Source organism: Catharus ustulatus, chromosome 14, assembly GCF_009819885.2.
Source record: "Catharus ustulatus isolate bCatUst1 chromosome 14, bCatUst1.pri.v2, whole genome shotgun sequence".
In the NCBI taxonomy this organism is placed as follows: Eukaryota; Metazoa; Chordata; class Aves; order Passeriformes; family Turdidae; genus Catharus; species Catharus ustulatus.
The window spans coordinates 15,939,173-16,003,763 of NC_046234.1; the positions used below are offsets into that span (position 1 = coordinate 15,939,173).

Consider the following 64,591-nt stretch of genomic DNA (forward strand, 5'->3'; position numbering starts at 1 on the left):
TTTATAGCCAAGATGGGCCAAAAAGGGGGTTGGAAACAATTCCCAAGCCCAAATGGAGCAGCACTGGGAACTGGGAGTCTGGACTCCTTCTCCAGCCCAGTGGTGGCCCTCACCTCACCTCCAGCACCAGCAGCACACAGCAAACCTGGGCCCCAGGGACATTTGGGGAGGGAGTTTTGCCAAGAGCACAAAGATTTGGTGCCCTTTTCCTCCAGGAAAAAATAATCTCCAATGGAGGATATTTCTGGGAACACACCTGCACGGGTGCACAGCCCAGGTCAGTGGCACAGGGCTTGGCAGGGACACAGGTGTGGTACACAGCTGTCCCTTGGCAGGGACACAGCATGTCCCTTGTGTCTGTCCCCACCCACAGCCACACACTGTGGCCAGCAGGGAAGTTTTCCTCCTTTCAAAGTGTCTGGAATGTGGCTGGAGGGGCTCAGACCAAAGGGGAGGTATAAACCTGTGTTCCCTCACCCCGCAGCTGCTTCCAGAGCTCCAGAGGCAGGGACAGCTCTAGGTCCTCTCCCAGCACCGTGGGTTGCTGGTGCTGCACTGGTGACGCGTCTTTGTGTCCCACAGCCCCGCCGGATCATCTTCCAAGAATTTGTGTAATCACTTCCTAAGCCATTACGATTGCTGGGCTCCATTTGGGCAATGAGTTACATGGTTTAATTACTCATTGTGTGAAATACGTTCGTTTTGCATCTGCCACTCTGTAATTTCATTTGGGGCCTCTTTGTTTGCTTTGTGTCCCCACACAAGAGCCACCGACCCCTATTCACCGTCCCTGTGCCGCTGCAGCAGGGAATACAAATCCCTCCTCCTTTTCCCCCCACGTCTGTCAATTCTTTGCAAGACAAAAAGGGTAATTTGTTTAATTGTTCCTGATATAATGTCCTAAAAGTCTCCTTTCCCCTCCAACAGTTAATTACACTTGTTAATTATTTTAATTATTCCCAGGGTAATACTGTAGGTATAGAGGAGCACAGGAATAAACACGGAGCAGGGAAGTTGGGGTTTGCTCCAAGATCTCTGTTGATAACCACATGGGTGGTGAAACCAGAGCAGGGAATGTTTGGCCTGGATTTGGAACTTTCTGTTGGCAGCATGGAAGGATTTGTAGGAAAAGAAGGCAGATCCTGCAGGATTGGCCTTGGGTGAGGCCCAGAGGGGCAACTCCGGCTTTCCTCTCCTGGCAGAGATGGAACCATGACTTGGGGAAGTACTTCTGGTCAGCACCTCCGTGATGCTGGGTTTATATGAAGGAAGAAACCAAACCCAGCAAACTTCCAGCCTGCTGGAAAGCTGAGGCTCATCCTGAGGCTTAGGGACAGCACACCTCCAACCGCAGCCGCGTTCCGAGGGGAGCGGTGGCCCCGGGTCCGGGACACAGCAGAGCAGAGCTCCTTTGTGGTCCCACAGAGCAGCCCTGGCAGCACCCCCAGAGCCAGGGTGAAACCCGAGAGCTGCCACAATCCAAACCTTCTCCACGGCTCCTTTCATCTTCCTGGGGGGAAAGCAAACAGCGCAGAAGCCGGAGCTTTGTGCCTGGGATGTCGCACATCTGGTTTGAGCTCCAAGAAATGCACTTCCACCCCCTCCCCGAACTGTTCATGTTAAACAAACAAAACCCTGGCGGTTTGGGGAGGTTTTGCCTAACTTTGGAGCAGCTTTGGCTGAGAATTGCAGGCTTGTGGAAGCAGCACACCTCGAGGGAGGCACTTCCAAAGGGGAGCAGCCGTGCCCTGGAACTCCCTTCCTGGGAATGCTGCCCAGAGTGGGAGGGGGGAGTGGGCTTGACCACTCTGTTTAGGTTTCAGTGCAGCATTTTTCCCTGTGTTATTTATGCTTCGTCCCTTCCCCCTCTTTTAAGAACGTCTGGAATTGTTTAAGATGTGTCCAATTGTATTAAGTTGCCTTTGAGAGCTTTATGGTGTCAGTTGGATTCCCACTCTTAGGAACAGGGATTTCCAATTTCCATTTTTCCCTGTCCTATCACATCTGCACCAACTTCCTTTCAGTGCTTTCAGGTGTTACCTCAGCCTGAAGTTCACGCTAATTCCTGGACATCACTTCCATTTGCCACAGTTGCAGTGATTCCCTGGTTGGTGCTGCAGGAGGAAAGGAGTTCCATTCCTCTGGGATCCTCTCCCACCATCCCCTCCCCGTCATCTTCCAGCAGAGGTGGATAAATCAGGGCAGATCATGGAATTGTGGAATCACAGAGTGGTTGGGGTTGGAAGGGACCTTAAAGCTCGTCCCATTTCACCTTCCCCTATCCCAGGTTGTTCCAAGCCTCATCCAACCTGGCCTTGGACACTTCCAGGGATCCAGGGGCAGCCACAGCTTCTCCAGGAACAGATGAAAGGTGTGGATGAAGGGGGTGGGAGCAGTTCTGATCCTCTCCCCATCCCCTCCTTGACTCAGCCCAGCCCAATCCCAATCACACCCCTTCCAAAGCAGGGGACAATGGTCACACGAGTCACCAATGACTTCTGTCCCTGGTCCATGCTCACTTGTGATCCCCTCCAGCTCCTGGGGGCCCTGGGGCAGTCTGGAAGCCACGCTGACACGGTTCTCTCCAAGGACAGAGGCTCCTCGAAAGCCGCCCAGCGCCGGGCTGGGGTGTTCCCGGCTCCTGGAGCCCATCCAGGGCATCGAGTTTCAGAGCAGGGGCTCCCAGCAGCTGCTGGGGAAAGGAGCAGCACCACTGTGACAGTCAGAGGGAGGAGCCATCCTTTCCAGGGCAGGGATTCAGTTTTCTTTCTCCTTCATCAGATTAACACCAGTGTTACTCCATTAGCTGCCAGGGAGCTGCTCTTGAGCTGAAAATCAGATCTGTCAGAGTGGCACAGAATCCCAGACTGGTTTGGGTTGGAAGAGACCTCAAATATCCTCTGGTTCTGCCCCCTGCCATGGGCAGGGACACCTTCCCCTATCCCAGGGTGCTCCAAGCCCTGTCCAGCCTGGCCTTGGACACTGCCAGGGATCCAGGGGCAGCCACAGCTGCTCCGGGCCCTTTCTTCCAGGGCCTCACCATCCTCACAGAGAAGAATTTCTTCCCAATATCCAATCTACATCTATTCTACTTCCTTTTAAAGCCATTCCCCCTTGTCCTGTCCATCCATCCCTTGTTCAAAGTCCAGCTCCAGCTCTCCTAGAGCCTCTTTAGGCAGTGGAAGGGGCTCTAAGCTCTCCCCAGAGCTTTTCTTCCCCAGCTGTTCTTTTTTTCACCTCCAATACTCCCAACCTGTCTCCAGAGCAGAAGGGTTTTCTTTCTTTTGTATACAGTCACTTCACTCAAAAGAGCGAAGTTAAATGCGGGATGAACCTGCAAAACTCTTCCTTTTACGTGCTTGGAGGGGTTATTTTATTTTATTTTCCCTCATTTCCCCTTTTCTTTACATCCCAGGGGCCTCACTGTGATTTCCCTTCTCTGCTTGCTGAGCCAGCTGTGCCTTTTCCCTCTTTTTCCTCCATCAGCACGTTGCTGATGGATGGTGGAGACCAGGATGGAGTCTGGAGGTGCCTCCTCTGATTTCCCCATCCCTCCCAGGACAGTGACCAGTGTTTTCACAGTGGTTTTCAGTGGGTTTATTGTTCTGAGCAAACAAAAGCAAATGCCTGCCCAGTTCTGTTGAAGATCCCGTGAGGACACTGTGAGGACACTGTGCTGCTCTGGGAGCCTGACCAAAAGCTGGATCATGGAATTACAGGAACATTTAGGTTGGAAAAGCCCTCCAAGTCCATTGAGTCCAACTGTTCCCCCAGCACTGGCAAGGCCACCACTGGCCACGTCCCAAAGTGCCACATCCACAGTGAAATCCCCCCAGGAGTGTGACTCCATCCTGCACCAGGGCTGGCCAACCTTTTTTTCCCTGATATCCAACCCAAATCTCCCCTGGTGCAGCCTGAGGCTCTCCTCTCATCCTGACAGGCTCCTCACCATGGCAGGGTGTTGCCAACATCCCTCAAATCTCTTCCCATGGCACCACCTCAGAACCATCACTGTCTTCACATCCTGAATCTTGTCACCTTTGCATCTTCAAGGTCCCCAGCTGTTATTATGAATAATGATAATCACATCCAGCAATCTGTGGATCTTTCCTAGCCAGCATCAGAGCTGGGAACACCCAGAACACAGGGAACAGCCAGCCAAGGACCCCAGGGAAGGCACTTTCTCCACAAATTCCAAATTAACCTGGAAATAGGTTGACCTAACAGTTTGAAACCTCTCTTTTTCAGACAAAATAAGCCAAGCTTGGGAGCTGCCATGGAGCTGGCCTTGGATTCAGTGTCCAGACACCAGGACAGCCGTGGAGGAGGGTTTGGCATAAACCAGACAATCCATTCAGTTGTGCAACTCTCAATACCCCATGGCTCCCAAAAGTTATGAATTTGAGCAAAATGTTCTTGGGCAATTTTCTGTACTTATTTGAAAGAGGAATTTGATTAGAACAATAGTTATAGAATTAAGAACAACTCCCACCCTGGCACTCAAAACAGAAATAACCAAAACCAAACACTCAGTTGTATGTTCTGTGTAACAACCTCTGCACTCAGATGGAGACACAACTTGGGATTACAGTGACCTCATTCCCAAGGCTGTTTGTACCTTGGCAGATGGATGGATCCTGTGCTAAGAAAATATCAACTCTATTCAGTGCCTGCTGCTTAAATCACAATGCTTGAGGCACTCAGTGACTGGAGGCTGGAGCCAAAGAGAGATGGTCCCATGGCACCAGGGCTGGGAGAAGGGGCTGCTCCTTCCTGCAGGACAGGATTCCTGTTCAAAGCCCTTCTAGAGAAACCACTGGGGTAGGAAATAACACAAATTGAAAATATTTCCAATATGCATGCTCTCCCTGGAGCAGTACAGGCCCATTGGGATTTCTCAGCAATGGCTAAACTCATGGAATCATGGAATGATTTGGGTGGGAAGGGAACTCGGAGATCATCTAGTCCACCCCTTCTATGGGCAGGGACAACTTCCACTGTCCCAGACTGCTCCAAGTCCTGTCCAGCCTGGCCTTAGACACTTCCAGAGATCCAGGGGAAGCCACAGCTGCTCTGGGCACCCTCAAAGCCAGGAATTCCTTCCCAATATCCCATCTAACCCCAATCTCTGTTTAAAACCATTTCCCCTTGTCCTGTCACTATGTGCCTGTGTAAAAGGTCCCTCTCTCTCCTTTTTATAGCCCCCCTTAGGCACTGGAAGGGGCTCCAAGGTCTCCCAGAGCCTTCTCTTTTCCAGCCCCAGCTCTCCCAGGCTGCCTCTGTAGAGTGGAAATTCAGTGAATCATTTTTAGATGTCAGCCAGGATGACATTTGAACTATTGCTGGGTCATGCTCCAAATGGGATGTTCAGTCTCCCTGGTTTTACCCACATCTCAGCACACTTCCACCAGGCTCAGGGAATCCAGGTACTGCTCCCTCAGTTTCCACTGGAGGAGAGACCAGAGCATGCCCCAGAATCTCTGCTGGACTAAGGGAATACTGCCAAGGAAACTCCCTCAGAACTCCCTCACCTTCACTGCTGAGGAAGCTGGAGCCCAGTTAACCCTGAGCATTTGTACAGAACAACAGGTGGAGCAGCAGGAAATAAAAATCCCCAGTGCCTCAGGCCTGGAAAATGAAATCCACATTTAAACATCCTCCAGTGGCCCTGGGGGACTGATCCTGAACCCCACTGAATCACTGAGATGCTGCTTGGGGACTGGACACAAAATATTGAAGCTCTTGGAATTTCTGAGGAACAGTTTAATGGGAGAGAAGTTTCTGCATTGCAGACATTTTTCTTCTTATTAAATATATCCTGTAGTTGGTCATGGATGTGAAGAGACTTTCTATAAAAGCAGGGTTAGCAGGAGTTGATAAAGTTGCACAAAGAAGCTGTAACAGAACTGGGACTTGACCCAGACTTGGTGTGCTCCAGTTTTTTCCCAGAATGAGGGGCCTGGATTTTGGGAAGTCACAACTGAGGCAAGAGGGGCTCGAGCCCCAGCCAAAGCCCAGAGCTCTCCAGCTCCATGGGCTCTTCCCTCTCCCACTGCAGCTCTCCTGGAATTTGGGAGCTTTCCAGCAGCACAAACAACAAACCACAATCAGCTTTTGAGGAGTCTTTTTTATTAAGATAAATCCAGCAAAATTCCTAACAGTGGGTACATACAACCAACCTGCCCTTTTTGAAAAGAAATGTTTGTATTTCATTTAAAAACAGGATTAAACTTTTATTTATTTATTTTTCTTTTTTTTTTCAAAACTGACAAAATAAAACTACATTTGGGAAACAACAGATTTCCAGCTCTTAGTTTTTTTTTTTCATGAAAATAGCTCACCTTCTTTATAAAAGCAACCCACAGAACCACTGGAATGTTTCACACGGTTATTTGTTTTGAGACCTCCCCACTTTAAGAAACCATACAACACATACAAGGGAAAAATTAAAATCTGAAGTCTGTAAGCATGACTTACACAAAAAGGGACACACTGACAGAAGTCAAAAGCTACCACCACTTATTCTTTCCATGTACCATACAAACTATTACAATCACAAAATTTAAAAACAATGACTTTTTTTTTTTGTTGTTTTGTTTGTTAGGGATTTAATTCCCAAGTAACCGAGATGAAGATGTTCCATAATTAAATTCATGCTAAAAAAACCTGCATTTATAAAATAGTTGATAAAAATATTCCTCTCTGTTAACAATACAGCATGGAGGTACGGATACCAAATGATGGAGATATAGGGCAGGGTTAACATTACTCGGACTTGGCTTCCTTATCATCAGATGCTTCAGCAGCTGGTGCCTAGAAAAGGGGTTGGGAAGAACAGAAATATTATTGGTAAGACCAGTTTGTTAACACAGCCATGGATGAAACTTTGTGTGGATAGACAGGAATGTACAGAAAATATCAACACAACAATAATGATAATTGTTAAAATAAAAACACAGGAGTATTAATTAGTGAGGTGATTTTGGAGTAAGTGCCTGCAGAGAGGCAGAGCTGGAATGTATTTTAATTAGTATCAATGATAAGTTAGGGGAAGTTCAAGCCCTCATCATGGGGCAGTGGAAGAATTACACATCAACCACAATCCCACTGTCTAAACTTGGGGGAATCACCTCTCACCTTTCTCTATAAAATGTGCTTTTACTTTTAGGTCAACACCTCAGACCTGCAAAGCTCCCTCAAAGCCCCTCTGAAGCACATTAGTGTTTTAACCAAGCAGCTCCTGATCTTGTTTTAGAAATTAAATCAAGGACCCTGGGCTGGATGATGAGGAGAAGCAGTGTCAGTGACAGAACACTGGGCTGGGCTGCCCTGGGCACACACTGCTTCAGCAGCAGCAAGGAATCTGCTGGGACATTCCTGCAGCTGCACCCAGCAAAAGGCACTGAGAGAGGAGCTGCCACAGCAAGGATCTGTGAGAAGCTGCAGGTAAGAGACAAGACTGAGTCTACTTTGCAAATCTCCTGTTGAATTGTTCTGGAGGCAAATAATTGTTTTAAAGATTTCTGGTCCAGCACCAAGCCGTGCTGAGCAGCAGAGGAACCCAGCAGGCCAGAGGGGATGTGCAAGGTCAGCTCAGGGCTGCAGGGTGATGATTTTGGGGCTCCACTGTTCCCCAGACCTTGGCCACTGCTGTGGGTTAGCCCTGAGAGGGACCAGGGCCAGCAGACAGCACCTGTGGAAGGGCTCCAGCACAGGGCAGCAAGGAGAAGGGAATTCCTGCAGGCTCTCCCTGGGCAGGGAGCACAGCTGCTCTGTCCTCAGTGTGGCAGTGACCCCCCCACCCTCTGGAGCCCAGCAGAGCTCCTGCAGCTGCACTGCCAGCACATCTGGCTCTGTTCCCAGCTTCAGTGCAGCCAAAGTACCTCATTAGTTTTGGTATCTCCATTTTCAGAGTGGTTTTCTTCTTTAGCATCCTCTTGTTTAGTTTCCTCTTTGCCTTTGGCTCCTTTCTTCCCTTTTGTTGCTGCCTTTTTGTCCTCCTTTTTATCATTTGCTGCTTTTTCCTTCTGTTAAGAAAAGACAGTGATGTATTAAATCCTAATTTCCACCTTGTACATCAGCATGTTCTCAACTCCAAAACACTCTGCACAACCTCCTTCCACCTCCAAACTTCCTATTGACAAAGATGAGATCAAAGTTTCACAGAAGTGTTTTCCTTCTGTCTGTCTGAATGTGCTACAGGGAAGTGCAGAATATAAAAGCAGCCATGGCTGGGGTTAAAAGAATTCTTATTTTAAATAGGCATTCAATTAAATTAGCTAAAAAATGTTGAACTGGCCTGTACTTCTGCCCTGCTGCTGAAAGGCAGCCACAGAATAAAACCAATATGTGCAAATACCAGAATACTTCAGATGTGCTGTTAATGCCTATTCAGAAAAGTGCAACAAAGCTGTAGGCAAAGGACTTTCCCCCTTCCCTGCCAGAAATATTCCTTGTGATAATAAACCACTTCCATGCCAGAAAAACTGGGGCCTCAACAGCATCACTTTGCTAACCACAAGAAAGTTGCATTTATTATTTAACTGCAGATTCCTGTGTGTGGATCAGGCTAAATCAAAACAAAACCCAAACCCCAATGCTTCTGTAGTAATAATTTTCCATAGGCAAGGTCAGATCCTGACCCAAATACCTGACCCTCATTAGTTTCCCTTCCAAGGATGTGCCTCTTGCTGCCAATAAGTAACAGCACTGGCTCAGCCCCTTGCTTGATTAACCTACTTCCCAGAGAGGAGCCAGAAACCCTGCAACATCTACTCACAGCTGAGTGGGGAGAAATGAAAATCACTGCATGTATATTTATCTGTTCAGGAGATCTGTCTCAGTGACTGAGTTACCAAAAGGTTACAAGAAAGTTTGCTTTCTTACTTCAATCCATCAGTTATTAATGCACAGTTAATTCCTAAGGGCAAACTCAGAGTGTTAAAGGGTAAAGTCACCTAATTCTTCAATTGTTAAAAATTCATCAAAATTAACAGCAAATCCTCCAATGATGCAGAAAATTTAAGGTGGGGTCAGTACATTCAGTGGGTGAGGGTCTCCTTCCTCTCTAACCTCTCACTCCTCAGTCTGAGGGATTTCATCCCACCTGGAAAACTCTCCTACAGTGAGAGTCAGGAGTTTTGGGGATACCCAGCATCCTGGTGCTGTCTGGCAGTGAGATTTAGAATTATAATTGTAATGGCACTGCTTATTTGTTCCCTTATCCCACAAGAAAACCCCACAATAAAATATTAACAGAGCTAAAACCAATTTTCTGTGCTGGAAAAGTCCCTCCTTGGAAAGCACTGGAGGAAAATCCAGGGAAACTGATTTCCACTGGACACAACAGTCATCAGCTACAGCACTGTGATCATTTTCCTCAATAATTTTGATTCAATAATCAGGTCCTGCATTTTAGAAGGGACAAAACTCCTTAACCAGCTCCGTGTTTTTCAATATGGCAAAGTTTAACAGGTGAAATCTATTCTGCCACACAGGAAACCATCCCAGGATCCTGAAGGCTGACAAGTACAGCACTTGGGGCAGACATTGATTAAAAATGCCTTCACAGTTCTTACTCCATCACCTTTGATGCAGTTTGAGGAGCTCTGGAGAGCCAAAAACACAGCTCAAGTGTCCTGGCTTCAAACAGCACCTCAGGAACAGGAGGAGCAACACTTCTCAAGTCCAGCTGGGGGCAATTCCTAAGGCACAGCTCCCAGGGGATCCCTGCACGATGCCAAAGGGAGACCACACCTCCCAGTTGTGCACTGGGGGCCCAAACAAAGCTTTGCCAGTCTCAACTCCTGCATCCCTGTTCCTACAACTTTGCACATTCAGTTAACGCAGCTTTAGTGTTTAAACCCTGCAATGTTGCCATGAAAATAAAAAAAGCAAACTTGGGAAAAAGCCCAAACCCAGCAGTGTGGATGATGCAGTGCTGCCCTGGCTCTGCTCTGCCTGGGGCACCAGCCACTAGAGGGAAGTGCAATGCAGAGTGCCCGGTGCTCCATCCAGCCAGGAGTGTGGTCTGCAATTCCAGCTGCGAGGGGAAACCTCGCTCTGCACAGCACTGGGATTACAGAGCTGAGCCCAAAATGACACATGAGGTGTTCTCTCCTTTCCACAGCATCTCTGCTGCTCCACACAGAGGATGTGGAAGGAAACAGTTCCCTCACCTGAAGTCTGCTGGGCCATAGGCAACCACAAATTCCTTTCCAAAGGAAAAGGGAAAAGCTCCTGGTTCCCAGCCCCTCATCCCCCTCTGCCACCAAACCCTCTCCCCGTGTGCTTCACCCACCTCATCATCCCAAACCAGAGGGAAAATGTGTGACAGAACAGCTTAAAAACAATCACTGAAGTTTTGCTGCTGGGATGTTTATTGGGTTTTTTTTTAAGCTGCAAAATCCTAAATGTTTACAGAAGAATCAAACAAAAAAAGCACTGCAAACTGATGGCTGGGAAGGCTGATAAGAAGGGGATGGAAAGAAATCCCCCATGGACTGCAGAACTGCCCCCTTTGAAATTTCAAACTGTTGCTCCAAACTAAAAAACAGCTTTAAATAGTTTATTTTTTAATTGTACTGTCAAGACATGCCAATGCTTTTGACATTTCCAAAAATATCCAGCTGGAGGGGTCTCTAGGACTCCGAGTGATTAAAATGTGATAAACTGATAACTGACTACAGAGAGGGCCTCAGAATGGAAATATAGCAAGAAACTGTAATTAAAAGCACAATTTTCAATGCCTCCTCTAATTGAGTCTCTGATCTCTATTCCAAGCATCATTTTCCCAACAATGCATTATATGAAACTTCAGAATGGCCTTGTAAAGCAGCAGCAAAGCCTCACCACAAGGGATTTCAAATCTGCTCAGTTTACCACATTCCTTCAGTAGAAATTGGATAAAATTATGTCATTCCCATTCTTTTAGCTCACATAATTCCATCTTAAAGCTTTCAGGATAATTGTGAATAAGCAAAGTGGTTGATTGTGGGGGGGTTTATCCCTGTAAATACCTTGAGGAGGAAAATGTACCTTCAGTTCAGGAGCCTTACCTTAGGTGCTGCCTTTTTGGGCTTTGGCTCCGGTTTGGGTGGAGCAGGTTTCTGCAAAAAACACAAGAAACAAGCCAGGTGAATACCAGAAATAAATATCTGTATTTTTATCAGTATCATGTTGGTAACTTTCAAGTATTATCTGTTGCAAAAAATCAATGGGCAAATTATGGGCTAAGGAGAGAGCAGGTGATTTACAGAGCCATGAGCAGTTGTATGGATAAGTCCTACAAGGACCAAATCCATCCTGACATCAATAGTCCTTAACTCTGGATACTTGTGCCCTGATGCACTGACACAGACATCTCATGTGAGAAGCCTGGCATGTGGGGATGTTCAGGGAATGGAAATTTTAAATATAGCAATACTCTGAGGGTGCCTTTCCCAGTTCTGGGAGAAAAACCCCAATAGTTTATTTTTAACTGTCCCCATCCCAAGTGATAAAATACTAAAGGACAAATATAGATACTCACAGCAGATAGTCTGGCTGACCTTCTCTTTGGCTGCATAAGGAAAGATAGAGCAGTAAAATTCAGAGAGCACATAAAGCACAGCTTTATCATAACTGCCACCCAAAACAACATGGCATCATGTAAATCCTAGGATTTATGAGATTATGGGCATTGTGGCATTATTATGGGCAAGGTGAGGGCCTTGATGATTCCCCTTCCCTGGAAGTGTCCAAGGCCAGGCTGGACAGGGCTTGGAGTAGCCTGGGACAGTGGAAGGTGTCCCTGGCCAGGCAGTGGGGGGCACTGCATGAGTTTAGGATCCTTCCCACCCAAAGCAAGCTGTGATTCCATGCTTCTTATAGGTCCAGCTCAGGGTATTCTATGATTTCCTAGAAGTCCACCTCTGCTCAGCAGTTCTCTGCTGCCACCACTTTACTCTGCTGACGTGGTAAGGGATGAAGTTTCTTTACTTGCAGGACTCGTGTAGCTCAAAGGGACGTGTTCCCACTGGAACCTGTCCCTGACCTCAGCCCAGGGAGCTGCTGGACCCCCAGCACCACCTCAGGGGGGCACTTGCCACCTCAGGGGATAGTGATGGCCTCGAGCACCCCAAAACCGGGCACAGGCCACCCGCAGGGGCTAAACAGCCCTTATGAGCTGAGTGGGCTTCCTAATGTCTGCAGAACCCCACAGGAATTCTTGGAGTGGGGGCCACACACAACTCCTACCTCCTCCTTTGCCTCGCCTTCAGCTGGAGCCTGCAGGGAAAGCGAGACACTGAGGTGAGAAGGCAGCACCATCCCCTTTGATGTCACCTGAACCCACAGCTGAGCCGGGGGGGCTCACAGGGCCCCCCAACACCACCCGCAGCAATGGCGGCCTCCCCCCATCCCCGCCGCCTCACGGACTACAACTCCCATCATGCCCCGCGGCCACCACCGCTACGTCATCACGTCGAGTTTGAAAATTTCCCGCCAATTTCCCCTCACACAACAAGGTCGCCGCGGGCCCCGCAAGGACAATGAGGGACAGCCGGGAACGCGGCGATCGCGCCCGCCCGAGGCGTTTCGACTCGCTCCAGGCCCCCGGCGGCTCCGTGCGGGGCCGTGAGGCGTCTCGAACGGGTCGAAACCCCTCGGGCGGGCGCCTCGGTGACTGAGGGGCAACCGCGTCCCCGCCCCGCCCCCCCAGCCCGCGCTGTGAGGGGAGGGGGGGGGCGCCCCATATTCCCGCTGCCCCAAAGTTCTTCACTACGGTGATAAATCCCTTTTCCCCGCTTTCCTTGAAGGCCAGTTTCAAATTCTGCGCCGCCTAATGGCCCCAAATTACCATTGCACAACCATCTGGTATGACAAGAAGTGGGAGGCAAAAAAAAAAAAAAAGGAGAACAAAGGCAAACGCAGGAGAAAGAGGCGACGTTTAAAGGCGAATCCAGCCGGGAATGGCGCGATGGGGATTAAAAGGCTGGCGGAGGTGGGTGGGGGGGTCTGGGGGGGTCGTGGCGCAGGTTTTGGGGGGGTTTTGCTGCCCCGCGTTCTCCACAGGGGCAGCACAGCACTATGGCTGTTTGTAATCCAGCATGGAGACACTGCTGCTCCAGCCTTCTCCTTCCCAAACAAAACAGCCCAAAAGTGAACTCGCCGCGCTGCCCTGCCCGCCCCGAGCCCTCTCCCTCCGCTCCCCGCTCCGCTCTAGGGCACACACCAAAAATTAAAAATGCAAAAAAAGAGAAACCAACCAAAAAACCCAAAAAACTCCACACACACGCGCGCGCGCGCTAAATTTTTTTTTTTTTACAGCTAAATTTCCGCGATTGCCGCTTTAATCTCTCCCCCTTCGCTCCCCATCTACCTTCCCTCGTTTTTTAATTAATTTTTTTTCGTACTTACCTTTCTTTTGGGCATAGTTGCACCTTAACAGTTGATTGCAAAACCTAATAGAGATAAGATATCGAAAAATAAATGGAAGCGGCGAAAAACTGTTCAGACCGTCCTGCAAAAAAAAAAAAAAAAAAAAAAATAGACAGGAAAAAAACCCCAAAAATAAAAAGGAAGATGTTTAAGGGACCAAGAGTTAATTGCGGCAGAAACTGAACAAAAAAAAAAAAATCCCCCCCTCTTTATTGCAAACAGTAAAATACACCAACACGCAACCAAACTGCATGAATGGAGAGCGCGAGATGGGCCCGGCCGCTGAGTGACGGCCGCACCGGCCAATGGGGGCGCGGGGAGCGGCGCGGGGGCGGGGCGTGGGCGGGGCCGCCGTAGCGCGAGCGCCGCGCGCTTTCCGCGTGTGCGCGGCCCGGAGCGCGCCCCCGGCGCCGCCGCCTCCGCCCGCCCGCCGCGGGGCCCCGCGCCGCCCGCCGCCCCCGGGCCCCTGCCCCCCGCCGGCCGCCCCGCAAACTTCCCCCAAAGTTCCCGCAGGCCGCAGGACCACAACATGGCCGCCTCGGCCCCGCGGCCTGCGGGAGCGCGGCCGCCGCCGCCGCCTCCCGGCCCTGCGGTACCTGTTGGAAAGGGCCGTGGCCCGCCCGTGGCCTGGGCCGGCGGAGGGAGGGGGCTGCGGCCTTTGTGCGGCCCGGCCCGCGCGGCCCGAGCGGTTTAACTCCCCGGGATTGTGGGAGCAGTTGGGGCTCGGACTGGCCTCTCGGGCTCTGGAACCTCGGCTGACGCCGTTGAGGTTGGCCCCGGAGCGGGGCCTGCGAGCCTGAGGTTGTTGGCAAGGTGAAGTCTCAGATTTCGGCGGGGATTAAGGAAAATCGGCTCTCGTTTCCATCATAGCTGCGATGTCTGGCAGTGCCTCCACCATCTATTTTGTGTATTTCCAAAGGGAAAGCACAAGGTCTATTTATGTGTATTAATACCACCTTCAGGACCAAAGCACTTTGCACTAAGATTTGAAGCAGAAGCTGCTCTGAGCTGTTACTGTTCCTGCCCAAAGCCAGGACAACCCTTCCTAAAACCTAAAGTAAAGTGAATTCTGCAATCTTCCTAGTAATCCAGTTCCAGCACTCAGCTGGCCTTAAACCCCAAAGCTTTCCCCAGCATCTAATCTGTACTTTGGTTGTGAATTTCAGCTTCTTTGTGCTGTGTCCAGCAGATCCAAGGAATGATTAACAAGCATCAAATCCCAGTAACATTTTACAGACATAATATTATCATTTTCTCCCTAAAACTTCATTTTTCTAAAACAAATTCTTGGAGGCCTCATGATCTCATAGGCCATATTTTCTAACCCTTTTGTCATTCTTAGGCTCTTCAGGACTCCACAGTCCTGCCCAGGTCTGTACCCAGTAATCAGGTTAATTAGGTAACAGATCTGAGCGTGGCATTTGCAGAGTCAGCACCAGCATCACCATGTTGGTTCAGACTCCTCCTGATCCCCTGTAATCCCCAGATCCCTTTCAGTGCTGCTCCCTGAACAGCTGTTCCCCCGTTCTTGACAAATTCGTGGTGACTTTTTGATTTGTCACTTTTTACGTCACCCCCTCTCCAAGGGCCGAGATGTCAATAGTTTATTATCTTCCTGCACTTTGCAGTTAAGCTGAGCAATTTTCCATCCACGGAGCCACCCTTCTCCCCCTTCCTGCAGTCAATGTTGATCCATCAATGCCATGATTATTTTGTTAAAACACACCAATTATTTAAGGATGGCTCTGACTGGCCTCCTGAATCATGGGGAAGGCGTTTTCCAGCCTCAGTGTGACCATGAAACCAAATACAATCACACCTCCTTCAAGTTCTGCGTTAATCAACATTTTAAATAGTGTTTCTAGTAGTTTTCTCCATCTTCTGAATTAAATGTGGCCTGAAACACATTTCAAGAGCTCTTGGTGTCCGAGTTCTCCATTACCATCAAGGTTTGTGCTTGACTTGCCTCAGGAGGTTTCTCCTGTCTCCCTGCAGTTACTCTCTCATCCTTTCTATATTCTGGGATAAGTCTTTGTGGAAGAGAAATGGGAATTTATTGAGAGATCTGCCAGCATCTTCTGAACAACTTGGATGACCAACAGTTTGGATCAAATTGTGCAAGTGAAGCACAGATTGAAAACTCACAACTGATTTTTGCATTGTATTTGCTCTGCCTTCTTTTTCACCTTTACATTTTCTCAAACACTTTTATTAAAAAATAAAAAATCATTAAACCATAAACTGACCTAAATAATGACTAGTGAGAAGATGATTTCCCTCTAAAGAGAAAGGATAAGCTGCTGTAAGGTGCTGTTGTGCTGAAAGCATAAATGGCTGTAATGCAGAAGATTACAGACCTGGTTGTAGCCAGGAGAATAAATTTATTCTGGAGCATTAGTTTTTGGATGTTTTTGCCCAAACTGGCATTTTTTATTCAGTACAAAATCACCTAAAACTGAATATATGCACCATCTCAAATCAAATCAAAGCAACAAATCAGAATTTAATCTTCTTTTTGTGTGCCACTGTTTCAATGAGAAAATTCCATGCTAAAATTTGAATTCTCTTTCTGTAAGGAGTCATTGACTCCAGAGAAAAATCCATCCAGTCTGCAAACAGAAACATCAAACCAAAAGTGACAGCACAGGATGCTCAGTCTCAACAGCCACACTGAACTTACAGTGATGCTCAAATGCTGAGGAATGGTTTGAAAATTGGGAATATCCTGCAGAGGAGGAGGGCCTGCTCCTGGTATCAGAGACCTGCAGTACTTCAGGAATGTTTTCCTGGGCCACCTTGAACTGAAGTAGATCAGGACACTCCTGAATAAAGGCAGAACAGATCTAAGTCACTCTTGGGTGATTGACTTCTCACCTTCCTGGAACAGGCAGGCAGATACCTGTTCCTTTCTCAGTCCTTTGTGCTAAAATTCGTGGGAGTTTGAACTTTGGGAGATTCCTTTCCACACATTTTGCTCCCAGCTTAACTGAGCAACAGCCCCACAGTCATGAGTTCAGAGGGAGGGAAATTAGGATTCTGTGTGTGTTGTAGTCATGGCACATATGACCAGTAATATTAATGCATATTTTTTTGGCAAAATACCACAAAATACATTTTTTGTGTTCTGTACCTGCTGTTTAAAGTGTCCTTCTGCCTTATTTTATATAACTTTTGGGATGAGTGGATTATTGATCTACAGAAGAGGTTTGTGCTTGGTTAATTTTATAGTTTGTCCTGGGCGATTCTGTGGTTTGTCCTGGGTAAAAATTGATTTACATGTCAAATTCAATATTGATTGCAATAAAACATTTAGAGCTTATTAATTTGGGAAGATGAGGATGAGGAATTTAAGATTCTCATTGAGTCTGTTTATCTGTGCTTCAGTAAAACCTTTGGCTTAGCTACAGCTTCTTACCTGGTCCCCATAGTGAAGGAGGTGACTACATGCTCCAGAATTGTATTAAACATAAAACACAGGTAAGAGGATACAAGAATGAGTTCCAGGGAGCTTCAGGCATTTATCCCAAAGCAGGAGCTCACACTGGAGTTGTCTGGACTCCCTTGATAGTCAACAGAAAAATGCTGGCACTTTTGGGAGCTGGTGCACACCATTCTAGGACAGATGTTCAGTCAGGCATTCTAAACCAGAAAATGGGTTTCCTCATCTAACACAAAGGAGATTATTCACATATTTGATGCATAAAAATACACCACACTGGCACAGGTTGTCCAGAGAAGCTATTGGTGCCCCTGGATCCCTGGAAGTGCCCAAGGCCATGTTGGACAGGGCTTGGAGCACCCTGGGGTAGTGGAAGGTGTCTCTGCCATGGCAGGGGTGGCACTGGATGAGCTTGAAGGTCTCTTCCAACCCAAACCATCCTGAGATTCTATGAGATACCAGGTTTTCAGCCCAAATAACAGGAATAGTAGTTCTGGTAATGCTATTTAAGGACATTTTGCTCAACTGGGCCTTCAAGGGTGGCTGCCCTGAAAGGCAGAAGACACAAATCTGAAATCTGCCAACAGCCTTGTCTGGCTCCCTCTGACCCAGGCCTGGGCTGGACAGAACACACTCTGTGCTCTGAACACTAAATCGTGCCTTTCTCAAGCCCATCCTGTGAGAAACCTGCAATTCCACTAGCTGTGAGCTCAGAGCCAGCTGGAAGGAAGGAAATGGGGCTGCAAATCAGCATCTGCTGCCTGCCATAAGGTGTTGGGGGTTTTTGCATACTTGGAGATGGCCCCTTGCATTCACAGTCTTGGACTTTGCAGAGGCCTCAGAGTCTCCTAGGACTGAGTTAGCTTTGGCCAAAGGGTCTACTCACAGACTTTCTCATCCCCAAATCCTCTGGGGATCTTCAAATGGCTTCTGGGGAGACTTCTAGTAAAACAAGTTCAAAATCAGTGCTAAAGGTGGGATGGTTTGTGAAACTTTGCTGAGCTCTCTGGGTCACAACCCTCTCAGTTGCTGAGTGTCCCTGGGAATGGATTGTAAAAGCTGGGAGCAGCAGCTGTGTCCTGAGGCCGTGTGTGGAAGCAGTTTTACCCTCTCCAGGGGTGCAGGGAGGGCCATCTGGCAATGGTTAGGTTGTTGTTATTTGCTGTGTCCATCGGTTCTACCCCAGCCCGGTGCTTCGGCGCGAGACAGATCCTGAGGCGAGCTCGTGAGTTCCTGTCTGGGAACTCCCCACCCTCCTCCTCCTCCACAAACACATGCAAAACACTCACTGGGGTTTTCTGCCCCAATTTTGTCTTTTCTGCATGTTCCTGTTAGCCCTCCATGGCAGACTAGAAATTATATTTCAGGCTTCCAGTTCCTGCCAAGAGTGAAAAATGACTTATTGTGGGTTTGAATTTTTTTTTTTAAGTTGTGTGTCAAACTCTGTATTTTACACAATTATCTTGATGTTTCACATCACAGAATCACAGAATCCCAGGAAGGGACTTTAAAGCTCATCTCATTGCACCCCCTGCCACACCAGCAACACCTTCCACCATCCCAGGTTGCTCCACATCTCATCCAGCCTGACCTTGGACACTCCCAGGGATGGGGCAGCCACAGCTTCTCTGGGAAGCTGTACCAGGGCCCCACAAGCCTTACAACTTCTTCCTAATACCTAATCTGGATCTACTATCTGTTCCTGTCAGTGGGAAGCTGTTACTCCTTGGATGTATCTGCACTCTAGCAGCTGCAGTATTCCCTTCCTTGGGTACTCCAGGGTAACTCAGTGCCCTTCAGGAGCAGGCACAGGACTTGCCAGAGCCCAGGCTGGCTGCTGTCTCAGGGCTGGGAGGATGGATGGCCAGTCTGGACCACACAGAAAAGCAGGGACTAAACGCTAAGTGAGGAGTTGTGTGTGGCTAGCCCCACTCTGGATGGGAGGTTGTCTTCAAAACAGGGAAGTGGTGGAGTCACCATCCTGAAAGGGTTGTGTAGATGTGACACTCGGGGAGATGGGTTTGTGGTGGCCATGGCAGTGCTGCGTGAACGCATCAATGGTCCTGGAGAGCTTTTCCGACCTAAATCATTCCAGGGTTCTTTGAAAGCACTGCCGACTCCCACTCTCCAAGGCACCAATGTGCACGGCCCCAGGCCTCCTGTGTGTCACAGAGCCACAGGGAACTCCCTCCTCCTCTTCTTCCTCCTCCTCCTCTCTTTCTTCCTCCACCTTCTCCTCCTCCTCCTCTCGGGCCGAGGGGAGCGGGCCGGGCCCTGCCCGCGGTTCCGCCGAGCGCCAGCAGGGGGCGCGCCCCGGCAGCCAGCGCTGAGCCGGGCCTGGGGGGGCTGAGCCGGGCTTGAGGAGCTGAGCTGAGTCTGGGGGGGCTGAGCCGGGCTTGAGGAGCTGAGCTGAGTCTGGGTGGGGCTGAGCCGGGCTTGAGGAGCTGAGCTGAGTCTGGGGGGGCTGAGCCGGGCTTGAGGAGCTGAGCTGAGTCTGGGTGGGGCTGAGCCGGGCTTGAGGAGCTGAGCCAGACCTGGGGGGGCTGAGCCGAGCCTGGGGAACTGAGCCGGACCTGGGAGTCTGAGCTGAGTCTGGGGGGGCTGATCCAACTCTAGAATTCTGAGCTGGGACTGGAGGGTCTTGGAGGGTCTGTGAGTGCTGAGCTGGGACGGGCGATTTTGCCACAGTTACATGTAAATCAAGGAAATCCGGCCTTGCTGAGTTTCCAGATGAGGAAGGTCTCTTGGACTTCCCCACCTGCTCCCACGAAGTCTTTGGAGCTGGAGACAATTCCCACCTCCATGGGATGCAGCAGGACGGGGCAAAGCCAGGAGACTTTGACGCTCTGAGCCACAGCTTCCCTTTGGCTCCAGTTGCTGCCAGGCTGGGACTGGGAATGAAGCCTGGATTTCTGATTTCCTGTTGAGAGCACTGAGCTGACATCCCTTGCCCATCACACCTTCTCCATTTCATACAGACCCAGATCATCTCCTCTGGCACAAGCACGATGTGAGAGCTGGACCCTGGCACAGCCTCATGTTACTCACAGGTGGATTCTGGATTAATTTCTCTCAGTGGTACAAAGCAGCTGTGGAGCATGTTCTTCCTGACCTTTTGGACAAGAGGGAATTTGCAGTTGATTACTGCAGTATCTTTCATTGTGAGATTCTCTTACAGTTCTATTTTAAAACAGCTTAATTTGCCAGCACTAGGAGGGCTCCATCCTTGCCTAAAGAATAAACGAGGTGATCTTTGCCATCACTGGCAGTGTTTTACTGTGAAATCCCAGGATGACTCTGGGATGGCCAATCCCTTGGGCTACCCTTTGGGGAGCACCCAAAATTTGGTAATTTTGCTTTAGGTTTTGGTCTGCTTTGAGAAAGATGTTTCACAGCTTCACAAATGTTTAACAGTGAAAACAAAAACAACACCATGAATTTTACAGGAGCAGCGTGGGAATAGAAAACATCACACTTTCCCACCAATAAAGTACAAAATTTACTTTTATGAGTCGAGAAAACCAAGTTGTGTCAACGCTACCTGATTCGTGTACTGCTCTTAACTTAATAAATCTCATTTCATGAAGATAAAATGCCTCCTAGAGTGCACTTTGGAGAGTAATGATGATAGCAGCGTTTTTAGGAGGCACGAGGATGAGGTGCAGCTCACTCCAGGTGAATCTCACCTCCAAGGAGCCAATTCCAAGTCTCCAAGGAGAGGAGAGCTGGCAGCCAGCCAGGAGCATGACAGAGGAGCCCAAAGTTCAAGTGACCCTCCCTTTCTCATTCTCCACCTGCATTTTTTCCTTCTTTCTGATAAGCTGTGGTTTCTCCCTCTGTGTTCCTTGCCATGAATCAGGTTACACACTGGAGCAAACAGGAATTCCAGGGGTGTTTCTCAAGCAGCTGGGAAGGGGCTGCACAAAAACAACTGAAGAAACATTCCTTGAAGAATTTTAATCTCCTGGGTTTAACTCGGTTTGTTTTAAACAGATTAGAAACTACACCATTTATTTTATTAAAATTTGAAATTCCTTGAACCAGGGAATTTTTATGGCCTCCCATCAACCTCAATAAATTTTGGTTTATTGCTTTTTCAAACATACTTAAAACTCATGACTATCTCAAAGATTCAGATAAGTATCATAAGTAATATCAAATTGAGGCATGTCCTCCTCAAAAGTTTTGCTTTCCTTATACTATTGGCAATTTAATAAAGCATGTATAGATTATTTAATTAAATTCTTTTTAATTCAATGAGTTTTAAAAAAGATAATATTTTTTTGTTAGAAAAACTAGTAATTTGAAACAGGAAGGCTTGTTTGGGAAACTAATTTCAGAAATGCCTCGTTTTTCGCCAAGAGCAGAACAAACACCTTGCTTTCATCTTAGCTAGTAGGTGTAAAATTGCAGCTTCCTGTGCTTATCACTGTACATATTTTCCATTTGTTGTGAACCTACTATCAGGATAGATAATAAAATATACATGAGGTAATAGTTGGAGTACCAGAGGCAAGTGGGAGACAGGTGCTGGATATAAATTTCCTTCAGTAGTGTGTCACCATGACTATAACAATTAAAAATGTGGGGGATTTGATGCCTTTTTTTGTATACAGAAGATACTTTCCAAGAACCACAGGAATGCAAAGAACTCCACTGGATGCCACCTGTCCTTTGGCACGGGCTGGCACATCACTCGGGCAGTACCTTCCACGCTGGAATAGATTTTAAAAGGGAATTCGTAATTCTAAACACAATTTCCCAAAAACAGCCACTCACCCCTGACTTCTGGTGCCCCAGATGGAGGGCAAGGCACGGGGCAGAGCCATGGCGGCTGGAGGGCAGCCGGGAACGGTCCCGGGGAATCGGCCATGAGGGGAGCCGGCCGTGAGGGGACCCAGCTGTGAGGGGGGCGGCCATGAGGGGACCCAGCCGTGAGGAGAGCGGTCATCAGGGGACCCAGCCGTGGGGGGAGCCAGCCGTGAGGGGAGCGGCCATGAAGGGACCCGACCGTGAGGGGACCCGGCCATGAGGGGAGCCGGTACTGAGGAGAACCAGCCGCTACCATGGCGACCCCCCACGCTTGGCTCCCTCCATCTCTCTATCTCCCGCCCCGGTTCCCCGGTTCCCCGGTTCCCCTCGCCGTTCTCACCCCCGCCCTGGAGCCGCCGCCCCGCCCGAGCCCCCGCGTCCCCTCGTCGCGGCCCCGCCGCCATGGCTCCCCCGCCCTCTCCCCCGCACGTCTCGCGCGGCTCGTCGAGAACGCTCCTCCTCTCCCCTTTCTTTCTTTTTCTTTTTTTTTTTTTTCCCCTCCCCTACATTCTTTTCCCTTTCCTTTCTCACCATTTATTTATTTAATTAATTTTTTAAAAACCATTTTCCGCCCTTCCGGGCTCGGGCGGTGGCAGCTGCGGAGCGAGGCGGAGCGAGCGCTCCCGCCGCCTCCCCGCGCCCGCCCTCCCGCCTCAGCCCCAGCCCGCGCCCGAGCCTCCCTCACACACCCACCGCCCGGCCGGCTCCGCATCCCGCCGCTCCCAGCATGGTCATCAAGGTCTACATCGCTTCTTCCTCCGGCTCCACGGCGGTAAGCGGCGCCCGGGGGAAACTTGTGCCGCGCAGGGGACGCGGCGGGCGGCCGGGCAGCGTGGGGAGAGGCCGGGGCAGCCGCGATCCCCTCAAGGCGCCCGGCGCTGTGCGGGCGGTGCTGCGGCTGCCGCTGACGGAAAGCGGCATTTCCTCGGTGATCCCGCACCCCTCGCCCTGTGCTGGGAAGGCAGAGCCACCACTATTTGTGGGTTTTTTTTGTTTTTGTTCTCGAAGTTCAGTTCTAAATGTGTCGTCTGACATTTGGTTTTGATGAGTTTATTCCTCGTTGAGTGTGGCAGGCGTGTGTGGCCGCTGTCCCAGTAGCCTCTGGATCTTGCCCTGTTGGGAATACTGGATTTCGCTTTTCCTGGCCTCAGTGTGTTGTAGGGAGAGCTTGGACTGTGTTTTTCAAAGGGAAAATGAACATATACACAGAAATAGCAGGATTTGTGCCTAGGTTCAGGTGTCGCTCTGTATCCTTAGGATCATCTGGTTTCTGTTTGATCCATGTGGGAGATGCTCCGAGACTGAAATCCGGGGGATTTGGTTGCACTTGGTATGGATGTGCTAGAACTACAAAATACCAGGGACTCAGAAAATGCCAACTACTGCAGTTAATGATCAGTGACTTTTACTGCGAGCAGACAGAGTCTGAGCTGTGGCTGTATGGTGACCTTTTCCTGACACTGTCGTGCTTCAGGTCCCCAAACTTTGGGAGGACAGTGATGTACAGAAGATAAAAACAAGCTCTCGCTGCATTCTCCTTCTTTGCTTGAGTGCAGTCGCTGGTCTGTGGGCTTCAGCAGATCAAATACCAGTTGGTAAGCTTGGGGTGACGGGTTGCAGATGGCACAGGAGCCTGTGCCTCAGGTGTCCCTGCTGTCCCTCCCTTCCTGGATCATTTTTGTTAAACTTGGTGCCAGCGCTGACAGTGCTGGTGCTGGTGGTGAAAAGCAGAGGATTGTTTCATTCTGATCTGGGGAGGGTCTTGAAATCCTGAATAGTTCATTCATAAAAGGGATCCGGAGGGATTTCTGCTGGGTTCGTACAGAATGATCATCTGGACGGAAAGCAGCAGATTGGCAGAGTAATCCTTTCTTTTTAATGCAGCTGTTAATAGGTTTCAAGTTGACTGCTTCACTTGCTATAGATTTTTATCAGCGCCCTCTTCATGGCACCTATTGATTTCTGTCTATCTGTGATACTGAGCTCCAGGGGTGCAAGCACATCTCTCAATCCCAACTGTGTTCTTCTGGTTTTAAATTAAGTTTCTAATTATTAGCTTAGTGTTTTCTCCAGTACTGCCTGGTCCTTGTGTGGGTTGTGCATGTTACAAAGCTCCAGTCTGACTAAGTGCTGCCTTTCAGGCTCCTTTGTGCATCCCTGCCTGTGGAATTTGAATGTAGCGTTGGTGTACTCTGTTTTTTGGGGAATTCGAGTGTAATGAGCACATAACTGCCAGTTTTATGACGTGTATATTTATATATATACACACACACACACATACACTCATGCCTGTGTCTAAAGCTGGAGCAGCTCAAGGGATCTTGTGGTAATGAGCAAGACTTGCACATTCTTAGATTCCTGCGTATACCAAGGGTGTTTCTGTTGGCAGGACCAGCCCAGCACCTCTCTGGGTGATGTTTTCTTTCCAGAATAAGAATTTTAATCGATGTTTCAACCTGAAGTAAGACAGAGAGGCACCTCTTTGGAGGGAATGGGAATGAGTTGTTTCTGTGGCTCTTAAAACCCTTGGTGAGACAGGCTTTGCTTGGAGGACCAGAGAAGCCTTTCTGGATGCTGAATTTGAAATAACTCACTCCAGGAATGGAAAATCCACATCAGAGAAGATTGCTACAGAGGGATGGAACAGAGACAAGGCTGTTTGCAGCAAAGGGACTGAACTGGGTAGCATCAGCCTGGGAAGGGCTCTCACTCCTGCTAAGTCATCTTTGTACTGTAGTGACACCCAGCACTGTGTTATTTTGGGTTCTAAAAGGCTAATTTGCCTGAGTAGAAGCAAACCAGAAATAAGTATCAAATCTCCTCCTTCCTGCCCCATTTCTGTAAGCTGAGGAAGCTTTTGTGAGACTGGAAAGTGTCTCCCACTGAAGGGAAAAGGGTTGAGGTTGCTTCACACCTCACACCCTGGGGCTGTGAGTCTTGGAGGGTGCCCAAATTTTGTGGTCTATTATTGGCAAAGTCCTGCTTTGTTATATGGTATAATTTGCCACATCACAGTGTATAAAATGTTTCCCCAAGGCACTTTTCTGTATAATGTTTATATTCAGTATGATGTATCTGTGAGGAAAAAAACACTGAGTGAAGCTTATGTCTAAGCAAAGAAATTTTATGAGTGTGTTTCAAGGGATTTCTGGAAAGTATGATGATTGACATCTTGTCTGGCCTCCTATTTGAATTTTACTCTATAATGTGATATTTCCAGCACCAGTTTCCTGCTGTGTTTGAAAGTCTTGCTCGGGAAGTGGCCCCTTGTCTTTAATCTTGCTCATTGTGGATGCTGTGCCGGCGAGTTGTGGGTTGGGCAGGGATGCAGGGGGGTTGTAATTACCAAGATGAGTTGAGGACATGGGAATGTGCACGTGGAGCTGCTGTCCAGGAGCTTTCCTGCATGGCAGACAGTCGAAGTGAGCAGTGTTCCTCAGCCTGGGACAGAAATGAGATATAAATGTGAATTCAGAAGTGTGGGAGTGTTACAGGAGCAGGGACTGTGCTGGCTTTGAGAGGGGTTTCACTGCACCCTCCCACTGAAATCCTTCAGGAGGTGAAAGGAAGAGAGGCCCAGGAGTCATGAGACTTTTGCTCCTGGTAGAAGAAGATACAAGGAAGGCAGAAGCTGAATGGCACAAATCCAGTGTGTGATTTTCTCCACAGGATTTTGGTATTCTGTTGAGTTTGGGACAAGAGGTTGCCCAGCACCAGAATCTCTTTCTTCCTGAAGGCAGCTGGATTGTCCATTTTATTGATCTCATGGGGAAGGGAACCAGCTGCTTAAGTTCTTCTTGGTCTTACAAGTGTGCATTTGTTGCCAGCAACTGCAGAGACTTTGAGAGAATTTGTTCCTCCAACACCCCCTGCAGTTCTGGGGCTATGGCTGAAACTAGAGGCTGTGGTTGTGGAACTGAAGTGCCAGCACTGGATGTGAGCTCTGCCCTGTGCCACTGCCAGTGCTGTGGGCTGTGGGAACTGCCACATCAAATGTCTGCTGTCCAGATGCTCGTTGGAGCCAAGTGCTCCATCTTTGTGATCCACATCCCACATTTCCATCTCTCCCAGCTCTGGCCTCCTCCCTTGTTTTGATGGCTGTGTGAGTGGTTTTCTTTCCTTGCCTCCTACTACGACTGCAAACACTGCAGAAAGAGGAGATGATCTCTCAGCATCCCATATTAAACAGACCTGCTGCTGTTTAGGGATGGTTTTAGAGAGGAAAGGGAATTTCAATTTATTTTTCATTCACAAAATTAAGGATGTAGGGGGGTTCATATTTTTCTTGTATTGTCTTCTTGCTTGGGAAAGGATCTAGGTCTGACCCTCCCAACCTCCCAGGAAATGAAGAGGAGAGGGGCCCATGGTCTGGAGAGTGAACATTTATTTGCAATTGCTCTTCTCTTTTCCCAGTAAGGCACCAGAGAACTTGCTGGTGCTATTGGGAGACATAGAACAGTGGCAAGTGCTTCCTGGAGCATTCCAGGGGAGGAGAGTTCTGCAGAAGAGCTGGAAGTGATAAGAGTATGTGTAACCACCAGTTCCTATCCCTGTTCAACAGCTCAGGGCTTTGGGAGGGCTGGTGAGGCTGCTTCATCCTTCTGAAGTTTGAATCCCAGGGAAGTAATACATGGAGAGATGGAGACTGGATAAAAAAATTATGTTTTGCATTTAAATCTCCCAAAGGCCTTTTTTTCTCAGATGATCACAATAAATACAAATAATGCCACCCTTACAGAGAATGAGCAGAGTCTGTGTGCTTTGTGTTGTGTTGTTTGGCTGCTGTGAGGTTTAATGGAATTGTTCAGGTTGGAAAAGGCCTCAAAGCTCACGAGTCCAACGGCTTTGCCATGGCAGGAGGTGGCTCTGGGGGGAAATGCAGCCCCAGCAGGGTGGCTCAGTGCATGCAGCCCTTATCAGTGTGCATCACAAGTGTCCCTTGTTCTGCTGCCACGTTCAGGGCTCCCAGCTGTCCCAGCCCGGATGTCTGTGGTCGTGTTTGTCACTGCGGAAACCCCGAGCAGCGGCAGCACAGGGGCAGGAGCTGCTCGTGAACTTCCTTGGGCTGCCTGGGAAGGACACACTGATACAAGTCTTTGGTAATAGCCTTGTACTGTGGTGCAAGTTTAGGTAAATGCACATATGAAGGGGAAATAAGCTGCATCTGTAGTTAAAAACCAATCTCTCGGTGTGCATGTGTTTGTGTGATACTCAGCTCATGCAGTTTATAAACCGTGGGTGAAAGCTGAGTGGTTAAGCTAGCTACTGATTTTTAAACCCCTCTCTTGTGGAAACACAATACTTATGAAGGACTTTTTTGGCTAGCCAGTGCTCACTAAACACAGTTTCTCTCAATAAAATGGTAGGAGTTGTTCTGAGTTAGAACTTTTGGGATGGAAGTTAAAGTCTGTAATGCAGCTCTAGCTCGGATGTGTTCCATCTGCCTCCTGGGTTGTTTTTTGTAAAGTCATTTTTCCAAACTTGAGATAAGTCAAATATTTTTCTTCAAATATTGCATTCAAATTTTTAATGGAGCCAGAGATTAAGTTGGCTGCAGTTGTTGCAATAGTTTAATATATCAAAATAAAAAACATTCTACTGTGCTTAAGTAAAACCAGTTTCTGACAGCAGGAGAAAGATGGAAAATCCTACTCCACAGTTAAAGCCAGGAAAGGCTTTTTGCTGGGAATTTTTCTAGGTTGTATATGCAGGTAGGACAGTGTTTATTCTGAGGTGGTGCATCAGGATTATGTCTGTGCTTGGGGAGAAAAGGCAGATTTTGGGAAGAGGCTGGATTCTGTCATCTTGGGCTGGCTTTCCCTTGAGCCTTGAACTACTGCATGCTCTAAGGAGCGTCATGTCAGGGCTAAGCACTTGTGGGTTTTAAATAAATGTTTATAGAATTGAGCAGGGAACTTTGCTTATCCTGGGGCGTTAAAGTTACACTCACAAAATTTCTGTAGAAGTCAGTGAATTGGCATCTGTGTTAACGAGCAGCTGGTGCCAAGGCTTGAGTCTCTGCAAGGTTATTGTTACTCCTTCCAGGAAAGGAGGAATTGGGGAGAGGGGAGGCAAAGGGAGCTACACAAACCTGGACAGAATTCAGCTGTTCAAGGTCAAAACAGAATTGAAGTATTCCCCTCTATGACAAAAACAAGAGCTGTGGATGCATCATTGCCATAGCCAAGGGAGGTGAGCTCTGCCTGTTCCTTGGAAGCACCAGTCTCAGGTCCTGGCACTGACTGGAGAACTGGAAACCTGAAGCAAATGCCCATATCAGTATTCTGCTATTCAGGAATGTTTCTGCTCAAACAGGAATATTCGGTGTTAATGCCATTTGTTTAATCCCGGCCGTACGCAGGGGAGACTTTCAGTTTATGATTAAATGTAAATGCTTTTGTTGGTCAGACATTTAATGGAGCCTGAAAGAGCTTTAATTGTAATGCTTATCTACTGCTGTTTGTTCCAGACAAAAAAGCCTCCATCCAGGAGCAGTCCTGCCTGGGACAGCACCTCCAGGTCAATGTTAAGGCCATTTTCTAACACTGGAAAGGCAGCAGAGACTGAGCAGTGAGACTGAGCTTTAAAGCACCAGAAAAAAATGTGAAGGGTCAGCATCCAACTGGCCTGACTGAGGTTTGTGCTCTCAGGATACAGCTGAAGTTGTTTTCACATCCTGACTTCCAGCTCCTTCCTGGACTTGGTTTCCCCTGTGAGACGTGGATGTGGTGATTTATTTCTTTAATTAATGATCTGAAGTTCAGTTTTTCTGGGGCTGTTTCCATGCATGAATCAGCCTCTCTAGAAATTCTAAAGGCGCTCAAGTGTAAAATTTTAACTGCTACCTGTTGTTTGATTGCTGGAGTGTTGCAGTGAAGAGAGGAGTCAGAGGCAGCTCTGGTTTGGAAAAGGGAAATCAGGAGCTGCAAACCTTCTTCCAGTGCTGCACAAATGGATTTTATTCTTTACTGGGCTCAGTAAAGGGGGGAGAATCAGTGCAGTGTCAGAGCAGGAAGCTGTGCCTCACTTCTGAGCCACCTGGAGCACAGGAGGGAGGGTGATCCATAATATTGAATCCCTGGACTTCTGCAACGTTTTGGACAAGTGTTAGCCAGGTTAAAAATCCTTTTTTTCCGGAAAGAAACTAAGCTGCTGTGAGACAAGACAAAAGGATTATTTATTTTCTTTTTGGCTTATGTAATTGATTGCACATCAGTTACGGAAAGCAGATAACAGTCAAGATTTGGAAATACACAGGCAGCTTTCACAATCTGCAGAAATGAGCAGGAGATTCCCACAGAGATCTGTGCTGGGCTCTAAGCAGACAGTGCAAGAACAACTTGCTGTTGCTGTCCCAGCTGGAAAACTGGGAAGAAACAATGGTCCTGTGCAAGAATGAGGTTTAAACTCTGCTAAAATACTGTTCAGCAGAGAGGTCCTGGAGCCATACTAGGTAATTCTACAGAAATACCATATTCATGGCCATGAAAAGCAAACAGAATGTCAGGGATGTTTAGGATGGGAAAGGTCAAAGGAAAACAAAGCACTGTATAATTGTGTGGTGATTCTGTCTTTAGCACATTGGATTTGTTGTCTTTAAATGATACAAGGAAGTGAGTGAGAAAAGAGAAGAAAGTAGGGTGAGGTGATCTCTGTAGGAGGAACAACCAAATAAGGCAGAATTTGTGGATAATGAGGTGGAAGCTGTGGCTGCCCCATCTCTGGAAGTCTCCAAGGCCGGGTTCATGGGACTTGAAGCACCCTGGGGTAGTGGAAGGTGTCCCTGCCCATGGCAGGGGTGGGACTGGATGGTCTGCAAGGTTCCTTCTAACCCAAACCATTCCTTGATTCTGTGGATTCTGCAGTTGAGAAAGAAAGAGCTGAAAAAGTCTGAAATGTGCTAACATCTTGTCAGGCATGGAGAGCAAACTGGAAGGGATTATTAATAACTTTCCCTGTTGTAATGACAGGAGAGAGCAAGTGAAAGTGGCAGGTGGCAGGTTCAGAGAAATGAAATGCTTTGTTTGACAACACAGATTTCAGGGAGGAGCTCCCTGCAGAGGACGTGGTGTGCAGCAGAAAGTGCATGGGCTCAGGAAGCAGTGAGACAAATTAAGGGGAAAAGTCTATTAAGGGCTATTAAACATTACTACTACACCTCTGACTGAAAACTGTGAATTACTGCAGCCTGGGAAGAAAGCTGGATGTGGTGTAACTCTTTGTGCTCAGTCTCTTGGCGTGATCTTCCCTGGGATCTGTGACCAGTGGAGACAGGAGACTGAGCTAGACAAGTGTTGGACCCAACCCAGTAAAGCTTTCCTCTCTTCTTCAATGAAATTGGCTCTGCTCCCAAAATTATGTTAACAGTTTGCATTAAAAAAAATTAAGAGCATGTTGTCCAGGGAAATGTTTGGTGGAAAATAATACATGTGTGTGTTTGGGATATGTTGGGTTGGTGTCTCAGCATTTCTTACATACAAAACCAACTTTGGTGATTCCAAGACCAGCATCAGTGTGCAGATGCTGACACACTGCATGTTTAGCCCATGTTTAGGGTAGGTGATCACACACCTCTCCTGCCTTAGGCATAGATCAAAGTCAACTGGAAAAGCCTGATGGAAACAGCAAACACAAAGCCTCTGGGAAAAATAATCACAGTTTTCACATAAAGCCAGGTTTTTATGGGAGTACTCATTGCCAGGCAGGTTTAAACAGCACATCTGTATTCACCTCATGGGATCAGGCTCTGGCTGTGCTTATATCACTGGGAATTCTGCCATGGACTACAGCAGGACAAGATTTTATTCCTTAGGAAACATTTAATGCTGCTTATCCAAGACATTCCTGTGCACATGTTGCAAATGTATTTGGCCAGAGCAGCAGCTGCAGAACAACTGGCAGAGCAGGAAAGGAGCAGAATAACTCTGTGAATGAATTAAAATAGATCCCAAAACATTTTCACTGGGTATGGATAGAAATGAAGTTCAAGTGAAGCTGATTTATGGCTAGTAGATGTTTGGTGTTGGGTTTTTTTAACCTAGGCAGGAAATACAATATATGTGAATAGAAATATAAAGGGGCAGGTTTGCAAATGTCCTTGTTAGTGCCCCAGTAATCCTGATTAAGAACTGGAAATTCCACCTTGTAATGCAGATAAACAAGTCCTTTGGTTCTGGTAGCTCAATCCATGGAGCCTTTGTGTCTGAGCAATCTTCTTCCAAATTTCTGCTCCCTTCCATCACATTAAAATGTACCAGGAGGTCCCTGTGAGAGCTCCCTTCACCTGCAGAGATCTGGGTTTGTTGTGCATGTTGTGGAAAGATCAAAATGCATCCATAACACAAGCTTGGGAAATGTTCCCCTCAGGAATTGACACCTGCATGAGCTGAGGAGCAGCTGGACAGACAGCTCTGTCTTCCATGGAACGATTTGGGACCCAAGCTGGCAGCTTGGAAGGTTGGGAGAGCCATCACCTCCCACTGCCAGCCATCAGCATTAGGCTGAGACTGAGGAACAGCAGGGGAATGAAGCCGTTTTGGCTGCTTGCCCAGGCCTGGAGAACTCCATCCTACAGCAAATAAACAGCTGGGGACTTAAACTTTGAAAAAATAAAATGCAGTGTGTATTTATCTTAGTTTCTGATTGGGGTAAGCAGATGCTGGCTTGCACTGAGGCAGAAGGAAGCTTGTGGTTTAGAGAAAAAAAAAAAAAAGCAGATGCCATGATGACAAGAGAGATCTATAAAATTTTAAAAAGTCAGTGGGGAGTTGCAAAGTGACTCCAGGTTGTGGCTCCAAGGCATGGGCAGCGTCCAGATTAGTGCTCCTGCTCTGGGTGAAAGTGGCACTTCCCTGGGGGATGCAGGGGTGCAGTGGGTGAGAGCAGCCTGGTGATGGGAACAACCTTGTGCGTGAAAAATGTTGTTAATTCCTGCAAGAGTCACTTCAGGATGTCTCCTGAGCAGTCCTGAGAGCAAACCCCCAGGCACTGGCCTTCCTGCTATGGCAGAGCTTGGCCAGCTCCTGTGTTGTTTCAGCTGCCCAGAGTGTTAGAAACTGCAGTGTGGCCAGGTCTTGTGAGAACAATTTCTCTCTCCCACTTAGAGACACAGTTTTTGGACAATATTTTGTCCAAGTAACATAAAAAAGGATCTGGGGCCTTCAAGATGATTCACACTTGAAATGTTACCCAGGGCCATTAGTTACTGGGTCAGATAACTGCTGCCCATACAGGCTGTGCTCTGCTGAATCTTTCCTCTCCAAGAAGCTTTTTGAATGCTGTTCTGTCTCAAAACAGCCTGGCTCTTCTTGCAAAAAGGAGGGAAATTTTTATTTAATCCATAGTTTTTTCTCTTCCTTTGTATTATGATATTTAGGTATTTTAGTTGAAGAAAAAAGCTTTGTTCTGTTCAAAAAATTACTTGGTTTAGTTTTAGAGCAGCAGTCAGCAAAAAGGCTCTTTGTTAACTAAGATCTGTGGTACATGAATTCTTCAAAGATAAATAGTAATACACATCAGAAGCACCTGGATCCCTGAGGCCATGTTGTATTTCTTCTTAAAGTAGTCTTTTATTTAAAGAATAAATGCCTGGCAATATAAAGGCAGTGAAACAGCAATTAATGCTGTAAACTTTTACTCCTGTCGGTTAATTTAGGCTCTGTGTGCTAAACCATACAGGAAATAAACTTTGCTTTTATTGCAAACCACAGGGGCCTCGTGCAGAGCTGTCTGTGCTTTTAACTCCTTTCCTAAGCAGAGTTCAGCTCATCACACAAGCACAACCAAACCTGTTTTCCCTCTGCTGTGCAGAGCTCCTCATCACCAGCAGAAATCCACAGCTTCTGAAAAATAATTACAGGAGCAGCTGTTTCAATAAACCCCCAAACTGCAGCCCTCTGTGTGCTGCTATCTCAGGCTGCTTCCCTGGAAATATTATTGGAGTGCTGGGCTTGTGTGGAGGGTGAAGTCTCAGGGGCACTGGGGTGGGACCTGGCTGTTTGTGTCAGTTCTTACAGGTGGAGTTGCTGCCAGCATTGCACAGACCCATCCTGTGGGTCTATCAGGCTGAAGATAAAGGAGAAATAATTCTTCTGGCTTTCAGAAGGGGGCTGGCTGCATAAAACAGATTTAGAACCTGACAACAGGGGTGAGCTCTATCAGGACTTTTAAAGCTTCCAGACCAGCAGCACCTTCAGGGCCTTTCCCTGCTCTTCTCAGTCACAAGGTAAATGTTGGAGTACTCAGGAATATATCATGTGTCAGAGAGTTGTCTGTATCTTGTGATACTGAGACATTATCTTGTTGGAGGTGAGTTTTCTGTGTGGTAAATTGCTTTACTGTCTGTGTGCAAATCCTGTCTGTGGGGCTGGGCTGATGGTTGATACTGTTTGTAGAATCAGCCAGAAATGATCCCTGAAAGTGAAGAAGCAGTGATTTGGAAAAATAATTATTCCTGATGACTAACACCTCAGGAAAAGGAGCTCTGAGAGGTGAAGAGAAAATTGTTCAAGAAGTCTGTAGCAGAGGTAGCTTGAACTTAGGGAATTTTTTTTTTCCACATAGCAAAAGTTCCCCTTTCCCTGTTTTGTGACTCAGGTAAGAGAGTCCAGTGAGATGCTGAGGCTGTGGAGACCCCAGGAATACACAGAACATCTGGCTGATGGTTTGGAATGCTCCCAGCCCCTGTCACTCAGCCCTGTGCTGTTCAGGAGTTGTTAGTTTGGTACTGGGCTTTGGGAGGAGTGCATCTGTTTGTTTTTATTTAACCCAGCCCTGAGTTTGGGTGCTGTGACAAGGCACATGGAGACTTCCAGGGAAACTCAGCCTGCCAAGCTCCACGTCTGCTGCAGAAAACAACTGTGTGTAACAAATGAGGAGTTCATATTCTGCTGCTGCTTGTGCTTTGTCAGTGCATAGCTGAGATAATGGAGCCTGTATTCCACAGTAGGAAGCTCACTCTCTGTTGGTTTTGGACCAGACAAGCAGTTTTCAGGCTTATAAAAGTCAAATGCCACAAGACTGACTTAGAAAATTGCCAAGGGTCAATTTATTTAGTATTGTAATTGTGGTGTTTTCTTTTGGATGGTGACAGTTCTGGGTGCTCTGGTGTCAGTGGTGGTTAAAACTGTTTGCTATACATCAATGATCTTTACATCCTCACCTAAAGGAAAGTGAGAGGAAGCCTAGGTCTGGAAGCTTGATTTTGCAAGATATGTTTATTCTGGATAACTTCAGTAGTCATTAAAAAATGTAAAAAAAAAAAAAATCATCCTGATATGTGAATATTTGCAAGTTCTTCCTGCTGCTGAGTGAAGCAAAAGCCTGTGGCAGGAATGGCCTAAGGCCATGGTTTGATCCCTGCTTTCAGTCCTTATTGCTGCTGGGACAGGAGTCCTGCCTGCCCTGGCTCATTTCTTGCCTTTGCTGGTGATGGCACAAGGATCCCCACATCAGGGGAGCTGGGCTGGGCCCCAGAGCAGCGCTGCTGTGACTGGAGGAGATTCCCAGCCCACAGCTCCATGGAGCCCGGCCAAGGCATAGCCTGGCACCGACCTCTGCTCTCTGACCACGGACAGCACCCCAGGGAACGGCTGGAGCTGTGTCAGGGAAGGTTCAGACTGGATCTTATAAAAGGATTTCCTCATCCAGAGGGTGGTCAGGCTCTAGAACAGTGCCCCAGGGAATGGTCACAGACTCAGAGCTCTCAGGGACAGCATGGGATTGTTGGGGTTCCTGTGCAGGGCCAGGAGCTGGACTCGATGATCCCTGAGGGTCTCTTCCAACTCAGGATATTCTGTGATTCTGAGAAATGGTGAATCCATGCTCAGGGGCTGGGCTTTGGAGTTGATGGAGGCCTCTTTCCATAGCCCTGATTGGTGCAGGGTGAGTGTCTGCAGTCCAGGTAAGGAGCTGTGCTTCCCTGAGCATCTCTCCTGGATAATCCCAGACCTGGCTGGGTGAGGTGAGGTTTGGGAGCAGCCCCTGCATGAGGATGGGCAGGCTCTGGGTGTTGGGGTCAGGCCATGGGAGTTCAGAGCTGCTGCCAGGCAGTGCCCAGAGACTTCCCTGGCACTCAGGCTGCCTCCTGTGCAAAGTTCATCCCTAATCAAACACAGCTCCTGCTGGGGTTGTTTACAGAGATCATGTGGAGGGAGGGGAGACTCCAGCTGCTGTCCCTGGAGCCCAGCATAGCAGAGTGGAGTCAGGCCCTCTCCATGTCTCCAATCAAAGCTTCCTTGTGTGAGGGGACAAGTGTCAGTCTGACACCTCTCCAGATCTGGGACACCTCCCAGTGTTCAGCAGTTGGAAGCTTCAGTTGCTTTCACTGTTTTTCTGTGTTCAGGCTCTTGGGTTGTCTACAAAAACTCGGCAGGGTTTGGTGCCTCTGCTAGCACCAGAACCTCCTGGACTTTCAGGTTTTAACTTCTCCCTTGCCCAGCTGCTGGGCATCTTGTGTTCTGTGTGCATGGAAGTGCAGTGTGAAAGCTCACTGCCATCCCATGAGCAAACATCTCTGATTTTTGGCTGATGATGGAATGAGATTTTAAATGTTAAAATCTTGCATTAAAATCCCTGCAAATGGAAGTTCTGGCTCCGTGGGGTTTGTTTGGTTTTGAAATCCAGGCAAATAATCCCATTGGGCATTGCTGTCACTTTTCACAGAACTTTGAAAAAAGGAGAAAAGAAAGGAAAAATCCCAGAGAAACACAAAGTCAGAGTCTGTGTTTGGGGAGGCAGTTTTTGAGCAGGCCATGATTGCTGTGGGGAAGAGCTTTGGCATATCCTGACTTGTGAATGACTTTGACTTGGCAGCAGTGACCCTTTGTGAGTCTTTTCCAGAATGAACAGAAGCATGTAAGCAGAGAATAGAGGGATGTGTCATTTCTAGCTGTGGTGAGGACACAGATATCCTGACTAAAGGAGGGTGCATCTGATCTGCACAACCCCCAGAACACTCCCAGGAGTTTGTGCATCTCTGGTAGGCTTGAGACCGAGCTGAGCTCTTGGGCAAAACAGCTGCATGCTGCCAGTGCAGTCAGGAACCTGGACAGGCCAGGAAATGCTCAATGAGCAACTGAAAATGTGTTGGGGAGCTGCCAGGACAAAGGAGAGTTGAAGGAGAATGCACTGTCACCCTTCTTTTCATGGAATCATGGAATATCCTGAGTTGGAAGGGACCCAAGGATCAAGCCCGGTTCCTGGCCCTGCACAGACACCCAACAATCCCACTCTGTGCATCCCTGGGAGCAGTGTCCAAACCCTCCTGGAGCTCTGGCACCTTGGGGCTGTGATCATTCCCTGGAGAGCCCTTCCAGTGCCCCATCATCTTTTCCTTGCAGCCAAAAAAAGAGAAAGATTTACTTTTGAATTCGGTGCTTCAGTAGGAAAAGAGGTGGGGTTTCAGCTGACAGAACCATTTTCATTACTGGAACAAAAAGTGAAGTTTATTAAATGGTACTTTTCAACATGAGCTTCAGGTGTTGTTGATAAGATGTTCTCTGTTAGAATCCTGGTAACACCACAATAGTCCTTGACAGGCAGGTGCTAAAGGATGAATGGATTCACCCCCATACACTTCCCCAGTGCTTGGGTGTCATTTGTTAAGAGCAGAATTTGCCTTAAGCTGTGATAATAATGTTGATCCTTAAGGTGCCTTCATAGAAAGTAAACCTGAAACACATTAAAAAGTCATCAGGGCTTCGTTAGGCAGTGCTGCTGCTGCTGTGTGCCAGAAGCTGGGGAGATATAAATAAGGAAATGTTACTTGTCCTCCTACTTGACTAATGGGTAAAGGAATCTGCTTTTGGCCACTGCAGGAGGAAAGTAGCTAAACAGACACTGGATGTTGCAGCAAGACAGTTCTGACCTATTTGTGGCTTTTAGTATCTTGTTAGAATTTGACTGTAGTTGAGGTGTGGTGGAATTTGCTGTGCTGCATGTCTGACACCAAATTAGTGAACTGAAAAACTCTGCTGGAACACTGGGCTCAAACCCTCCTTGCTGCAGCAAGAGAGAAAAGGTTTCTTATTTTTTCTCAATTCCTTGAACTCCAACAGCAAGTTGGCAGTGTGGCACTTAGGAACCTGCTCAGCTGTGCTGGGCTGTGCCAACCAGAGGGGCCAGGCTGGTGTTGCTGGCTGAACTTCCCCAAGCAGCCCAAGGGAACTAAATGCCAAATCCCCCTAGGGTTTTACTCTCTTTGCAGTCTGTGTCAGAGTAAATAAAAGTGAGTGGGAGTTGGGTCTCTAAGCGCCCTTGGCTCCCTTGAGAATCCTGATTCCCCAGGACTTTAGTACATGGAGGTGATATTAACTTTCCTGTTTGGTTCTAGTAGGAAAAAGCTTGTGTGCACAAAGATCTTTGGACTTGGGTGTTGTTGGTGTGGGATTTAACAAGTTTTTAGGCCTTGGGTTATTGAATGAATGCAGTTACAATGGCATTATAATCCATGAGAGAAGCTTTTATTTTTGTTCTCATGAATCAGCTTTTTCATTTATGTAACTTTCTATGGTTTCTGGAGCAAGTTGTGGTCTTGTTTTGGGAAGTGCAGACTTTGTCCTTTGTTCCAGCTATATTTTTGGCTTGGGTTCCAAACTCTGGTCTGTGGGATGGTACCTTATGCCAGGCTAAAGCCCTGTTGCAGACAGCCCATGTGTGCTGCCAGACGTGATGTAACCTCCAGGTTAAATTGCAAAACCCTTTTGGTAGCCTGGATTTCCCCCAGCCTTGCTCTTGAGTGGTCCCTTTGCATCCTTTCACCTTTTCTTGCTTTTAAAAGGTTTCTTCCAAACCCACACATGAGCAGCAGTAGTGTGGTTGTGGCTCTCAGTGGGAGCTGGATCCTGTTCCCTCCTGCCCCAGCTCTTGGGCTGGTGATGCTGACACAGCCCAGGGTCATTGGGTGCCTAGTGGTAAAAACCATTTCCAAATAAACCAATTTTAAGCTGTTGGGGTCTAACCACATGAAACCAGCTCTGCTGTACAGGATTCATGTGGATATTGCCATGGGCTGTCTCAAAGAACCCTGCAGGGGGAGAGTCAGTACATATGGAGTCCATCTGGACACTGCTGAATTTCTGGAAAATTAAAAAAAAGAGCAGCACAAGTCCAGTGTGAGCTTTTCCAGCCTCCTGTGTTTGATTTAGGTGCTGTAAGTTCATGGTGGTTTTGCTGTGTTTGTCCTCAATGTCACTCCCTCCACACCAGAGCCCATCAGAAGAGACAACGATGGCACCACTCGTGTAATGCTCTGCTTAAAATAACCAGAACAAAGAAGTGCTTTGAGTTCTGGGATGATAATTACCCAGACCTAAAAATAAGCAGACATTCTACCAAGCAGGGAGAAATAAAGAGTGAGACAGGAATTGCTGGGAGACACCTGGCAAAGCTCTGATCAATCCAGATCTCTGCTGGGAGTTGCCTGCAGGTTTCCCACCCTGTGACCACATTTACAGTGGCACCACCACAACTGGCACATGGGATTTTAAAGCTAAGAGAGGGGGGGAAATTGGCTTATTCATGTAAATAAAACCAACAAAACCACTCTAGACCAAAAAAAAAACCCCCAAAAAAACACAGATTCTGGAATATCAGAGTAAAAGGAAGGAAAATTATGGCCAGCACTGAGGCTGCTCAGTGGGGAATGAGCTTAGGGGGCTGTCAGGAATCTGTGACATTTAAATCCATGGCTGAGCTGCTGGGCTGTTTAACTCCTACAAATTAGATTGTAGTGGGAGGAGAAATTCTAAGCATTTTGCAGCTCATTTACAAGGATGAGCATTAGGTGAGACAGATAAAAACCAAACCAAAACCCCCAGCAGTTTTTACTCTAATTCCAAAAAGTGGCAGGGCAGTGTGGCCACAGCTCAGGCCACAAGACACCCTGTGCCAAGTCAATTTGTCTTGGCAGCACTTGGCATCCCTCATGCTGCCCATTCCTCCCAGGAAAATCACTTCCTGGGGGTTTCCACTTTGCTGCTGCTGGCTGCCAGTGGAGTTTGCTGAGCATTTCTTGCATTGCACTTCTCTCTTTCACTGCTTACATTTCAGCTTATCCATCTTCAGGAGACTCTGAAGATTCTGGAGAATTGATGGCTGCAAGTCTGGCCACAGCCAGTAGCATCACCTGGAGTTTGGAATTCACCTTCCTGCACAAAGCAGCTGCTCCTGGGATGAAGCAGCATCTTTAAAACCATCACTGGCATATAGTAATGCTTTAAAGCTGGAACCCAGAAAGCTGGAATTGGAAATGGAAAAAAAATCCCCTTTTGAATGTGGTGTTTTCTTGAAATTGAATTGAGAAATGTGTAAGGTCTGCTCTGAGGTGGTGTTTCTCTGTTGTCCTGGTGCTGGATCCCAGCTGTGAGGTTGGGAGAGGCAGCTCAGGACACACCAGGAGCTGGGGAGAATCACAGAATCATGGAAATGTTATGGTTGAAAATACCTTTGAGATTGAGTCCAACCATCAACCCACCCCAGCCCCCTGTTGTTCATCACTAAATCATGTCCTCAAGTCCCACATCCACACATTTTTTAAGCACTTCCAGGGAATGGTGAATCCACCACTTCTCTGGGCAGCCTGTTCCTGTGTTTCATAACCATTTCCATGAAAAACTTTTTCCTAATTCCTAATCTAAACCTTCCCTGGTGCAACTTGAGGCCATTCCTTTTGTCCTGATGGTACAACAATGGCTGGGAACATGGTAAGAAATCTCTTTATAATTCTTTTAAATCCTCACAATAAAGCATGAGCCATTTAATCCCATCATTGGGAATGAAATTAATAAAATCTGTGGTATTCCCTGTGTGGAGGTTGGGACACAGGAGCCACAGAAGTGCTGGAGGAGCCCCCTGCCAAAGGCCAGGATGGCAGAGCCTCAGTCAGCAAGTTTGTTGTTGGATCAAAACAGCAGCACTCAGTCTGTAAACTTATTTTGAGTTCCAGTGGTCCATAAATAGATTTCCAAAACATGTCTATTGTCCAACAAGAGATTTATTTATAAACTGAAAAAATAACAAGACTGAAAAAAACCAACCCAAACCCCTTCTTGGCCAGCAGTGTGGGCTGGGCTGTGCTCTGTGTGTGTGCCTGTGTACACCAAATGAGATAGACCCTTCTGTGAAGCTCAGTTCCAAAAAGTGTTTGAAATTAGTGTTTCCCTGCAGTGGGGTGGTGCTGGGAGAAGTTGGCTCTTGAACAGCCAGCACAGTCCTGGCTGGAGCTGAGGCTGGAATGCTGCCTGCTCACTGGACCAAGGTCCTGCAGCATCATCCCTGCCTCCTTTCTGCTTATTATCTTTTAGCTGAGTTCTTTTTTGTTAAGTGGTTTTTGTTTATTTGTTTGGTTATTTTTTTTATGAGTCAAGATTTGGAAGAGAATCTAAAATGTTGCAGCATTTTCTGGAAAGTTTATTCCGACTTTGAGGTTAAAATTTTATTTTTTATGAATTGATTTGTTGGCAAACATCACCTGTTTGTACTCTTGGCAGCTTTGATGTGGTTTCTCTTATGTTACTGACATCACTGATGGGAGTTAGGTCTAAGAACAGTAAATTGAATTTCTGATGTGTACTCAAGTGAGGGGCAAAACTTGTTCCCAGTTCTACACTCATTTTTATAATGTTATTTGTGCCCATGCTCTGTTGAAAACTTAATGTTTCATGATTGGCTTATAGCTGGAAAAGAAGGAAATGTTGATATCCAGTAGCACAAGATGTGTGGTAAGACTTTGCTTAACCACTGATAATTTAAGCTGTTTCTGTCCTGAAAGCCAAAACAAAGAGATAATAGATCTATTTCATTAAATATCCCTTATCTTGTGAACACCAGCAAGAAGTAAAATATCTCCACTCACCTTAGGAATTGTTTTTCTCCAATTGTGTGTGGAGGCAGAGGACCCAGGATGTGTTTCTGTTTCTGGGGTCGGGGTGAGGACACCTGTGAGCTGGATGAGCTGTTCTGAGGGCATCTTTGTTCCCAGGCAGGGCTGTGGGGAGCTCCAGAGGATGCAGCCCTGACTTCACCTGCTCCCATCCCTTCTCCTTCCACCCCTCTGTCTCCATCCCACAGGATTTTCCCCTGGTCTCCATCCATCCATATTGCTCATTCCCTCCACTCCTGCCTCCAGCCTCTTCCCTTCCTCACAGCTATCTGTCCATCCCTATCTTTATTTCTCTATTTTTATGTCTCTATAAATCCTCCTGCCCCACCAGTGCTGGTGCTGAGCCTCAGGGCCCTGCTGGGCTCCCCAGCTCTGCCATTCCCGGCACATTCCCAGCTCTCCCTGCTGCTCTCAGCCCTGCACAGCGTGTCAGGAGCACTCGGAATAAACAAGGATTTTCGTGTTTGCCAACTGCAGTGAGCTGCTTCAGGGGCCAGAAGGGCCTCAGACATGACAGTTGTTTATGTAGGCTGAGGTGTGGGCTCTGGGAAGGCGCTGGCCGCTCTCCACGCCTGCCCAGCAGCCGGGAGAGGTTTGCTGGGAGCGGGTGCTGACAGGCGCATCCTGCAGAAAGGCTCCTCGCTCCTTCCCAAACATGGGCAGCAGGAACCATCTCAGCCTCTGGCCTGAGGAGAACGTGTGCCCTTTCCAGTAAGACAAAACACCCTGAAGCAGCAGCAGACGTCTCTTGCTCTATTTTCAGCCCTTCCCTCCCAGTGTTGTTCAACTGCCTGAGATTAATGGAAGTTTTCTAAATAAAATGCCATAAAATAACAGGATCTGGCAGCTCGGTGTCCCTGCTGCCCAAAGATTGGTGCCCTGTTTCTCTGGAGCATTTGCTGCTCTTGTCTAAGTGCTCATCACCGTGGCTGGAGGAGCTCTGAGGAGTTGGGAGAAATTGCTGCTTAATCTTCCAACTTTTTTTTTTGTCTGGCCAGAAAACAAGGGTTCCACACTAATATTCCTCATGCATCAACACCATCCTTGCTTTTCTGTAGAGTTCTCTAGAGAATTACCTCCCTTGACTACAGACAGCCTGAGAGCAATAGAGACCAAACTTCATGCTTGCCTTACAATGGTGCCTTTTATAGCAGAAAAAAAAATACATTTCCAGCTATGCCAGCTTTTCAAAAACAAGCAGAGAGGGTTGTGATCACCCTTTGGAGCCACAGCCATCAGTCTGGGATGTGGTTGTACCTCCTGGAGCTGAAAAAACAACCCAGAGACTGTGAGATGCTGGGAGGATGTGAGCATGTGTGTGTGGCTAAGACAATCCAATAGTCAAAATGATTCAAAAAAAAATAAAGTGACTTTTCAGGGGATCAAAATGTTTTACACGGCAGAGTGTACAGGTTAATGATAGAGTGGGTAAATCTTGGTTTTCTTTAATTTCTTAATAATTCTGGGGTATCTCAAAATGTGTTCTCACTAAGCAATGGATTTTGGACAAGTTAAGGACCTGAGAGTAATAAAAACTATATGGATCTGAAATTTAGAGATTGTAGGAAATGGTTAATTAAAAATGTAACTGGTTGAGGAAAAAAAAATTACATTTACTAGCAGGTCATACTAACAGAAGAGTTTACAATTCCAAAGACCTTTCCCTTATTTTAGCCCTACAGGACAGCTGATGAAGGAAGTGTTCCCTTCACAACAGAGAAAAGCTTTCTCTGCTTCTGCTACTGCTGTTGGAGGCAGGCAAAGAAACCTCTTACCCAGAGCTTTGAGCCTGCTGAGAATGTTTTTATACAGCTCTACACAAATGATTTCCTCGGGGCGGTATTAACTCCTCCAGTTTGATTTATTTTTAGCCACGATGAAAATTAGCAATATCCTTTTGTTTCAGGGTGCTGTCACAGCGAGTCCAGCTGTGCTGACGTGGTCGGAGGAATGACATTGGCTCAGCAGGCACGTCCCTGCTGGGCTGGGAGCGCATTTCCCTCTGCTGGGAGAGCAGGATCAGTCCCTCTGTGCTGCTCTGAGCTCTGCTTGAGCCTGCCATGCATAGAGCAGCTCCTCACCGAGCCAGGGAGGGCTTGAACATTCCCTTTTGGATTTGCCGGGCTCTGTTCGCCAGCCCTCATCCTTCAGGGCAGCGCTCTCCTCGTGCTGCCTGCTGCTCCTGGCACTGCTGGGTTCCCGTGGCTGCGGGGCTGTGCGAACCAGAGCCTGGCTGGGTGCCCATGGCTGTGGGGCTGGGTGAACCAGAGCTCGGCTGGGTGCCCATGGGTGCGGGATTCGGTGCCCATGGGTGTGGGGCTGGGTGCCCACGGCTGCGGGGCTGTAGGAGCCAGGGCCAGGCTGGGTGCCCGTGGGTGCGGGACTCGGTGCCCATGGATGCAGGGCTGGGTGCCCATGGCTGTGTGGCTGGGTGCCCATGGGTGCCGGGCTGTGTGAGCCGAGGCCTGGCTGGGTGCCCATGGATGCAGGACTCGGTGCCCATGCCTGCAGGACTCGGTGCCCATGGATGCACGGCTGGGTGCCTGTGGCTGCAGGACTCGGTGCCCATGCCTGCAGGACTCGATGCCCATGGGTGCCGGGCTGTGCGAGCCGAGGCCCGGCTGGGTGCCCATGGGTGCAGGGCTGGGTGCCCATGCCTGCAGGACTCGGTGCCCATGGGTGCCGGGCTGGGTGCCCGTGGGTGCAGGGCTGGGTGCCCGTGGGTGCAGGACTCGGTGCCCATGGGTGCCGGGCTGGGTGCCCGTGGGTGCAGGACTCGGTGCCCATGGGTGCCGGGCTGTGCGAGCCAGGGCCCAGGCTCCATATTTGGCTCCGGGCTGGCTGTCCCTGCCCTCGGCAGCTGCGGGTTTGCCTGTGGCCGTATATGGAGCGGCTGCTCCGGGAGCTGCGGCTGACCTGAGTTAGCACCAGCAACATCTGTGTGAAACGCTGCTCCTGAGGCACTCTGCTCTGTAGGGTGAAGCCAGGCCTTGGACTGGCTTTGCAGTGAAGGGGGTAATTTGAAGAAAACAAATTTCCCATTAAATTCCATTTTTTTGTTGTTTGCTAGGGACGTGCATGGTTATAATCTCCTTTGTGGTGGTAAAGGCACGCAGAGGGAGAGCAGAGCATAAGCAGAACATCTCTCTGTCAAGGAGTCAGTAATTCATAAAGACAGCAATAAAAGCCTCCTTCCCTGCTTGCCACACAGATCCTGCTTTTCCCTTGGGTGCTGTATGAGTGCACGAGGACGGGTGGCATCAGGTGTGGGACCTCACCCAGCTTCCCTGATACAAGTTAGGATGGGGATGTGGGGTGACAGCCCTCCAGGGACTGTACCTGCCCTGCTGACACGCAGGGTACAGCGGGAGAGGGGTTTTTGTGCAACGAAGCATGAACCAAAAATGGTTAGTGAGGTCTCTTCTGTCATCAAGGTGGACAAAGGCCTGGACTCTGAGAAGGAACAGGGGGCTCAGCCTGTACTTCCAAGGGCACAGGGAAGCAGTTTGTACCTCAAGTGTGCCTCCAGCAAACTCCACTGCACCTGAATAAACAACGTTCCCCTGAGTTAACTAAAATCTGGCCAGCACAAGGGTCCTGCTCACACCTCTGCTTTTGAGTGGGCACCTTTAGGGTACACTACACACATTTGTGTAGGGACAGCGTCTTTAAGCTTCAGCCTGTTGAGTTTTGTAGGAGCCAAGTCAAGGCTCAGCTCTGACTCTTCAGAAGATACTTTTTGATTCTAGAATTTTCTTACCACTCGTTTTCAACCTGGTTTGCACCCCCTGGTTTCTGCATCGAACCCCAGAGCGACATCAAAAATTATTTCACTGATTTTGTTTGCCTTCCTCTTTTGTGACAGATTAAAAAGCAGCAGCAAGATGTGTTAGGCTTCTTGGAAGCCAACAAAATTGAATTTGAGGAGAAGGACATCGCAGCTAACGAGGAGAACCGGAAATGGATGCGGGAGAACGTCCCTGAGGACAGCCGGCCAGCGAGCGGGAACCCCCTGCCCCCCCGGCTCTTCAACGACAGCCGCTACCTCGGGGTAAGGGCTGCTGCAGCTCCCCTGTGCTCATCCCACTCCCCTTTCTCACTGCCTGTGCTTCACTGCAGTGAGCAGCAAGGCAGGGCTTGCCCAGCTGCATTGCCCACACTGGGAAGGCTGTAGGAGGTGTTAGACATTTCCCCCCATCTTGGCTCTTAGTAATAATTGATTCTTGACTATTCCGGTCACACCATAGGAGAGATTAAAATGTAGACCTCTTGATTTGGATCCTACCTTGCAGTACACATATAATTTTCTTTTCCTGTGGTGTTTTTTCCTATGTTATGACTCTGAAAGTTCCCAGTTTTTTTAAATCTTTGTTTTCCCCACGATTGTGAACTAACACCTCACAGAAATCTGGCCCTGTTACACCAATCTTACGTTCTGTTGCAAGTTCAGAGTTCTGTTCTGCCCGTGTGATGTTTCCCAGTAGATGTGAATCCCAGATCATATGAATTGATGTCTGCCATGATCATAAATCAGTTTTTTGATTCTTCTTGGGATCAGCTCTCTGTGCTGCTTGCATAAGGAAGGCTGCTCTGGTTCACTCACTACAGTGCCTTGGACAGATTAAAACTCATGTTGCAAATACAAATCCTACTGTAATTATTTTAATGCTTGATCAAAAGTAAGTTGCCCTGCAGTACTTGTACCCAGCAGGCCATGCTTGAATGATTATTAGATTAACTGTTAGTTTTATTTTTAAAACTTAGTATCTTCTGAACAGAGCTCACAGTGTGCATTCCTCTTGATCCTTTTGAAGTCTGGTTCTGACCTGAACAGTCTGTAAGTCAAGACCTGCCAGTTCTGGACCTTTGTGAGACAAATCTGTGCCTACTGAAAGAAATTATTCTCAATGTGCCAAGAATTTTCCTTGCTTGTAATAGAAGCAGAACTTGAAATAATATCCACAGTGAGCTGTTGTGCCACTTGGCTCTCAAAATTTTAGTGACTGGTTGTGAAATGGAGAAAGGTTGGTTTGGAGTGACAAACATAAGGATCAGTAGTTATGTGAGAAGGGGCTGGTTACAAGGTTCTTGCTATGGGTTTATTTAATCCCCAAAATTTTGGTCGATATCACATTGAACTTTTGAAATTCAGTCAGTTTGTGTTGCTGAATTCGAGTTGCTACAGTTCAGCTTTCAGGAAGGTAAAAGTTAATTCTGTGCCCAGAATTTGAACCTCTTTCTGTCTTTATCTGATGCCTCTCAAGCATGAAGTTCCCTGTTTGTTCATCTGATGCAGCACAAGTGGCAGAGCAAAGAGCAAATTGGCCTTCCTGGCCCATGCACAGCAGAGAGGCTGGAACTGGAGATGCTGTGTGGGGTGACATGAGCCCGGCTCCTCAGGCCCAGGAATTCCTGTCCTGGGAGATGCTGCAGAGCAGCTCATGGACTATGCACCAGCAAGATAAACAATCCCTTTGTTATCAAGCAGCCCCAGTCCTGTCAACAGAAGGGCTTCAGGGAGGATTTACCATAATCACACACATTTTTATCAAACCAGCACTCCAATGCTGCATGTGCAAACGGAGCAATAATTTGATATCCCTGAAATGCAGGCAGTGGAATCTTCTGCTCCCTGTACTTTGTTCTGTTCTAGCTGCAGCCTTTCCTTAGAGCTGCCCCCCTCAGCTGCTGTTCCTTAGGCTTTTGCCTCCCAGACAGTCAGGAATCCAGAGCAGGGTGCCCTAAACAGCTCTCCCTGACTCCAGCCTGAGACCTGCCTGCCTTGGGCTTCCCATCCAGGACTCCTGCATCCAAACATTGCCCAGGAAAGCTGGAGGAGGCTGGAAAAGTGCATCAGTTAAAGTCATGGGACTGATCCCTGCTGAGTTCAGAAGTCAGAGTGAGGGAATTATGTGGTAACTTGGACAACAGTGAGCTTTGCACAAAACTTCTGAGTTCCTTTAGCTGGGCTTTGGCAACCGGTATTTTTATTTATTTATTTATTTATTTATTTATTTATTTATTTATTTATTTATTGTTATGATTTTCCTGGGAAGTGGCTGGGTGTGGGAAATGTGATAGGGAAGGTGCACTGTCAGTGTAAAAGTTCCAGCTGAACTTCTGACAGATTTAAGAGCTGGAGTTCACAGTTGCACAACTGCCATCCCTATCAGGAACCAGCAATGACATCTGGGAACGTCGGGATCACAAAGTCCACGCTCAGCTGCTTCTGCAGGAGGAACATCCACACCAGGCCTGTGACAACACCTGCCTTGTGTGGAGTCTGTCCCTTTGGGAGAGGCTGGAGCACCTCACAGCACCATCTCACTGGGACACAGAATGGATCCCCAGCTTGTCCCTTTCCCTTGCTGTTAGTGCTAATGACACATACCTGAGCTCAGGCTGGATTTTGCACTTGGCCACAGGAAGCAGTTTGCTTGGTGTGGGTTGGGTGACACCCCAAACTGAGTTGAGGTTATTTCTGACAATTCACTCCTCTTTTATTCCCTCTCCCTGCTGGCACGGTGAAGGACTACGATGCTTTCTTCGAGGCGCGGGAGAACAACGCCGTGTACGCCTTCCTGGGCTTGACTGCACCTCCTGGGTCAAAGGTGGGTGAGCACCTCAGTGAGCCTGTGGCTTTCACCCCCTCCTTCTCACCACAGGATCCTCTACATGGGCTCTCATTGCCTCATCAATCTCCCTGGGAGATGCTCACTCTCCAGAGGCTCTCAGGCTTCAGTTTCAAGAGAGTATTTAATATTTGCACTGAAGAATGCGTAAGAAATCTAGTTGAAAAAAATTATCCAAAATCAAAGAATGTTTTCAATTCAGTAAAAAAATTTAATTCATGTGAAATTTTGATGAGATTTTTCTACTAGAAAATCCCTTGAAACTAGAGCCACTGTTTCTGAAATAACATGGTCTTGCTTCAGAGTCATTTTTTCCTCTGGCTTGTTATCCAAAGCTTATTTTCCTTTGCCAATTATGAACCGGGCTGCTGCTTTGTGGATGCAATGGGCTGGAATTCTCCTTTTGATTTTGATAGGATAAGACAAGCCTGCTTTATACGTTTCACTTGACAGCAGCAGGATCCTCCAGGTCACTTCCAGCTTTCCTGTTCCAGTGGATAAACACGCCGCTCCCTTTCAGCTTTACTCATGTACAAGTCAAAGGTCGTGCTGTGCACATCACCAAGAGACCTAATTTTAAAGGTGGATTGTGACCCATGAGCAGTGAGCACTGCAGGTTGTGGGGCACACTGAAGCAGTTTTGGGAGGCAGATTTCCAGCAGTAGCTCCGCTGGGAATGGTGTGATGTGCAGAGCTGCACAGAGCAGAGCCTGGGATCTGCACCCCGGCATTACTGCTGCTGCCATCAGACCAGCTGCACACAGCACCACAGTCCTGCTGAGGTTCCTTGGAACATCTGCACTGCACTGCTCAGCAGAGTGTGCAGGATGGAGCCAGGGAGCAATCCTGGCTCTGTGGCATGCAGGGGAGCTCGTGCCTTTCCCTGGGGAAGTGCAGCGGTACCAGAGAGCAGCTGCTGCCATAACAAATCAGGTCACCTGTCTCAGTGACGCTGGGAACGTCGCTGCTTCCCAGACCTGCTGGCTGGCAGGAGCACGGGCTCTGCTTCTGTCCTAAGGGATGCTCTAATTCTGTCCTCACCTAAACAAAAGGTGAATTTTACACAGGAGGGACAGAACACAGCTGTACTCTGCTGAATTTCCATGTTGTGTTGGGCTGATGACAGTAAATCACCTTTGCAGAAGTGACCTTGTACCCCCTGCATCCTGCTCTGGGGCTGACTTTGGGAATCCCTCCCACAATTAGGATGTCCAGTCGAGTTGCTTGCAGGCTGCTGAGGAGAGTACACAGATTTGTAGGTGCTGGAATTTATGTTTCCAGCTTAGCTGTGTGCAGCTTGGATATAATGGTGTGGGGAATGACCTGGTGACTACAGAAAATGGCAGGAGGCTCCATTCAATGCCATCAGGAGAGATTTGGGAAGTTAGATGACTCTGAACACAAAGGTTTGATATTAATGCTAAACAGGGCTGGCTCAGAAGTGAGCATGGTAAATTCAAGTAACTATTTTCTGAGCCCTGGTGGTTTGGTTTGTCCTTTGGGTCTACAAACTCTGGAAAAGCCTGGCCTTCAGTTTATATTAAATACCTCTACTTCAAACAGCATGGGTGGATTTTAAAGGGAGAGGATTCTGTGAGTTAAAAGCTATGTTTAATTATTTCTTTATTAAGGATTTAAGGACTGAGGATGCTCAGTGAGGGGCCTTCCAGGAGAAATAAGGAAAAGTATGAAAGAGGGACAGTGTCAAGCCTGGAAAGCTGAGCCTCTCCCAGAGAACTTGCAGACCTACACCCAAGGAAATGGAGTTTGATCTCCAAGAAGAATAGGTTAGCAGGCTACTTGTACCAACCTTCCTGGACATGAGAGAAATACCAGGAATCTTCCTATTCTGAAGAGAAGTACTTTGTCTTGAAATTAAAAAAAAAAAAACCCCAACAAATCAGTGAGGTGTCACCATTGCAGTGCCCTGGGCTGTTTAAGGGAGTTGTTACAAAGCCAAGGGAACCTTCTCCTTTTACTTACCATTCAGAGAACCTTTTAGAGAATATCAAACACACTGCTCTTTTCCAGGCTTTGTAGCTCTTCTTGATCTTCCTTTCATTGCTCACCTGCCGGGATGCCCTTACACGAGGCCTGTGGGTGCACAGTGATATCTGAGCCCTGGTGACATCCCAGCCCTGGTGACATCCCAACCCTGCTCTCTGAGCTGTGACAGGCCAGAGCACAGGCCAGGAGCACTGCAGCTCCAAGCCAGGCTCTTCCCACGCCCCGAGTTCAAAGGCAGGATGAGGGCAGTGAGCCAGGAAAACCAGAGTGAGCCACCACGTCCAAGACACGGGAGATACGCCGGGACTTCCTGCCCTGCAGGCTGGGGTCACCCACTGTGTCTCCTAAAAACATCCTCCACACTTCTTGGAAATGCCCCTCAGTCCTTTCTTCTCGTGTGTTTTGTTTGTTTAGCAATGCTGGTTCATAGTAACAATGATACTGAATCTGGTATCTTGAGTATTTCTACACAGTCACAAAAGCAAATGGCTCCAACATATCTTGGCAGATGTTGAACTTTGTCCTTTCAAATAAACCAGGCTGTCCCTGCTGAGGTGCTGCACTGAGGGCACTGGGAATTTATCTCTCATTCATCCTGTAGGTCATGGTGCTGCAAGCAGGTAATTAAATTAATCTGCAGTCAAAAGTACACTTGGAGAAACCAAAAGGAAATTCCTTTTGCATTTCTTCTGTTGTCATTCTGTTCCCATTTGTGATCACCTTACAAAGGCAGAAAGAAGATTGAAAACTGCAGGTTATTGTTTTATAGTGTTCCTTCTGAAACATACTGAGAAACTACTAATATGTAATTCTCTTTTGCTGTTGCAGGAAGCTGAAGCACTGGCCAAGCAGCAAGCATGAATTTCAACTGCCTTAAATGTCTGCAAAGGGAATTTCCACAGCTTTTTATAAAATAGTCCAACTGTCTCTGCTTCAAGAAATGTAGATGTGATTTCTAACATTTGATTGGTGCTTGCAGCATTCACTGTCCGTAACACAAATTGAACACAGGATAGAAATGGGAATTTCAGGGTAGGGAGCAGGAGTGGGCTCTGATGGAAGCTGAAACAATCAGACATGAATGAGTTACCTTTAGTTTAAACTGTCCTGGCAATTCGTCCATTTTGTGTAAACTTAAAGAAACTATTTTAGTACTAAAAATGCAGATGGGTTTTACCTAGAGATCCAACTATTTAAATATGGAAAACAGCATCTAAAACCTCGTCAGATACTAATCTAGTGCCTGAGCTGCCTCAAAAATATTACTGAGTTACACAGTAAATTTTCAGTGTCTTTCCTGGTTTCAGATGAGTTTGTAGGTGGTACTGTGTAGTTTAACCATTGTAGTCACTTTGGAAAGTTGTGTTTGTCTTCTGTAGAATGGATATTTAAGGTTTGTATTGTTACACACTGTACAGGTGATAAAACCCCCAACAAACCCCATGGATTTCTCACTTAAGTGATCTGTGTGGGCTCTTTGGACAAGAAGGGCAATGGACACAGGTCCCTCACAGCTGCCTAAGCACGAGCACATCTGGGGCAAGATTCAATGTTGCAAACAAGCCAAAACAGCCAGAAATGGCCTTTCCTTACCTGTGTAAGGGTGAAAGCCTTTAATGTATTTCTCTACAAAAATACCAGTTCACACTGCTTAGAGCATTAAACATCTCACTGCATGTTCTAGTAGCCATTAGGTTCATGTAGTATTTTTTCAAATGAAAAATCAGTGTTTGAATATTGTAATTAAGCAAGAATTCTTTTTTTTTTTTAAGGTTTAAAAACTTCACTTCCATTCTTATTGCCATATCATAAAGCTATTACAGGAATTGCAAATCTCTCAGTGTCTCGTGTGGGTGAATTTGCCACGTGCAATATTAACCTGTGTGTTCTCCCAGTGCTCATGAGGGAGCCTGTAATGCTTGGCCATATTTTAATTCCTGATTTTTCATTTTGGGAGAGCCTGGGAAGCAGTTGGAAGTTTGTGCTTACAAAAGCATCACGAGGCAGAGGGATGGATGGATGGATGGATGCTGCCTTACCTTAAAGATTGACACACACACAACTGTGGTTTTTTATTAACAGCTTTTGTCAGGAATTACTGCAATTCTGTGAAATTTAAGACCTTTTGGGGATGGAAGTTTGGTTATGTTTTAAATCCAGCATGAGATTTTTGTTGTTCCCTATGATTTCATCTTTCTGAACGAGGTTGGTTTTCTTTCTTAATATTGGCCAAATCTTTCTCTGTATCTAAATTCCTGCTCAAGTTTTTGGGAACTGTGGAATACTAAGCGAAGTGTGGCGAGGAAAGTGGGATTTGACACACAAGTCTCTGTACCCACACCAGTTTGCTGTGCTTCCTGTGCAAGTTTGGTGAATTACAGCCATTATTTTGGAGAAGCTGTAATTAAAAGGCGCTGCCAAATTCTGTCAGTTCAGCGACCCAAAACATTCTGAAACGAGGTCAATCCCTGTCTCAACGGTCAAGAAAATTGCCAAGTTTAAGAAAGCAAAGTCACTGCCCTCGTCTGTCCCCCCCTTGCCATATGGGAGCATTCAAACTGTATCAGCATTCCTAAGGCAGCTCTGGTGAGCCAGGCTGAATTATTCCTTTGTCCGGGGAACAAGGCACCGACACAAACTGAAAATACCGAAAATCTCTTTGTGGTGTGTGTAAAACTTGAGTTTTCTGATGCAGATCTCTTGCATGACTATAGAAGTGCCAGGAATCTGTTACCTCTGTGCTGGTTTTCTGTTTCCATGGGTGCAAGAACTGAATTTGTTCTTTTCTTTATTATTTTTTTTCCTATGTAGAAATCAGGCATTGAGGATTAAACCTGTATGTTAACCATTCCTGTATCATTCCAATAAAGTTGTTTTAGAACACTTTCTCACTCCATGACTTGTTTGTATGTTTTGTTCACAGTCTGAAGCTGAAAGAAGTGGAATTTTCAGATGAAAATACTGCTTTTTAAAAGTTCAGGATTTATACAAGGTGCTGTGGGTGAAATTTGCTGGGTTGGATCTCTCACTTGTTGCAGCTAATTGGATTTAATTACTAAACGGGATTTAATTTAGGATACACCTATCCAAAATAGTGTGTCAAGGTTTGGGTTATTTCCCTTATCATTCCACTCATTTCCCAGAGCAGGGACAAGTCAGAAGTGGCTTCTCTCACACTCAGAGCTCCCCCACCCCTCCCCTGCTCATTTACAAACTGTAATTAATTAGCTTTGTGCTGCTCACAGCAGGGAGCTGTGCTGTTTCTATTTGTGTTGCCACAGGGCAGTGCAGGATAAATTTTAAACTAAAACTTCACTTCCACCTTCCCTGTTTGCTGGGTAGGATCAGCAGGTTTCTCCTTCCTGCTTCACGTGCTGAAGTTCTGCACCACCTGCAAGATCTGTAGGTACAGAAATTACATCCTCTGCCTCTGACCCACCCTGGGATTTGCCCAAATTCCAAATTTCTGTTCACATCCTCCAGAGAAAACCAATAACCTGACCTTGTTAAGAGTGGTTGGTAATTTTTCCAGGATCAGCACAGGATGCCTTCTGAAGGGCATTATTGCTTGTCCCTCACACTTGTCCTTCTGAACTGGTCCCTAGGATGGGAAAAGGGCCCTGAATCCCATTTCTACCTTGGAATGAATCCCATGCTTCCCCTGTATCCACTCTGCTTGTGCAACTCAGAAAAACCGCTCCTTTCCTTGTGTTTTTTATTTAAAAGTCTTAAAAACCCAGTTGTTATTCATTAATGTAAAGCTCAATGAAAAGAATTTCCCAAAATCTTAAAAAACCAGGCTACACACATGCATGCAATGTGTGACAGCTTTCCCTACATCAGATTGCTCAAATCCTAATCCCACGACACAAATAAATCATTCCCAAATCTTTGCCTTTTACTGAATTTCCTGCACAAACATTCTGGGATTTACCCATGTACTGTGATCTTGGCAGAATGTTTTAGAGTGAAAGGTTCATTATGACAGTTTTGAAGTTTACTATTAAAAATTTCACTGTGTTGGTAAACTTGCAGAAATGTGAAAGGATTTTAAAAGTTGAGGGGACAAAGAGATTGCTGGATTACTACAGGTAAGCACAGTAGTGAGTACTGAGTATGCAAAATACATATATTTAGTGAAAAATACATATATTTAGTACAAAATATGTGTGCTGTATTCATGAAGTATCAGACTTGGTCCTGTATATCTTCTAACATGAATATATAGTAATTGATGTATATTAAATGTATATACTATTGCATATATTATGGTATAGATATATATTTGTAAATATTCATTCTGATGCCTTGGGTTTTAACTTTTATACAATATAGCAATATGTAATTCTTATATACTATAATTCCTTATAGTAATTCCTTCTCTCACAGGTTGATTTATTGAAGATAACATCAGCAATTTGGCCATTTCTTAATTTTAATTTGCTCAGTGTATCAAAATCCTTAATAAAACGAAAGCAGCACATCATTAACCCAATGTCAGCAGCACTGTAATTCCCATGTGGCCTCAGTTCTTTCCCGAACAGTTATTTTGTGCACACATTTTACAGCCAGGAGCGGCCCAAGTCCCGCCCGCCCCGCTGTGAGGGGCCGCAATGGCGCCGGGCCCCGCCGCGCCGCCGCCGCGCGCTGTTGCTGTGGCAACCGGCAGCCACTCAGCGGCCGAGGTGGGCCCGTTCTGCCTTCCTATTGGATAATACAGCTGTCAGTCATCGCTAAACCCCGCCCCTCCTCTATTTAAACCACGGAGGGCGGGGTGGGGCTGTGCGTGAAGCGTTCCTGTGAAACTGGATTCACGTTTAAATGAAATTTCCTTTTTAATGGAAAATAAAGAGTCCATAACCGCTGTGCTTAGGAAAAATCCTCCAACATAATACTTTCAATCCAATCCATATCTGTTTCATGTTTATGTGCATGCCAAATACACAGCCTGTGCTGAAAGAAGGGATTTACATGCAGCCATAGTTCATACAGTATCATTCAGTGTGGTAGTATTTGTTTTCTCCATATATGGATGATACTATGAGAGTAATTTTTCATCCTTTTCCTATATATATTTAGTTCTAAATTCTCACATCCTCGCCTTGTTGTTTCTCTTAACTGCAGTCTGTGCTCAGCCTCTGAAATAACTGTGGTTCCATCTCATTCTGATTTTATATTTGTAAATAAAATGGAATTTCTTTTTGGTGAGATCTTACTGAGAGAATACATTGATTTCCTTGGATATTGGTGCAATTTAGACCTGAATCCCAGACTGGTTTGGATTGGAAGGGATGTTCATCTCATCCCCCACCATGGGCTCCTTCCACAGATCAGGTTGCTGGCTGTGAAATGGAAGTTGATTTGCTTTTAATCACTCCACACAAATTACCTGACTTGATTTCTTCCTCTTTCTCCGTTACTTTTGTGTTTTGTTGAAACAGCTGCACAAAATATCCAGCTGCAGCTGGCACTAATTGCAAGCTTGGTGAGGTTTAAAACTACTGGGAATTTGATCTGCCCTTGTTCCTGCCCGCCAAGACTGTGGGCAGTGACTCTGCTGGAGTCCCAGCCACACTTTCTGTGCAGAAATAAAAAAAAACCTGAAGTTTTTAATGAAATACAGGAGAAAAGGAGGGAAGAGAGGGAATTTTACAGACATCATTGAACCTATATGGCCAGCATTACTCCAAACCCAATTTCTAAAGCACATCATGATTTCCCACTGACAGGGGGCAGGGTTAGATTGGATATGAGGAAGAAATTCTTCCCTGTGAGGGTGGTGAGGATCTGGCACAGGGTGCCCAGAGCAGCTGTGGCTGCTCCTGGATCCCTGGAGGTGTCCAAGGCCAGGCTGGACAGGGCTTGGAGCAACCTGGGATAGTGGAAGGTGTCCCTGCCCATGGCACTGGATGATAATTTATGTCTTGCTCGTGTCATTAAACAGTGTCTTTTTAGAATCTTTTTTCTTGTACATAGATGAGACTCAGCTTCTGCTTCATTGGGGGTTTTTATCTTCTGAGAAAAAGGAAATTTAGAAAAGGCACCAACAGGAAACTCTTCAGACTGTCTGTGGGCTGGCTCCTGTGCTGAGGGGAGGGGTGGCTCAGTGCATGAGCTTGGCTTCAGCTTGAAGAGGACACCAAAAACCACCATGGGGGCACCTGGGACGTGCCAGAGGTAATTTTTGATCCTCTGAAGAGCAGGTTTGATCAGTGAGCAACACGATTGTGCAGCGCTGTCCATTTGCTGCTTTCAGATTGGCACATCGTCCTGTTTGCATGTCACACACACCGGGTGTTTCATCAAAATCCGGGTGAAAGGAAGTTGCCAACTTCTTTCCCATCAGTGGCACATCACAAGGCTCTAAATTTAGCTGCGTGTTTCCAAAGGGGAAGTGGAGTAACTCCACAAGTCAGCTGAGCAGCACCGAGCTCCAGCAGTGGAAGTGTTCGTGGAATTCAGTTCCGATTTCACTGCCCAACGCAGCCCTGACCCCCTGCTCTTCCTGTGCCCTGTTCTGGCTGTGAGCAGCTCCTCAACATCACACTGTGGCCAGAAACATCTCAATTCGCTTTCAAACATCCTCTTTCAGACGTAGCCCTCTCTTTGTGTTCAAAACCCATGCCCTCTCCCAGCGAGATCACTTCTGTTTTATGAGTTAAACCCTGGGGAACTGCATCATGAGTGCGTCAGGCTTTTTCTGCACAGACAGCAGTGAGGAAAGGGTGTGCAACCATCTGCCCCCCCCCTGCAGCTGTAGCAGGAGAGCTCTGGCCTTGGGGAAATCTGCCTTGGATCTCACTGGGCTTGGTAAGTCGGGGTTTTTGTGCCTTTCTCTTTTCTTATGCTTTGTTCCAGAACACAGGAACCAGTTATTTTATTTGGAGGAGACCAGTTTTTCCAATATTTTACCATATTTTAGCTCTTCTTGAGCACTTTCAAAGCAATAAACCAAAATTTATCAGCAGGTAAGGAGCTGGATACCCTGAGGTCCTGCAGCCCCTGGTTACCCATGTCCTACAAGGCTCAGAGCATTCCATGGATCTTTAGCAATATTTAGGCTGCCAATTCTTCTTTCTTTGGAAATTGGTTTATCAAGTCCCTTAATTGCTTCAGAAAGTGTTGCCCTGCTTTTTGAATATGTAAATAAGACCGTAGATAACCAGGTCTGCTGCCCTTCCTGCCTGCTTTGGCCTCAAAATTCCAGAGTTCCTTTCAGCTTCAGGGAGGGAACTGTGCCACAAAAATAAAGAACCCCACAAAAATAAAAAAACCAAACAGTTGTGCTGTGCCAGTGTGTAAATACTGGGGGAAAGATGAAAATTTCCATCTCTCAAATAACTGAAATTTTAGAATATCTCCTGGAAGGAGCACTTGGATTGAAATGTAACCCAGTGTAGGGAATTTCAAATATACCAGGGTGCAGGGGGTTGGTGAAAAGTGTTGAGCCACAAGCACACTTTGGGTGTGTGGATACTTCAATTATTAGAGATTTAAAGGATATTTGAAGAACTGAATGATTTTCTAATGTTCATGTTTCCAATTCCTCCCTAAGAGCAGTGAGTGGTTCAGGTCAGACTCTTGAAGTGAAGATTCCCATTGAGATTAACAATAGGTAAATTGGAAAGGAATCATTAAGTGTAGTAAATTATTTTGAGACACTTATCTCTTCACTATTAACACTATTGGCAAATTAACTATTTATATCTTTTAAGTTCATCATAAAGAGGGACTCTAAACACATTGGATCTGCATTTTGAATACAGTTTTATTATATTTGCAGAACTCTTGGGTTTTTGGTTTTTTTTAAGCTCCTTGGCACCTCACAGGAGTGCTCAAGCCAGAAATACCTCTCAAAATTAATATAGTCTTTATTTCCTTTCTATATCACCTCTTTAGCTCTTGGAAATGGTTGTCTTGTAATGGAAAACATTGATTAATTACTGATGGTATTGACACAGACAAGTAAAATGATTTTGCTGATTTTTACAGCTTATAAAATACAATCTGTCTCAAGTAGCCTCGATGCAGAAGAGACCTGGGAGCAGAAGGGATGTTACAGATGAAGCAGCTCATTAAAGCCCTTGCTGTATCTTCAGAATGATTTTTGTGGACATGGTAAAGAGGAAAAGCATGCAGTTTAATGTTTGCTAAAAATAAATGCTTGAGCGAGAAAGAAAAATCACTTTGTTTGTGAGAAGTGCACTGTTCATTACTAATAACAACAACAAAACAATAATAATAATAATAATAATAATAATGATAATAATACAATTAGTCTGTAATAGTTGTTGTTATAGTGTGCCTTTCTTTCTGTCCCAGGGCCCCATGGAACTCTGATAATTCCTGTTGCTCCCACTTGTCACCATGCTGGCAGAAGGAATCCTAATGAGGCTCATCTATAAAGAAAGCTGTCATCAAGATAAGCCTCGCAAATCTCCTGCATCCCAAAAGGCTAAAGAGGGAATCTGGAGACAGAAACTTGTAGACTTCCCAAAAATTAAAAGCTTTGCTGATGGATGTGAGAAGCAGGAGGAGCTCTCTGCCAGAAGCAGCAAAGTGGAGGCCGGGAGCAGCCTCCACTGGGGATCCATGGAAAAGGAGCCTGCAAAAGATCAGGAAGTGCTGGTTAAAGGAACTGCATCCCCAGCTTTACACATCCCCAGGAGAGGAGGAAGCCTAGACCAGGTGGATTTGTACAGGTCCTGGCCATGCAACAGCATTTACCAGAACTATCCTGACCTGCAGATCGGGGGGGACCGTGTGGGGGGCCACACGTGTGACTCGGGCTGTGTCCTGGACCATGTGTGGGATGACCTCCCCGATGGCCCCATCCTGCTCTCCATAGACATTCCCCTGGGCCAGTCCCCTCTGTGTGAGCACCCCAAAAATCCCAGTGGGATGTCCCTGCCTGGAGATGAGGCTGGAGAAAGGAGCCTCGCGCTCAGTGAGGAGCCCCTTTCCAACTCCACGCTCAACAAGTACATGGAAGCCAAGGTGGCAGAGCTCTACAAACAGTTTTTTGAAGAAAGCCTGGCCAGGTGTGGCTCCATAACAAACCTCCTCACCTGCAGCTGGATAAGGAACAGCCTGGACCAGATCAGTGTTCAGATCTCCCAGGAGCAGAACATAGAAACCTCCAGAGCCAGAGGAGCCCTCTTGCACTCGTTGGCTTTGTTCAGCTCCCGCAACGCTCCCAACAGGAACAGCTCCGAGTTCAGCACCCCAAACCTCCAAATCTCCAACACAGCGGGTGCCAAACGGAGCTGCAGGATGGAGTTCACATCCTGACTGAGCTGCTCAGCTCAGGAGAGGATTGGGATTCAGGTACGAATGTTTCACTCTAAGGATTAGGCTGGGAAATGGAAACATTTGCACACTACACTTGTTCTAGTTAATATTTTAACTCTTAAACTCCTTTGGCAGCAGGGGAAGTGAAGGTCACTGTTTTCTGTTTTCTAATGGAGAATTTGAAATTAATTTCTCTCCAAAATACTGGTTAATCATGTTTGTATAATATATAATCATAGAACTGTTAAAGTTGGAAAGGACCAGTAAGATCATCAAGTCCAGCCATCAACCCAGCACCCCTAAATCACATGCTCAGGTGCCACATCCACACATAAAAACATCAATTATCTGCAAAGTCAGCAAGCAACGATGCAGCATTCCTGAAAAAATAGTGTAAGAGTCTTGCATCTTCATTTGGAAATTTAAGTGCAGATTTTTGTATGGAAATGCTGTTGTTTGGGTCTCAAACACATTTTCTCCCTTTGCTTTGCTTCTCAGCAAATATTTCAGCTGGAAATTCATTATGTCACCACTGTAAAATGATAGATGAGTTGGACTGTTACCTGCTCTGCAGAAGGTTTTTTCTAATAAAGTTTTTTGTTGAGTGTTTTTGCTTGTGGTTGGTTTTGTTTATTTGTTTGCATCTTTATTTCTTGGACATTTCTTAATCTGAAAAAGAAATGTCAGCAGGACAGAAGAAGAAGCTGCTCCTGAAGGAAAAGTGATCTGAGTGGGCAATGTAAGGACTTTTCTCTCCTGATTAAAATGACAAGGAAAGATAATTCCTGATAAGGAAGCAAATTAATAAAATCAGACTCATACACATCCAAGAGCTAACTGGTCATTACTTGATCCAAAATTCCCACTGACCTTGCTGCAAGGAATACAAACAACACTGAACCTCATCCTGGCTTTCTAGGAGCAGGAGAGGAAAAGGATGATTTGCTTCCCTATGCATTGCCCTAATTCCATGTGTGTCTCATTAATCTCCTTATCAACCTTCAAAATCAAGGCAGGAGTTCTTTGGAAGAGGCCAAATGACTTCATTAAATTCCAGAGGAGCCCAGGGTGGGCACAGCTCCTCAGATTTCCTTGGTGGAGGTGCAGAGAACAATTTAACCGAGGGTGAGAGGGGGAATATTCCAGAGGGCAGCAGTAGCCAAAGGGTTTTTGCAATTATCCATAGCAAGAAATGCTCTGTGCCATTTGTGCTGCCCTGCCCCAGCCCTTGCTTCCCCCTGGGATCTATTTATAGTCCAAGCCAAAGTCTGGAAAGAAGTTAATTGCACGAGGTTCTTCCTCAGGAAATGAGGAAGTCAGAGGTGAAAGCTGAGCTCCAGACTCTGGTGGTTTTCTGGCAGGAATGTGTTGGAGGAGCCCCTCTCTGCTCTGCTGCTCCCCTCAGCCCCAGGGATCCAAAGCAAAGGATCAGCAAAGGGACAATCCCTGCAGGATCTGCTGCTCCATCCCTGGGGCACAGATGGAGTGGCAGAGGAGAAAACATAAATGATGAGACATAAATAATGGGACATAAATAAGAGTTCAGCAAAACCTGAGGAAGCTGTGTTCATCCCACCCCTTCTCAGGACTGGTTTCAGAGCTCGTTTTGAAATTAATTTTATTAAATATGTGGACAGTTTTAGCTGGAATGAGAATAAAACCACACAACAGTGGTGTTTTGAGGAAAATAGGTAATTTAGATGACCCCAATGGCACGTGTTTTCACAGCACAAATGGAGGTGCAGGTAAATGTATGTTGTTAATGTAAAGTACACTGCATTTTGTTACTGATTTTATGTAGTTTTGCCCATGGGAAAAATACTGTCCATGTGCTTTACCCCCAGCATTTGTTGAACTGATTTAATCCACAATTTAAGTAACTTCTCAAAATTAATTTCGCTCTATAGGATAAAAGATGTTGCTGCAGAATACATTTTAGGGGAAAAATCTGTAAATTTCTAAAAAGATGAGACAAATACATTTATTACTAACTTAAACACTATTTTAATTCAATTTTATTTTAATTGACATGTTGCAATCCATGACCTGCTTTGGATTTATTTCTATTTGGAAGATGCTAAGTCCCATTATGAGTTTGAGTAAAACTCCATCAGCTGCACTGGAGCTGTGCCCATTTTCTCTAGGAGGAAAAATGCCTCAGTGAACTCAAATTCCATGGGGAAAATCCCTGGAAAGGTGCTTTTCCAGCCTGCTGAAGGGCAGCAGCTGGATTTCATTACAAAGCAAAGCAGTGCCATATTTTACAGGGCAGACATCCATGGCCAGATTCTGCCTGGAGTTGATTTTTATCCACATGCCAGAAAATCTGGTGTTGGAGGAGAAATGCTGGCAGGGAATTTTTACCTTCATAGCCAGCTCTCATTCTGTGTTCCCACAGAGGAATATTCACCAGGTCCTGGAACCCAGACCCTATAGAGAGCTGGATTCTTTGCTTGAATTTCCCCAATTAATCCTGTAGTCAGGATGTTCCCCAGCCTGCCCCAGCTGTGGGAATTAAACCTCTCTAGGAGATGACTTCATCTACCTGGAGGATAATTAGGATTTTTACACATTTACAATTTTTCTGAGATTTATTACATAGTCAAATGGTGATATCTAGTGGTGGTTTCCTTTAGTACCTTCCAGGTCAGGATTTCCAGAGGTTTACAACCATTTTGCAATGAAATCTCAAAGTACATCTTTCTCTGGAGGGAGGATTATTTCCCATAAAAAGGATGCCCAGGTGTCCAGGACAACTTCCATCAAATAATGTTCTATTCCAGGTAAAATCAAGGATTTAAAACCTGGAAGGTGAAACCCTTCCCTTTGGGACTAAAAATTCTGACTGACAATCAGAAAAATCTCAAACACCAAATACCTGTATTTTTCATTCATCTCTTTTAATCAGGAAAAAAACATTTGCTTGTTAAATAAATGAAACTAAATCTGAGTGGCTTATTTTTTCATCCAAAATTTAAAATATTTGTCTACTTTTAATGGGCTGAAATCTACTTTTTAGCAGTGTTCTTTCTTGCTCTCTTTCTTGCTTTTGCATGGCAAAACTGATTTTTTTTTCTCTGTTTTGCTCCCGTTTTACATAGAGATTTCAAGAATTCAGATATTTGACTGTAGTTAACCTAACCTTTTTTTTTTTTTCTTTACCAGAATATCCTCACCACTTAATTTTTGCCTTCTTTTCCTTTGAGTTAATTTATTTGTTATAATCCCATAAATCTTGGGAGTATAAATCACTGGTGAGGGTCAGTGAGTAAGTGATAAATGAGTGTTCAGGTGCTGATGAACCTTCCCATCCCACATCCACCATCCTGGAATTCTGGGGGGAAATAAAAGGGTTTAGTATGGAGTGTGAATCCCAGGGGGGAAGACTTTCCCTTTTCCATCCTGTTCCATGCAGGGGCTGTGGATATTCCCCTTCACTTGTGGGCTGTGCTCTTGGGAAGGCAAAAAATCAGAAGGAAAATTTGGTGTACTGGGGGAGATTTGTGCATGGAGCTGAATTATTGAAAGTTGTACAAAATCTCTCGGGAATCCTGTGTGATCTGTGTCCATCAAGGCTTTGTTTTCCTCAGGGTGCTCCTTTGGGGCTCTCTTTGGAGGAGAAAATTTGTTGCTATTTTTCCTGCAATGCCTTGGGGACAATGTGGCATCTCACCACTTTTCCTGGGGCTTTGTTTGGTGATGTTTCTGCAGGAAAGGTGAGCCAGGAGCTGAGGAGCTTCCCCTGGAGAAGGGAAACTGCAGGACCCTGAGGAGCTGGGACTAAAACCAGCCCCAGAAGATGAGCTGGGACTAAACCAGCCCCAGAAGATGAGCTGGGACTAAAACCACCCCCAGAAGATGAGCTGGGATTAACCCAGCCCCAGAAGATGAGCTGGGATTAAGCCAGCCCCAGAAGATGAGCTGGGATTAAGGCAGCCCCAGAAGATGAGCTGAGACTTGCAGGGGTTTTCTGTGTCCCACCACTGCTGCTCCTCCTTGGTAAGGGAGCAGCATCGTTCCCAAACACAGCTCTGGTTGGGTAGAGCTGAAGTTTGAGCTCTGGGGAACTCTCTGGGACCATCAGCTCTTTTAGGGAGCCAGGCTGGCAGAGACTGGGGGGCTCTGGGGAGAGCTCAGAGCCCCTTCCAGTGCCTGAAGGGACCCCAGGAGAGCTGGAGAGGGACAAGGACAAGGGCCCAGAGTGACAGGACTTCCCATGCCAGAGGGATATGGGATATTGGGAAGGAATTCCTGGCTGTGAGGGTGGTAAAACCCTGGCACAGGGTGCTCAGAGCAGCTGTGGCTACCCCTGGAAGTACCCAAGGCCAGGCTGGACAGAGCTTGGAGCAACCTGGGATAGGGGAAGGTGTCCCTGCCATGGCAGGGGGGGGACTGGATGGGTTTTGAGGTCCCTTCCAACCCAAACCATTCTGTCATCCCATGATTTTTTTAACCTTTCCTCCCTTTCTCCCCAGGAAGGATTTTCCTGCTCTCACTCCTGGGTTGGGGCTCAGAGGTTTTGCTTTCCTGAGCTCTGATTTGCTATTTAGGGATCAAGGATCCCCCCTCAAAAAAAAGTTTCTAATTTTGTGCAATAGTACAATTTCTTAATCTGCTGTTGCTGTTTTTTGTTCTCATTCCCCATCTGTAGTGATTACACACTTCTGCTTTCCATTGCCAAATTTCTAAGGCCCACGGACCGTTTATTCCCTTTCTTTATTGCTCAAGCATACGAAGTGGATATTTCAATAATTAGTTACTAATCTGAGAGATAACAAAAGCTAACAAAGATGAGTGAGGGAACACCCAGACCTGCTGTCACTTTTTATTTTATTTTAAGCTCTGCTGGTTCTCTGTTTCAAATGAGAGAGATTTATGAACCTAATGGAATAGGGAACAGAGGAGGCGAATTTCCTGAAAATCTTGCCTTGAAGTCTTGAACTACCAAATTTTGTTCCTCTTTCCTAGTAGCTGAATTAAAATAACTCTTTCCTGGAATAGAAAGCAAGAACATTCCTGTTGTACACATTAAATTGATACAAATGAGAGTGTGAGGTGCTCTGTGGGGCTGGGAAAGGCTCAGCTCCTTTTCCCTTTGCTGCCCAGGCTCTGCTCCAGCTCAGAAATCAAACAGCAAGGACACGTCACTGGGCACAGGCACATGGCCTGGGGACACTTTTATTGAATATTTTTATATAACAATATATTGAATATTTTTATATAACATCCTTGGAAATAGCCACCTGCTATTGTGAAGAGAAACTAAAGGCTGTGTCCAGCAGGTAAAAAAAACTTCAGAGAAAGTGGATTTCTCCTGACAATGCCAGGACCAGGAGTGGTGTCCTGGGGACAGCCAATAAATACAGGAACTGATGTCCACACTGAGGTGAAACCCATCAATTAAATGTCCCAGATCTCACTAGTGAGGAGTGAGAACTATAAATACAGGAACTGATGTCCACACTGAGGTGAAACCCATCAATTAAATGTCCCAGATCTCACTAGAAAGGAGGCAGAATGTGCTCACACCTCTGCTGAGATCTTTTCTTTTAACTTGTTCCTTATCAATATTCCAACTGCTCAATGCAATTTTTGTTCAAATTCTCCTTAAACCCAGATTTTTGACTGGAATGGCTGATGTTATATCAAACCTCAACCTGGGCTCTGGGTGCTCCCCAGCTCCCTGCAGCACCAAGATGTTTTTTGGTGTCCCCTTGGCCTGTGCTGTGCTGACAGAGCCCACGTGGTGGCTTGGGGTTTTCCAGGGTTTCCCATTCCTGCTGCCCACAATAGCTGTGGGTGGGATCCTTCTCAGAAGGGGAAGTGGCATGAGTGCCTTGGGAGGTTTTTAGGGTAAGCTAAAAAAAAATAAGAAAAAAAATTTAAAAAAATAAAAAAGTTTACCTCTAAAAAATTAAAAAAAAAAGGTGGTGACACTAAAACATCTCCTGGGTGCTCCCAAATATCTGTCCCAGAGGTCAGCACAGAGCACTGAAGGGTTTCCCTAGGGAAAGCCAAGAGCTCCCTCAGGGATAATCCACTTGTGGGGCTGCCCATGGTGAGGAGGTGAGTGTTCATGGGGGAAAATGTGCAGAAATGTCGTGGTTTTAT

The 64,591-nt window shown here is 46.7% G+C and overlaps 3 protein-coding genes across 6 annotated transcripts; 2 read left to right on the top strand and 1 right to left on the bottom strand.

Moving 5' to 3' along the window:
- Positions 1-6,107: 6,107 nt before the first annotated feature.
- HMGN5 (high mobility group nucleosome binding domain 5) lies at positions 6,108-13,716 on the bottom strand. Of its 4 annotated transcripts, none has more exons than XM_033072731.2 (7): positions 13,656-13,713; positions 13,399-13,442; positions 12,238-12,267; positions 11,531-11,560; positions 11,058-11,108; positions 7,884-8,027; positions 6,108-6,813 (listed from the first exon to the last, which is right to left on the bottom strand). In XM_033072731.2, the coding sequence occupies exons 2-7, from the start codon at positions 13,411-13,413 to the stop codon at positions 6,766-6,768; spliced, it is 318 nt and encodes a 105-aa protein (XP_032928622.1). In that variant the 5' UTR covers positions 13,414-13,442; positions 13,656-13,713; the 3' UTR covers positions 6,108-6,765. The 4 variants fall into 4 exon arrangements, with proteins under 4 accessions (XP_032928622.1, XP_032928621.1, XP_032928620.1 ...); XM_033072730.2 differs by having other exon boundaries at positions 13,399-13,501; positions 13,656-13,688; XM_033072729.2 differs by having other exon boundaries at positions 13,399-13,716.
- Positions 13,717-22,297: 8,581 nt separating this feature from the next.
- Positions 22,298-52,080, top strand: SH3BGRL (SH3 domain binding glutamate rich protein like). Its single transcript, XM_033072557.2, has 4 exons — positions 22,298-22,442; positions 44,416-44,601; positions 47,081-47,161; positions 50,018-52,080. The coding sequence occupies exons 1-4, from the start codon at positions 22,398-22,400 to the stop codon at positions 50,048-50,050; spliced, it is 345 nt and encodes a 114-aa protein (XP_032928448.1). The 5' UTR covers positions 22,298-22,397; the 3' UTR covers positions 50,051-52,080.
- Positions 52,081-57,522: 5,442 nt separating this feature from the next.
- LOC117003130 (TLR adapter interacting with SLC15A4 on the lysosome-like) lies at positions 57,523-58,711 on the top strand. Its single transcript, XM_033072803.1, has one exon. It carries the CDS (start codon positions 57,557-57,559, stop codon positions 58,478-58,480), a length of 924 nt encoding a protein of 307 aa, XP_032928694.1. The 5' UTR covers positions 57,523-57,556; the 3' UTR covers positions 58,481-58,711.
- Positions 58,712-64,591: the final 5,880 nt, after the last annotated feature.

What these genes read in the sequence shown, in the direction of transcription:
- HMGN5 (XM_033072728.2), bottom strand. Translation starts at nt 12,309, where the DNA reads ATGGTGCTGCCTTCTCACCTCAGTGTCTCGCTTTCCCTGCAGGCTCCA. An exon ending in AAGGCGAGGCAAAGGAGGAG is followed by an intron (nt 11,561 to 12,237) that starts GTAGGAGTTGTG and finishes TTCCTTATGCAG; the next exon opens with CCAAAGAGAAGGTCAGCCAG. An exon ending in GGTCAGCCAGACTATCTGCT is followed by an intron (nt 11,109 to 11,530) that starts GTGAGTATCTAT and finishes TGTTTTTTGCAG; the next exon opens with AAACCTGCTCCACCCAAACC.
- SH3BGRL (XM_033072557.2), top strand. Translation starts at nt 22,398, where the DNA reads ATGGTCATCAAGGTCTACATCGCTTCTTCCTCCGGCTCCACGGCG. An exon ending in CTTCCTCCGGCTCCACGGCG is followed by an intron (nt 22,443 to 44,415) that starts GTAAGCGGCGCC and finishes CTTTTGTGACAG; the next exon opens with ATTAAAAAGCAGCAGCAAGA. An exon ending in ACGACAGCCGCTACCTCGGG is followed by an intron (nt 44,602 to 47,080) that starts GTAAGGGCTGCT and finishes GGCACGGTGAAG; the next exon opens with GACTACGATGCTTTCTTCGA.
- LOC117003130 (XM_033072803.1), top strand. Translation starts at nt 57,557, where the DNA reads ATGCTGGCAGAAGGAATCCTAATGAGGCTCATCTATAAAGAAAGCTGT.